The sequence below is a fragment of the Aquarana catesbeiana genome, linkage group LG13 (genome assembly GCF_042186555.1).
Source record: "Aquarana catesbeiana isolate 2022-GZ linkage group LG13, ASM4218655v1, whole genome shotgun sequence".
NCBI classification, from domain to species: Eukaryota; Metazoa; Chordata; class Amphibia; order Anura; family Ranidae; genus Aquarana; species Aquarana catesbeiana.
The window spans coordinates 20,510,234-20,582,322 of record NC_133336.1 but is presented as its reverse complement, the minus strand read 5'-3'; the positions used below and the strand labels follow the sequence as shown (position 1 = coordinate 20,582,322).

General features: G+C 46.1%; 1 protein-coding gene across 1 annotated transcript; it reads left to right on the top strand.

The window, feature by feature from the left end:
• The first annotated feature begins 39,462 nt into the window (after positions 1-39,462).
• Positions 39,463-68,187, top strand: CALM1 (calmodulin 1). Its single transcript, XM_073608719.1, has 6 exons — positions 39,463-39,600; positions 47,865-47,895; positions 57,817-57,960; positions 65,272-65,378; positions 65,463-65,598; positions 67,906-68,187. The coding sequence occupies exons 1-6, from the start codon at positions 39,598-39,600 to the stop codon at positions 67,932-67,934; spliced, it is 450 nt and encodes a 149-aa protein (XP_073464820.1). The 5' UTR covers positions 39,463-39,597; the 3' UTR covers positions 67,935-68,187.
• The last annotated feature ends 3,902 nt before the right edge of the window (positions 68,188-72,089 follow it).

Here is a 72,089-nt window from a genome sequence, read left to right as displayed (position 1 = left end):
AATAAAAACTTTAGCTTTGTAAATTTAATTTTGAAAAGTAATTTCTATGGACCATTCACACCAGAAACTGCGTGTTCATTGCATGTTTTTGTATGCGCAGTGACATGCATTTGCAGTGCATTTTTCCTAAGCTTGCATTTCCTCTGAGCTCACCTCCGTCTTCTTTGTTCTTTGGGCTTTTAGGTTCACTGCACCACGTTGCGTCACATTTTCATCCATTTACATGCATTTGTACACGCTTCTATGCATCTGCAGTACAGAAAAAATGCAGCTTGCATTACTTTTTTTTTTCATTGCACTGCAATGCAATGGTGTGAATCATGCCCATAGGATAACCTGGATGTTTGGCTGTCTATGCAGTTGAAGTGCAATCAAAAATGCATTCCACCTGACCTGGTGTGAACGGGCCCTTAACCCTTAAAAAATGTGTAGCTTTCGTTATCCCCGATGATCTTGGCATGAAGGTCCTTCTTTAGGAATTTCACTTGGCTCCTTGGTTTAGTAACACTTTAATATTTCAGCAAAAGCTGTTTTTTTTAATTTTTATCTTTTAACAAGCTATTCATTTTTGGTATTTTGGCTGGAATTCTGCTGTAAAGCGGTAATAAACCCAAAACTAAAAATGTATCATGTTGTAATTTACCAATCATCAGAAGTAGTGGCTGCATTCATTTTCTTTCTCTCCTCCCCTCCCAGTCAGCCGGATGGTCGGCCGGCTGGGTCATGGGGGTCACAGGTAGGATCCCCCCCCCAAGCGGTCAGTCAGTAGTCGGGGCCCCCGCACTTACCCCATCTTGTGGGCAGCGCTCTGGGCGGTGGCTTCTCGCCAGGCTGCGGGCGGCTGGTTTCTCGGTTCCCCTGCGTTTCCTTCTTCCTCCCTACTCTTCCTAGCGGCCAATCCGATCGGATCTCCCTGCGGCCAATCGGGTGATGGGTCTCATGACCCGCTTTCTGTTTGTCCGGGAGGAGAATCCGTGTTACAATAGCAAATATTCATTCGCTATTGCCACACAACTAGGTGGGCTACGGAGCACTGCTCAGCATGCCGAGCCCAACCTTTTTTGAAGCCTATTAAAGCCTCTGGCTCTAATCACCTGCTTAAAAAAAAACAAAAAACCCCAATTGGAAGCCATGCTTCCGGCGCCCTGCATGTAGCAACCCCAGCACTGGGCCCTGTAGTTATGCCAATTCAGGGGGGCCCGCCACCTGCCCGTTCGCTGTGTGAGGGGCCCGGGCATGTACTGGCCACATGATCTGCAGTGCGGTGAATTCCCCCCGGAGGTCCGCAGTGATTTACCCATCAATCGTCTACAGCTGGCGCCTGACAGGTAGACCTAGATGCATGCAGAGTAGTGCAGGAAGCGTCTGTAATAAGTTCTCTCTCATATCACGCAGCGCTGCTCCCCGGCGGCCCCACCTCTCTTCTCGTCCATCTCCATTGGCTTGTGACATCATCTGGGATGGGCAAGAAGAGAGGAGGGGCCACCGGGAAGCAGCGCTGAGTGACATGAGAGAGAACCTATTACAGACGCTTCCTGAGCTACTCTGCATTTGAAGAAAACGACAAGTAAACACTGTGCCCCATGTGCCCTGATGTGCCCCATGTGCTCTGATATGCCCCATGTACCCTAATGTGCCCCATGTGCCCTGAATGTGCTCTGATGTGCCCCATGTGCCCTGAATGTGCCCTGATGTGCTCCATGTACCCTGATGTGCCTGATGTGCCCCATGTGCCCTGATGTGCTTCATGTACCCTGATGTGCCCCATGTCCTCTGATGTGCCCTGATGTGCTCCATGTACCCTGATGTGCCCCATGTGCCCTGATGTGCCCTATGTGCCCTGATGTGCCCCATGTGCTCTGATGTGCCCCATGTGCCCTGATGTGCCCCGTGTACTCTCTGTTGTAGAAGTAATGGGGGATAGGGATGAGATCAGTGGTGGGGGGATAGGATCAGTAAGAGGCAAAGGTGGTGGTGGGAGAGGATGGTACCACCACTGCCACCGCTACCACCCCCTTCAAGAACCACCACAGCCACCCCCCCCAAGTACCACCGCTGCCACCCCCAAGTACCACCGCTGCCACCCCCCCAGTACCACCGCTGCCACCCCCCCAAGTACCACCGCTGCCACCCCCCCAGTACCACCGCTGCCCCCCCAAGTACCACCGCTTGCCACCCCCCTCAAGTACCACCGCTGCCACCCCCTCAACATCACTGTTGCCACCCTCCCTCAAGTAGCACCGCTGCCACCCCCTCAACATCACTGTTGCCACCCTCCCTCAAGTACCACCGCTGCCACCCCCCCTCAAGTACCACTGCTGCCACCCTCCCTCAACTACCGCCGTTGGTAGGGCCCCAGTGCACTGTATTGCCCGGGGGCCTATAATGCTCTTAAGATGGCACTGAGTGTGTGTGGGGGGGGGGGTTGGTGACACCATGGGGTTGATTTACTTAAGGCAAATATACTGTGCACTTTGCAAAGCACAGTTGCACTCTGCAAGTGCAGTTGCTCCAGAGCTTAGTAAATGAGGTAAGGCTTCACTTTATAAAGAATACCCAATCACGTGCAAGGAAAATAAAATTTTAAAAAATGCATTTTTGCCTGCACATGATTGGATCATGGAAGTCAGCAGAGCTTCTACTCATTGAGGTCAGGTTGACATATGTGCGGTGGCGGGTTTGTGCCTAGGGTCCGGTGCGTGTCTGTTCACCGGTTCAGGTGTGATTCAGGTCCAAATCTTTGCTTGAGTTCGCACCTGAACCAGACCCAAACACGCACTGGTCCCTTTTTCAATCCGGACCGTGGCCACCTTGGACATGTGTGAACTGGCTCCATTGCGAGCCGGTCACACTTGCCTGTCATGCAAATTGGATGCCGGGAAACCCACATCCAATTTGCATACGTGTGAACCCAGCCTTACTAAGCTCTTGAGCAGCTGCACTTGCAAAGTGCACAGTCTATTTGGCTTTAAGCCGGGTTCACATATACGCGAATCGGATGCGGTTTTCACCGTATCCAATTCGCATGACCGGCAAGTGTGACCGGCTCTCAGTGGAGGCGGTAACCACAGGTTCGGGGCGGCCGTGGAGTGCGTGGGAATGCTGGGAACCCACGGCCAGAGATATGAGAACTGGCCTAAGTAAATCAACCCCCATGTTTTACTGCACCCAGGGCCAGTGCTACCACTAGGCAAACTAGGCAGCTGCCTAGGGCGCACTGCTGCCTAGGGCGCCCGGCCACTGGTGTTCCTACTCTCTTCTCTCTGCAGCAAGCAACTAATTCTCAGCATCAGCAGGCAGCCGCCACTCTGTTCGCACATAGCGTCAGAGGCGCAGCGGCGGTGGAGGACTGTGTGTGTGTCCTGACTCCTGAATGAATGGAAGCAAGCAAACATTCATTGATGGGCACTGGTAAGGCTGCATTGATGGGCGCTGGTGAGGCTGCATTTAATGGGCACTGGTGAGGCTGCATTGATGGGCGCTGGTGAGGCTGCATTGATGGGCGCTGGTGAGGCTGCATTTCATGGGCGCTTCATTAAAAAGGTGGGGTATACATGGGCATGGCAAAGGGGGTGGAGTCAGGGGTGGAGCCGAGGGGTGGACGGCATAATTAGATTTCACTATCAAAAAGCCTTGCACCAGCCCTGAGCACACCAGGTGACACCAACCCTAGTGACACCACTGCTCATTGAGGAAGTTTCCCTTCATTTTCTGAGATACAGCAGGAAATAAAGGGAGAGCTCTGCAAGGCTGGGAAGGGGGTCTCTTCTGATACAATTGTCACCCAGAACAGATGTCCCCTTCGGAGGATTTTCTTGCACCTCGTGTTTCTGTGACAACTCAAGACTTGGATTTGCCATTCCTTTCTGCATTGGAGACAATGGTCACCAGGACAAGTAAGTAGAATCTCCCTAGTGGGGACACCGACAGCAATAAAAACCTGGCAGAGGCCCTGACCCTTCCCCTTTCTTTGCAAAAAATGGTTTGACTCTGGAACTTTAGCATTCTCAGTAGCATTTTGCTATAGTCTTATTTTTCGGGAGGGATTCTTTAGCCCTAATTAAGACCTCAGCGGCGTGCTTCAATGGGTGGACGTGGGCTGTATGTAACGTTGGCTATGCGCTTTGTTTCCTTCCTGCAGAGATGAATAACATTCCGGACGCCTGAGTGTGTGTGTGTGAGCGAGGGACGGGTGTTACATTGTATCTCACGTCCGTCGCTGTTTCTCTCCTCGCTCGCCATGTCCTCGGGACGGGTTCACTTTGCAGATATACTGCAGGAAATTTTATCCTATTAGAGAATTCTCCTTTTATTCTCAAGGTCTAGAGACGAGAGTTCTCCTTGCTGCAGCCTAAGAAACTCCTTGTGATGGGGCCCCCGTAGCGGGATCGTTGAAGGGGCCTCTGATTCTCCAATCTCCATAATAAATGTAATCCTCCTACAGAGATGCTAAACAACAGCTAGCACTGCAGAGTACTAATTGCCTTCATAAGTCTAAATGAGGTTCTTAAACTGTGTGTAATCACATTTTACCCAGAGTTATCCACCAAATGCGGTTGCTGGATAGATGAGTCAGTATGTGTGCAGAAAAAACAGCCCCCAACCATGCTTGGAGATCCTGGGTTGGTATAGGGTAGTCTTTCTCAACCTTTTTGCCCCAGAGGAACCCTTGAAGTAATTTTCAGGTTCTGGGGAACCCCAGCTAAAATAAATTCAGTTGCTAGAATGCCCTTTATGCTGGTGGCCGATGGATAGAATGCCCCCCATACAATGGTGGTCGCACTGTGTCAGGAAAGGCATGTAGAACCCTCTAGCTAGTGTGCTAGGTGTAAACAGGTTTTGTTAGTGTAGAGCCAGGCCTGTGTTGTGAATCTGGTCCAGGGATGAGTGACTCAGGGGCTGGATGACTCAGCAAACAGACTCTCTGATGCCTCCCCCTGTTCTCTGGAACATTGGAGAATGTTCTAGACATAGTGGGTGGCGTTTAGGAGGAGCTACTTGGCATATTTATAAGGGCCTCAGCCAATTCCCAGCAAATGGGCTGGAAGGGGGCAATCTCACCTCATAAATAGGTATGAGTCATGCCACCAGGGGAGACGGGTGGAAAATTTAGGTGGAGTGCTGAGGAGGGGGGTGACCTCGGGCCTGGGGCTTGGATGCTGGAGGGACCGTCTACAGCACACGGAGGAACCCTTTCCTGGAGGCACAAGAGCAAGTGAGAGGACAGCAGGAGCAGGTCAGCACATCCATGAGATCTCCTGAGAGTCAGCCAGGTGGCCTGGTGAGTGTCAGTCTTTAGGAAAAAATATATGATACAAATGTTATAAATGGAGTTGAAGTTCAGTGAGTAAAATAAGTATTAGATCCCCAAGCAAAACATGACTTAGTACTTGGTGGAGAAACCCTTGTTGGCAAGCACAGAGGTAAGACATTTCTTGTGTCTGTAGTTGGTTACCAGGTTTGCACACATCTCAGGAGGGATTTTGGTCCACTCTTCTTTACAGATCTTCTCTAAATCCTTAAAGTTTCTTGGCTGTCACTTGGCAACTCAAAGTTTCAGCTCCCTCCATACATTTTCTATAGGATTAAGGTCTGGAGACTGGCTAGGTCACTCCATGACCTTAATGTGCTTCTTCTTGAGCCACTCCTTTGTTGCCTTCGGGGTATTTTTTGGGTCATTGTCATGCTGGAAGACCAATTCCCAATCCATCTTAAGTGTTCTGGCTGAGGGAAGAAGGCTCTCATCCAAGATTTTACAATACATGGCGCCGTCCATTGGCCCCTCAATGCGGCAAAGTCAGCCTGCACCTTTAGCAGAGAAACAGCCCCAAAGCATAATGTTTCCACCTCCGTGCTTGACTGTATTGATTGTGTCTTATTAGGATCATAGTCAGCATTTTTCTTCTTCCAAACATGGCGAGTCGAGTTACCGCCAAAGAGCTCAATTTTGGTTTCATCTGACCACATCATTAGATGTTCATTGAAATTGGTGGGCCTGTACATGTGTCTTCTTGAGGAGGGGGACCTTGTGGGCGCTGCAGAATTTCAATCCATGGCGACGTATTGTGTTACCAATGATTTGTTTGGTGACTGTGGTCCATACTGCCTTGAGATCATTCACAAGCTCCTCATGTGTGATTCTGGGCTGATCCCTTACTTTTTTCATGATCATCCTTACCCCATGAGGTGATATCCTGCATGGAGCTGCAGGCCAAGACCAATTGATGGTTATTTTGTATTTCTTCCGTTTGCGAATAATTGCTCCAACAGTTGTCTCCTTCTTACTAAGCTTCTTGCTGATGGTCTTGTAGCCCATTCCTGTCTTGTGCAGGTCTACAATCTTGTCCTTGACATCCTTTGAGAGCTCTTTGTTCTTGCCCATGATGGTGAGGTTTGAATCGAAGAAAGAGATTCTGTGGACAGGTGTCTTTTATACACATAACGAGTTGTCATTAGGAGCACCTTCTTAAATTGACAGGACTAATCTGTGTGCTACATGAGCACCTACTGTTGCCAGTCTATGGGAGCCAGAATTATTGTTGGTTGGAATGTGGGGCCAAGGGTACAGGGGGGTACCCACCTGCAAAGCACCTAGTCCCCATGTTGATGAGGACAAGGGCCTCTTCCCCACAACCCGGGTCCGGTGGTTGTGGGTGGGTTAGTTTATAGGAATCTAGAAGCTCCCTTTAAAAAGAGGGCCCTAGATCCTGGCCAACTCCATGTGAATGAGTATGGGGTACATGGTACTTGTCAGGGCTGGGCTCAGCCCTTCCTTCTCTGAGCTGGCCGCTCAGCTGTCATCTAATTGCCAGCTCCCATCTCTCCACAGTTACTCAGATGTTGATGATATGCTGCTCGTCAGTCCTGCCTACTTAAGAAGTCCAGTCCGGAGGAGCTCTGTCTTTGCCTTGGCCACATCACAGAAACTATCTCCTGCGATCCTGTTCAAGACTTGCTTTGCTGACATCCCTTCTGGCTCCAGATCCTGCTTGCTGTTCCACTACATTGATCCCTGACTTCTGGCTTGGCTGACTATCTGTTCTGGTTACTGAACTTTGGCTATGTTTTGACTACGTTTGTTCTTTTTACTTTTAATATTAAACAAGTGTGATTTAACTGTACTTCTGTCTCGGCCTGATTTCATAGTTTCTGACAGTACTACTCATTCACCAAAAAGTATGAAAAAAAAAAAAAAAACGCAAGACAGTTTTTGACAATTCCTTTATTAAAAAAAATAAAAGTTTCCCAATGTAAAATCCATTGTTAATCACAATGAAAGCCGGCTGCCAACCCACACAAAAGGAAAAAACGTCGCCCACCAAACATGAAAGCTCCTATCGCTTGACACTTGCTGAAAGACAGCGCCGCTTCCCTGCCCCTTTGTTTACTGAACGGCGGGAGGAAGCAGCGATGTCATTTGGCAAATGTTAAGCGACATGAACGGTCTTGTTCAACGGGCGGCCTTTTTTTTTTTCCTTCATGTGGGTCAGAAGCCGACGTTCATCATGATTGATTATGGATTTACATCAGGGTACATTTTTTTTTTTATTAGGCTCGGTTCACACCTATGCGGATTGCTTTTGGTAGATTCTGCAGTGCTTTTTGCTGTGCGTTTCGCATTTTTGCACACGCAATTTTGCAACAATTTGGGTCCTTTTCCATCCTAGATTCCCCCAGAGGTTCTCCCCCCAGTGTATAGATTGCATTCATATTTTTACCACCCAAATGCATTATTTTACATTTTTCTACATTGAACCTCATTTGCCATGTAGTTGCCCACCTCATTAATTTGTTCATTAATTTGTGTTTTTATTTACTTTTGACATTTTTTTGGTGAATGAGTAGAGGTACAATGTACCCCATACTCATTCGCATGTGGAGGGCTGGGATCTGGGGGCTCCCTTGTTAAAGACTGCTTCCAGATTCCAATAAAGCTGCCCCCCCCCCCCCGCACCCCCACAACATCTAGGCCTGGGTTGTGGGGAAGAGGCCCTTACCCTCATCAACATGGGGACAAGTTGCTTTGCCAGGGGAAGTCCCCCCTCCCCCCCGTGATGAGGGCATGTGGCCTGGTATTGTTCAGGAAGGGGGACACTCGCTCATAACCTTCCCTTTCCTGGCCTGCCAGGCTGAATACTGGAAAAAGGATTTGGTATGGATTTCAGGGGGGGCCCACGCCTTTTTTTATGGTGTGGGATTCCCCTTAAAATCCACACCAGACCGAAGAGCCTGGTATAAGTTTTGGGGGGACCCCATGCATTGTTGTTTCCTTTTTTTTGGCATTGGGTCCCCCTTAAAATTGGGGGGGGGGCCCTCACACTTTTTTTTTTTTGTAATGCTGCTGTCAACGGGGAATCCTACCCTTAATGATTCTTTGAATTTATTGCATCAGAAACTACAATAGATTGTTTCAGCACACATCACTCAGTCATGTTCCAGTGTTGTCACCATCAGGAAACCCGCCCTGAGAAATGTCATGGAGTCATTGCTAGATTGCTTTACATGTGTCACAAGCTCTACCCAGAGCACTATTTCCTTTACACGCAAAGCTGAAAATTGTTACCTCTATGAAGGTCCTCAGCCATGTAAACATGAAAGTGCACTAACTGGCCATGTGACACAAATTGCTAATCAGCCAATCACATGGAAGCAACTCAATGGATTTAAGCATCTAGAAGTGGTGAAGACGACTTGCTTAAGTTCAAGCCGAGCATCAGAATGGGGAAGAAAGTACCTGAGTTTTGTTGCTGACCATGTCCATCCCTTTATGACGCTAAAGGCATCTTTATTTAATAGATTAAAATCCAAAAACAGTCAAATCTTGTGCATAGAAGACAGGGAAAACCAGCTAACGCGTTTCACATCATGGATAGATGCTTCGTTATGCTTAGTCGTAGCTTGTATTTCGCTTGCTAAAGCGAATTAAATTAAAGTGATTGTAAACAATCACCTTGTAAAACAACCCATTCGGTTTAAAATAGAAATGAACAGTTTTGTATAGATATAAAAAAAAATTATAAATACAGTTTTTCCCTTTTTTTTTTTTTAAAGTGATCACATTCCCTCTGGTCTCAGCTGCATAAAAGCTGGGGGGAGGAGAAGCAACAGCACACCCAGTAAATGGCTGTGCAGCAGGGGGGGGTCACTACAAGTCTGATCATTGGAGGAGAGCATACTGAGTTCCCAGCATAGCTAGTGAACTGATCACGCTGTGCTCTCCTGCTTAGTGTGGTCAGTTTTTATTAGGAAAGCAGAGGGGCTAGCAAGATTTTATCCAGCCCTCTGATGTAAGAGGGGACAAAGGCAAGAGGCGAAACATTTGTATATCGATACTATATAAAAATACATTATAAATACCTTTTTTTCCTGTTTTTATAGGTGATCGCTTTCCCTCTGTTCTCAGCAGCATAAGAGCTAGGGGAGGAGCAACAGCAGGACACTGAGCTTCCCAGTGAATGGCTGTGCAGCGGGGGGGGTGTCAGGACAAGTCTGATCATTGGAGAAGAGTGCACTAAGTTCCCAGCATAGCTAGAGAACTGACTGTGCTGTGCTCTCCTGCTTTGTGTGGTCAGTTTTTAATAGGAAAGCAGACGGGGTTGGCAGGAACACCAGGGATTTCACATAAAGGAAGCAATACAAAGAGAAAAGGATAGTTCTCCATACAACTACATGGTACAGCAGGCACATTTCCGGGATATGAAGTGCTGGGGTAACAAACGCTTTAACTTCTTCAGATCCGCGTTATAGCCGAATGACAGCTACAGCGCGGACATACTTTGGCGGGAGTTTGTCACTAGATGTCCTCCCGTGCCTGAGCAGCCTGCGCACCCCCTGCAGGGCACGCGCGGCGCGCTCTGTGATCAGCGAGTCTGTAGATCTATGATCCTGACCCCTTACCACATGATCAGCTGTCAGCCAATGACAGCTGATCATGTGATGTAAACAGAGCCGGTAATCGGCTATTTTTTCTCCTCGCGCTGACAGCGTGAGGAGGGAAAAAAAAGCCGACCACCGGCGGCTCTTAGAGGGACATCAGTCCCGATCAAGGAGAGCTCCCGCCAGCTCATGTGTGCCACCTGCCAGTGCCACCTACCAGTGCACAACAGTGCCGCCTACCAGTGCCCACCAGCGCCACCTACCAGTGCCCACAGTGCCACCCATCAGTGCCCACAGTGCCACCTATCAGTGTCACCAATCAGTGCCTCATCAACAGTGCTGCCCATCAGTGTCACCTACCAGTGCCCATCAGTGCCACCTATCAGTGCCCATCAGTGCCATCTATCAGTGGTACCTATCAGTAACACCTATCAGTGCCACCCATCAGGGCCCATCAGTGCCATCTTATCAGTGGCCATCAGTGCTGCCTTATCTGTGCCTATCAGTGTCTACTTATCTGTGCCTATCAGTGCCCATCAGTGCAGCCTATCAGTGCCCACCAGTGCAGCCTATCAGTGCCCACCAGTGCCGCCTCATCAGTGCATATCAATGAAGGAGAAAAATTACCCCGTTTGCAAAATTTTATAACAAACTATGAAATATGATTTTCTTTTTTTTTTCAAAATTTTCCATCTTGTTTTGTTTGTTTAGCAAACAATAAAAACCTCAGCTGTGATTAAATACCACCAAAAGAAAGCTCTATTTGTGTGAAAAGAATGATAAAAATTTCATTTGGGTACAGTGTTGTCTGACCGCGCAATTGTCATTCAAAGTGCGACAGCGCTGAAAGCTGAAAATTGGTCTGGGCAGGAAGGGGGTTTATGTGCCCGGTAAGCAATTGGTTAAGCTTTGGCAATAAAGCCTGGAAGCTGATTGGTTTCTTTGCAGAGGATTTTGCACCATGCCGTTTTAGTAAGTAACCCCCCCGGAGGTGGAGAGAAGCACCTTTAATGAGGCCATTGTTGAGTGACGGTCTGTGCCCCGCCTGTGGGTGCCGTTGCACCCCAGATGATGCCCAGTTTCAGGTAACTAATGGGTTAAATTCAGCTTTCAATAATATCGGTGAAAATGTCAGCGTATTGGAAGGAAAAACTTCTGCGTAAGGAAAACTGTTCAATGCGGTTTCTGTCCAACACAGCCTAGTAAAGTGAAGTGCCAGTTTTAATTAGGATAAAATCATTCAGATGTTGTCTATAGAAAGCCCCAGCTCTAGTCTTCCAGATGTATCGTCCTGAAATGCTGGCAAGTCGATAGCTCTGGAGGGCGCAGTCAGATAATCCTCATTGAAATCCTCCGAATGAAATAACAAAGGTCGATTATTTGTCAGCTGTGGCGGGTTACTGTTCTTCTAGCCAACACACGAAAAAAAAAAAATAATAATAATTTATTATTTAGAAATAAAAAAAATTATAGTACCAGATGTTCCTGCTAGGACACGAAAATTCCACATCTTCAATTAACACACCATTGTTAAAAAAAAAAAAGAAAGAAAAATAAAATTAAGCAGAACACCCCCTGGGTGACATTTTTTTATACATGCTGTCATTATACTGTTGCATGGCCGGATTAAGAACATCATGGGCCTGGTGCTGAGGATCTTGGTGGGGCTTTTTATAAAAAAATAAAATAAATAAAATGCAAATAATTTTTTTGTTATACAAATTAAATTTAAATAGAGAGAGGGAGGATGGGAGAGAGAGAGAGAGAGAGAGAGAGAGAGAGAGAGAGAGACCCCTCACCCCTCTCTCATTCCCTTACTCTCTCACTCATCCTCCCTCTCTCTCTCTCATCCTCCCTCCCTTACCCCTCACCCCTCTCTCATGCCCTTTCTCTCTCTCTCATCCTCCTACCCTTACCCCTCACCCCTCTCTACTCTCTCACCCCCTTTCCCTCTCTCTCATCTTCCCTCCCTTACCCCTCACCCCCCTCTCTCTCTCTCTCATCCTCCCCCTCTCTCTCATCCCCCCTCCCTTACCCCTCATCCCTCTCTCATCCCCTTTCTCTCTCTCTCATCCCCCTCTCTCTCTCATCCTCCCTCCCTTACCCCTCTCTCATCCCCTTTCTCTCTCTCTCTCTCTCTCTCTCTCTCTCTTTGAAAAAAAACTGTTTTGTGGGTAGGAGGCATAGGGAAAGAGTATGGATGAAAGTGGGAAGTATGTGCAGGTGAGGGAGAGGAATGTGGAGGGTATGACAGTGGGCAGTATGTACAAGAGAAGAGTGTGGAGGGTATGACAGTGGGCAGTATGTACAAGAGAAGAGTGTGGAGGGTATGACAGTGGGCAGTATGTACAGGAGAGGAGTGTGGAGGGTATGACAGCGGGCAGTATGTACAGGAGAAGAGTGTGGAGGGTATGACAGTGGGCAGTATGTACAGGAGAAGAGTGTGGAGGGTATGATAGTGAGCAGTATGTACAAGAGAAGAGTGTGGAGGGTATGATAGTGAGCAGTATTGTACAGGAGATGAGTGTGGAAGGTAAGACAGGGGGCACTATGTATAGGAGAGGAGTGTGAAGAATTACAACCAGCCTGTCAGGTTTTCCCCAAAACAATCAGTGCTGCCAGCTATAGTTAACAACACTGATCATTGTATTGTGTGGGTAGGGAAGGCTCCCCACTGCCAGAACACAATAACACTGCGGAGTGATTCCCCCATCCACAGGTCAGCAGGTGAGAGGTATGTGGGGACAGGCTGGGGAGGGAGGTCTGTCAGCAGGGGGGGTGTGAGGTGGTCATGGAGGGATATCAATCAGCAGGTGGGGGTGGGGGGAGTGACTGGGAGTGATATCTTTTGGAGTAGGGTCTTCCATCTGCAGGTTGGGAAATGGTCACCTGTGATATAAGTTGAAGGGAGGGGGCTAACATGGGATGTGGCTGGGGAGTGACCTAGTTGGTGGGGAGTGTGAAATGGATGATGTGTTTCAAGTTTCTTTCACGTTTGCGGTAATGCTTACTGCCCTCTGAAAAGTGATCAGTGGTGGATTGCTTTTCAACAAGTGGTATAGCAGCAGCTGACAGGCGTTCATGAGGTGCTACTGCCGCCTCCTTGTTTTTTTACATCGCTGAATGGTAGTTTTACATTGTTGGACTATGCTGCTACTGCGAGCGAGTTTGGCTTGCAGTTGCAGAGTGGCGCCATTGAAATAAATAGGCGAGTTTGACAGACGGTGCTGCCTATCAAACTCTGCAGGCTCCAAGCTGTCCATTGAGCTCAGTGACTCTGACAAGAAGTAAGGAGAGGCACTGTGAGCTCATCCTCTCTAGGTCTTCCTACCCCCCAAATTTGGCGTCTCTGTGACCCCTGGCCACCTAGCCACGATCCTCGAAGTCGATCGTTTTTTTTTTTTCTTGGGTTTTTTTCTGGCAAATGGGCCTATCTTAAAGTGATTGTAAGGGTTTGTTTAAAAAAAAAACAAAAAAAAACTAACATATCATACTTACCTCCACTGTGCAGCTCCTTTTGCACAGAGTGGCCCCGAACCGGCGCTGGCATTGTAAGTGCGGGCACCCGGCTATGACAGCTTGGGGCTTCACAGCCGGGTGCGAACTGCGCATGCGCGAGTCAGGCTGCACCTCCTGAATGGCCGGGCAATCTTCTGGGACCTGTGACGTGTCCCAGAAGATTCAAGGGAGGGAGGGGGAGAGGAGAACTTTTGCTCCTTGCGCCACGGTGCGCCGAGCAGAAGTGGAGGCTGGGTACCTGTCAAAACTAGGTACCCGCTCCCCCCCCATCAAAAAAAAAAAAAAATGACATTCCAAATGTGGCATGTCGGGGGGTCAGGAATACTAATAGGGCGTACACACGGTCGGACTTTGTTCGGACATTCCGACAACAAAATTCTAGTATTTTTTCCGACGGATGTTAGCTCAAACTTGTTTTGTCTACACACGGTCGCACAAAGTTGTCAGAAAATCCGATCGTTCTAAACGCGGTGACGTAAAACACGTACGTCGGGACTATAAACGGGGCAGTGGCCAATAGCTTTCATCTCTTTATTTATTCTGAGCATGCGTGGCACTTTGTCTGTCGGATTTGTGTACACACGATCGGAATTTCCGACAACGGATTTTGTTGTCGGAAAATTTTATCTCCTGCTCTCCAACTTTGTGTGTCGGAAAATCCGATGGAAAATGTCCGATGGAGCCCACACACGGTCGGAATTTCCGACAACACGCTCCGATCGGACATTTTCCATCGAAAAATCCGACCGTGTGTACGGGGCATTAAAGCGGATGTTCCACTTTTGGGTAAAACTCCGCTTTTAGCATCATATTTTGTCTTCTTATTCTTCCTTTTGTTTCTTCATCTTCTTTCTTTGTCTTCTTTCATCTTCTTCTTTATCTTTCTTCATCTTCTTTCTTTGTCTTATTTCTTCATCATCTTATTTCTGCTTCTTCTTTGTCTATTTTCTTCACTTTGTTCATCTTCTTCTTTCTTCGTTTTCGTTCTTCTTTGTTTTTATCTTTCTTCATCTTCCTTCTTCATCATCTTATTTCTGCTTCTTTCTTTCCTTTGTTTCTTCATCTTCTTCTTTTTTCTTTGTTTTCTTTTTCCTTTATCTTTCTTCATCTTTTTTCTTTGTCTTCTTTTTTTCATCATCTTATTTCTGCTTCTTTCTTTGTCATCTTTTTTCTTTTTCTTTAATTTTCCTCATCTTCTTACTTTATCATCTTTCTTCTTTTTTCATCTTATTTCTTCTTCTTTCTGTGTCTTTTTTTCAACCTTCTTTCTCAATCTTCTTTCTTGTTCTTTCTTCACCTTATTTCTTTGTCACCTTTCTTTTTCTTTGTCTTCTTTCTTCTTTTTTCTTCATCTTCTTCTTTCTTCACCTTCTTTCTTGTTCTTTCTTCACCTTATTTCTTTGTCATTTTTCTTCTTCTTCCTTCATTATCCTATTACTTCTTCTTTCCTTGTCTTTTTTCTTCACCTTCTTTCTTCCTCTTCTTTCTTCATCTCTTGTCTTTTTCTTCATCTTCTGTCTTCTTCTTTCTTCACGTTTTTTCTTCTTATTCTTTCTTCATCTTCTTTCTTGTTCTTTCTTCAGCTTATTTCTTTGCCAACTTTCTTCTCCCTTCTTCATCTTCTTTCTTGGTCTTCTTTCTTCATCATCTTATTTCTTCTTCTTTTCTTATCTTTTTTCATTATCTTCTTTCTTCCTCTTGTTTCTTTGTCTTCATTCTTTTTCTTCATCTTCTTATTTCTTCTTTCTTCATCTTCTTTCTTGTTCTTTCTTTACCTTATTTCTTTGTCATCTTTCTTCTTCTTTCTTTGTCTTCTTTCTTCATCATCTTATTTCTTCTTCTTTCCTTGTCTTTTTTTTCACCCTTTTTCTTCCTCTTCTTTCTTCTTCTTTCTTCTTCACCTTCTTTCTTCTTATTTCTTCATCTTCTTTCTTCACCTTATTTCTTTGTCATCTTTCTTCTTTCTTTATCTTCTTTCTTCTTCTTCTTTCTTCATCATCCTATTTCTTCTTCTTTCCATGTCTTTTTTTCCTTCACCTTCTTTCTTCCTCTTCTTTTTTCGACTTCTTTCTTCTTCTTTGTCTTTGCTCTTCACCTTCTTTCTTCCTCTACTTTATTTGTCTTCTTTTGTCTTCTTAGTCTTCTTTCTTCTTTGAATTCTTTCTTCCTCTTCTTTCTTCTTATTCTTTCTTCCTCTTCTTTTTTTTGTCTTCTTCTTCTTTCTTTCTTTTTTTTTTTCTTCTTCACAAAATGAAAATGATTATTCCCAGAGTTGGGCTTTAAGCAACACTTACAGGTCTTGTTCCTCCCCCAGCCTATGACTGTAAAGTGAAAGGAAAAGCAGCAGCTCACCTCTCTGTCACTCTGCTCTTGTCTCCTATCAGCATGCTCCTTGTTAGCACATGAGTACTGCAGCAGAATAGATTGTCAACTTGTATTGCTTATTTTTTCCCCCAGTCTAAGCTCTGCTGTACAGGGATTACAAGAGGCTGATACCTGGTCGATTTCAGATACTTTAAACTGTTTGCATTTAAAAGAAATAAATATAATTATTTATTGATAATGTAGATCTGTGTTAATTTGTGTCTTTATGTGCTTAGAGTCCAGCTTTAAGGGGTCATTCCACCCAAGAATGATAATTCAGTTGTAGAAGGAATCTGCCGGCTAAGTCACTTACTAGCATCTCATATCTCTTGGGGTCTCTAGCACTAAATCTGTTCATTGACCACCTTGAGGTGTTCCAAACCCTTCCTGTTACATTTTCCATTAACCAACAGTTATATTTAGCCTTTGGTTACAATGAATCTGACTTTGAAATCGTGCAACTTCAATTGAAGCCGCACAATTTCAAAGTCGCACGCCAATTGCGACTTCAGGTGCGACTTTATGCACAGATGCCTATGCAAGTCGCACCTGAACTTATAAAAGGTAGTGTAAGAACTACTTTCAAAATCGGTGCGACTCCAATGGAGTCAGAGTGGCACCATATTGACCGCTTCCATTGCGGACAATAGGGTGCGACTTGTCATGCGATTTGGTCAAACACATTTTGTCTGTGCTGTACTCACTCCCTATACACTATGATGCACATTCTCCAGACTGCCTCACTCTATATACTGTGCTGTATATACTCCAGACTGCCCCACTCTATACACTGTGCTGTATATACTCCAGACTGCCTCACTCTATATACTGTGCTGTACTTTCCCCAGATTGCTCCAGTCTATACACTGTGCTGTGTGTACTACAGACTGTCCTAATCTATATGTGTTGTTCATACTCCAAACTGCCCCACTCTATACACTGTGCTGTACATACTTCTGACTACCGCACTATACACACTGTGATGTATGTGACATACTCTGGACCGCTCCACTCTGTACACTGTGCAGTACATACTCCAGGCTGCCTCACTCTACACTGTGCTGTATATACTCCACACTACCTCACCTTATGCACTGTGATGTACTGTATATATTCCACACTACTTCACCCTATACACTGTGCTGTATATACTATAGACTACCTCACCATTTACACTGTGCTGTATATATTTCAGACTGTCTTACTGTATACACGGATGTACAGAACATTCTCTGGACAGCTCCACACATATAAACTGTGCTGGATGTAATTTACTCCATTCTGTACACTGTTCTGTATGTTACATACTCCGCACACCACTCTGAATGCTGTGCTGTATGTTGTATACAGTGAGGGGGGAAAAGTATTTGATCCCCTGCTGATTTTGTAGGTTTGCCCACTGACAAAGAAACGATCAGTCTATAATTTTAATGGTCGGTTTATTTTAACAGTGAGAGACAGAATAACAACAAAAATATCCAGAAAAATCGCATTTAAAAAAAATGATAAATTGATTTGCATTTTAATGAGTGAAATAAGTATTTGATCCCCTATCAATCAGCAAGATTTTTGGCTCCCCAGGTGTCTTCTATACAGGTACTGAGCGGAGATTAGGAGCACTCTCTTAAAGGGAGTGCTCCTTATCTCAGCTTGTTACCTGTATAAAAGACACCTGTCCACAGAAGCAATCCATCAGATTGCAATCTCTCCACCATGGCCAAGACCAAAGAGCTGTCCAAGGATGTCAGGGACAAGATTGTAGACCTACACAAGGCTGGAATGGGCTACAAGACCATCGCCAAGCAGCTTGGTGAGAGGGTGACAACAGTTGGTGCGGATTATTCACAAATGGAAGAAACACAAAATAACTGTCAATCTCCCTCGGTCTGGGGCTCCACGGAAGGTCTCACCTCGTGGAGTTTCAATGATCATGAGAACGGTGAAGAATCAGCCCAGAACTACACAGGAGAATCTTGTCAATGATCTCAGCTGGGACCATAGTCACCAAGAAAACAATTGATAACACACTACGCTGCGAAGGACTGAAATCCTGCAGCCCCCCGCAAGGTCCCCCTGCTTAAGAAAGCCCATGTACAGGCCCATCTGAAGTTTGCTAATGAACATCTGAATGATTCAGAGGAGAACTGGGTGAAAGTTTTGTGGTCAGATGAGACCAAAATCAAGCTCTTTGGCATCAACTCAACTCGCCATGTTTGGAGGAGGAGGAATGCTGCCTATGACCCCAAGAACACCATCCCCACCGTCATACATGGAGGTGGAAACATTATGCTTTGGGGATGTTTTTCTGCTAAGGGGACAGGACAACTTCACCACATCAAAAGGGACGATGAATGGGGCCATGTCTATCAAATCGTGGGTGAGAACCTCCTTCCCTCAGCCAGGGCATTGAAAATGGGTCGTGGATGGGTAGTCTAGCATGAAAATGACCCAAAACACACGGCCAAGGCAACAAAGGAGTGACTCAAGAAGAAGCACATTAAGGTCCTGGAGTAGCCTAGCCAGTCTCCAGACCTTAATCTCTTAGAAAATATGTGGAGGGAGCTGAAGGTTCGAGTTACCAATTGTCAGCCTCCAAACCTTAATGACTTGGAGAGAATCTGCAAAGAGGAGTGGGACAAAATCCCTCCTGAGATGTGCGAGAACCTGGTGGGCAACTACAAGAAACGTCTGACCTCTGTGATTGCCAACAAGGGTTTTGCCACCAAGTACTAAGTCATGTTTTGCGAAGGGATCAAATACTTATTTCACTCATTAACCACTTGCCGATATACGTAGGCACAATGTCAGCGGTGGGCAAATTGGCCTACCTGTACGTCCCCTTTAATTGGCGGGGCTAGCGAGCGCACGGGACCTGAGGACTCGATGTCCGCCGGTCTCCCGGCGATCGTGTCATGGAGTCGCAGAACGGGGATATACCCATGTAAACAAGGCATTTCCCCATTCTGGCTTGTGTCATGACAGAGATCACTGCTCCCTGTCATCGGGAGCAGTGATCGCTGTCATGTGAGTGGAAGCCCATCCCCCCACAGTTAGAATCACTCCCTAGGACACACTTAACCCCTTTATCGCCCCCTAGTGTTTAACCCCTTCCCTGCCAGTGTCATTTATACAGTAATCAGTACATTTTCATAGCACTGATCGCTGTATAAATGACAATGGTCCCAAAATAGTGTCAAAAGTGTCCGATGTGTCCGCCATAATGTCGCAGTCACGATAAAAAACGCAGATCGTTGCCATTACTAATAGAACAAATAATTAGTAATAAAAATGCCATAAAACTATCCCCTATTTTGTAGACGCTATAACTTTTGCGCAAACCAATCAATATACGCTTATTGCGATTTTTTTTTAACCAAAAATATGTAGAAGAATACGGCCTAAACTGAGGAAAAAATTTGTTTTTTATATATTTTTGGAGGATGTTTATTATAGCAAAAAGTAAAAAATAATGCGTTTTTTTCAAAATGGTCGCTTTTTTTGTTTATAGCGCAAAAAATAAAAACCGCAGGGGGATCAAATACCACCAAAAGAAAGCGCTATTTGTGGGGAAAAAAGGACGTCAATTTTGTTTGGGTACAACGTCGCACGACCGCGCAATTGTCAGTTAAAGCGACACAGTGCCGAATCGCAAAAAGTGCTCTGGTCAGGAAAGGGGGTAAAATCTTCCGGGGATGCAATTCAATTTATAACTCTTTTGAAATGCGTTTTTGGGATTTTTTTGGTTGTTCTTCAGTCTCTCACTGTTAAAATAAACTGACCATTAAAACTATAGACTGATCGTTTCTTGGTCAGTGGGGCAAACGTACAAAATCGGCAGGGGGCCAAATACTTTTCCCCCCCTCACTGTATTCTAATATAAATGTTATATGAACTTAGAAGTTATTTGTACTTCTGTCACTTACACATTCCACCTTAATATAAAGGAAATGGAAAGCCCAGCAGATTTGGAAACCCGAACACTGAGGTCTCGTCACCGGAGTCCCCGGGAAATACAAGAAAGCATGAGATGGTTTACCTCTCCGACACCAACAACAGCCCACCCAGCCGTTTCCGAGTGGACCAACCCTTTAAGGAGCTAAATTCTTTCATTACTAATCAGAAAAAGAAGAAAATCTTTTTTTTTTTTTCAGCAGCACTACCCTTTAACAAAATATATATATTTTCAGTTAATTATTTAAAATCTCTTTGCTATTTATAAAAGCCGCTAATACAGCGTTCACCTGTGCTCTTTATTAATAAAATATATGACATCCGGATAACCTAACACCGATTTCTAAAAGTCGCGTTTACCATAGGGTTGAAACAATGATCTTGATATACTGTGTTACACGGCACCCCCCCCCGAGGTAGAAATTCTAGAAGACTTCGGCTAATTGCCCCCTTCCAAATCTAGGTGACACCTGATAATGTGTGTGTGTGTGCATGTTTGATGTTTTGGGAGATTGGGATACACAGACGGCCAGTCCCTGGTGGCATCCAGGATCTTTATTAAAGGATCAGCCCACCCAAAATTGATAAGTCAGATTTTAGCCATCCTCTGCAACAAAAGTTAGATTTTTTTTTTTTTTTTTTTTTGGAGATTCTGCCCAAAAGGTTTAATCACGTCTAAAGGGATGCCGACACTGCAACTTTCCTTATTAGAACACTTTTTACAAAAAATTAAAGAGTGAACTAACACCCTATTTTTTTTTTTCAGGTGAAAAGGTGTTCCCTAAAACATAGCAAATCTTCACTTTTTAAGTTTACGTCCATTTTAAAATACTGTGCCTTGAAAAAGTATTCATACCCCTTGAAATTTTCCACATTTTGTCATGTTACAACCAAACACGTAAATGTATTTTATTGGGATTTTATGTGATAGACCAACACAAAGTGGCACATAATTGTGAGGTGGAAGGAAAATGATAAATGGTTTTCAAAATGTTTTACAAATAAATATGTGAAAAGTGTGGGGGTGCATTTGTATTCAGCCCCCCTTTACTCTGATACCTATAACTAAAAATCTAGTGGCACCAATTGCCTTCAGAAGTCACCTAATTAGAAAATAGAGTCCACCTGTGTGTAATTTAATCTCAGTATAAATACAGCTGTTCTGTGAAGCCCTCAGAGGTTTGTTGGAGAACCTTAGTAAACAAACAGCATCATGGAGGCCAAGGAACACACCAGACAGGTCAGGGATAACATTGTGGAGAAGTTTAAAGCAGGGTTGGGTTATAAAAAAAATACCTCAAGCTTTGAACATCTCACAGAGCTCTGTTCAATCCATCATCTGAAAATGGGAAGAAAATGGCACAACTGCAAACCTACCAAGACATGGCCGTCCACCTAAACTGACCGGCCGGGCAAGGAGAACATTCATCAGAGAAGCAGCCAAGAGGTCCATGGTAACTCTGGAGGAGCTGCAGAGATCCACAGCTCAGGTGGGAGAATCTGTCCACAGGACAACTATTATGCCGCGTACACACGAGCGGACTTTTCGACCGGACTGGTCCGATGGACCGAGTCCGGCGGACAATCCGACCGTGTGTGGGCTTCATTGGACATTCAGCGGACTTTTCCAGTCGAAAATCTGACAGACATTAGATTTGAAACATGCTTCAAATCTTTCCGACGGACTCGAGTCCGGTCGAAAAATTCGCTCGTCTTCATGCTAGTCCAATGGACCAAAACCCACGCTAGGGCAGCCATTGGCTACTGGCTATGAACTCCCTTATTTTAGTCCGGTCGTACGTCATCATGTACGAATCCGTCGGACTTTGGTGTGATCGTGTGTAGGTAAGTCCGTTCGTTCAAAAGTCCGTCAAAAGTCCGACGAAAGTCCGCCGGAATGGCCGTCGGACTTTTGTTGCCGAAAAGTCAGCTCATGTGTACGCGGCCTTAGTCGTGCACTCCACAAATCTGTCCTTTATGGAAGAGTGACAAGAAAGCCATTGTTAAAAGAAAGCCATAAGAAGTCCTGTTTGTAGTTTGTGAGAAGCCATGTGGAGGACACAACAAACATGTAGAAGAAGGTGCTCTGGTCAGATGAGACCAAAATCGAACTTTTTTGTCCTAAAAGCTAATTGCTGTGTGTGGCTGAAAACTAACACTGCACATCACCCTGAACACACCATCCCCACCGTGAAACATAGTGGTGGCAGCATCATATTGTGGGAAAACTTTTCTTCAGCAGGGACAGGGAAGCTGGTCAGAGTTGATGGGAAGATGGATGGAGCCAAATACAGGACAATCTTAGAAGAAAACCTGTTAGTGTCTGCAAAAAAATGAAGACTGGGGAGGAGGTTCACCTTCCAGCAGGACAACGACCCAAAACATACAGCCAGAGCTACAATGGAATGGTTTAGATCAAAGCATATTCATGTGTTAGAATGGCCCAGTCACAGTCCAGACCTAAATCCAATTGAGAACCTGTGGCAAGACTTGAAAATTGCTGTTCACAGACGCTCTCCATCCAATCTGACAGAGCTTGAGATATTTTGCAAAAAAGAATGGGCAGAAATGTCCCTCTCTAGATGTACAAAGCTGGTAGAGACATCCCCAAAAAGCAGCTGTAATTGCAGTGAAAGGAGGTTCTACAAAGTATTGACTCCGGGGGGCGCCATACAAATGTACACCACACTTTTCACATATTTATTTGTAAAAAGCATTGAAAACCATTTATCATTTTCCTTCCACCTCACTATTATGTGCCACTTTGTGTTGGTCTATCACATAAAATCCCAATAAAATACATTGACGTTTTTGGTTGTAACATGATAAAATGTAGAAAATTTCAAGGGGTATGAATACTTTTTCAAGGCACTGTATGTAAATGCCTAACCTCCATAGTTGAGTATGAATTTACAACCTATGCAAACTTTTTAAACAGCCCCCAGCATTATGGCCCTGGATGATACATTCTATACGTGCAATTATGCTAATAAAACGATCGACTTAAAAATCCTCCTGCTGTTTAGTGTATGTAATAAAGTGGAATTACTCGCAGCGTGTGGAAAAGCCACTATTACAAGTAGAGTTTATAGTGATATTAAAGTCTCTCTTTTTTTTTTAAATAACAAACATGTCATACTTATATGCTCTGTGTGATGGTTTTGCACAGAGCAGCCCCCATCCTCCTCTTCTTGGGTCCCCCCGCCGGTGCTCATGGCTCCTCCCCCCTGCCGAGCGCCCCCGCGAGCAAGCAGCTTGCAATGGGGGCACCCAAGCAGGCTCGCTCCTGAGCCTGTCCATTCACACACAGAGCCGTGATTAGGCCCTGCCCCCTCTCTTTCCTAAATTGGCTCAGTGGCTGTGATTGACAGTGGCTCCCGCTGCTGTCTCTGCCAATGAGGAGGCAGTGTCCCCGGAGAGCTGAGGCACTCATGCACGTTGCTGGATTGAGATGGGGCTCGAGTAAGTATTGGGGGGGGGGGGGAGGCTTCTCCACAGAGAAGGTTTTGGAGAAGAACTAGGACTAGGTTATCGTTCTTCTCATGAAACGTATTGTTTTGGTCAGTGCTGTTCTGTAAAGAGATCCCTCTCATCGTGCCCACCAGTAGGGATGATGGTTCTGTCATCCTGCAATTGTATCTTCCCTACATGCATTAGTCAGGGGGACTGGAAACCTTCTCCTAGAGCTCTAGTTCTCACTACACATGCAGGAGACTAACCCTGTCCCCAACATGGGCTACAACAGGGCCCTACAAGCATAACGATTACCCCCGAAGGGGCTGCTGAGAATAGGCCCAGGTTCCCTCAAATAGTACAGAATCTGCCAGACACACAAGCTCAGTTCCACGCACACCAACAGTTAAGGCTTATGCTGGCCATACACTATACAGAAAATCGGCCGAACCCATTTTCGAAAAACGAACGTTTGACCGTGACCGCAAACGATCGTGCCATCATATAATGACCGATAAATTGTTCAGTGGACATGAATAAATAATTTTTTGTTCGTTTTTTTACATATACCTAGTGCAGACAGTTCGGACGGGAAACACATTAACCTTGCAATTTATCGTACGTTTGGCAGAAATTTTCCGAACTTCCCGTTCGTTTTTTTTCCACAAAAACGTCACAAACGATGATCGATTTGTGCCCATTAACTTGCCGAAAAACGAACGAAGTGTCTATACGAACGATTTTTCGGCCGATTTTTCGTATAGTGTATGGCCAGCATTAGTCTAGGACAGGGGTCTCCAAACTGCGGCCCAGGGGCCAGATGTGGCCCTTTGCTTGCCTTTATCCGGCCCTTGGGGCACTATTCCTCTCGCTGACATGAGACACTCCCACTGAAACCAACGATGGGGCACTATTCCTCCCACTGACACCATGATGGGGCATCATTCCTCCCACTGATACCAATAATGGGGCACTATTCTTCCTTCTGACACCAACAGTGAGGCACTATTGATCCCACTAACACCAATAGTGGGGCACTATTCTTTCTTTCTGACACCAACAACAGGGAGCGTACTATTCCTCCCACTGACACCATGATTGGGCATTATTCCTCCCACTGATACCAATGATGGGGCACTATTCCTCCCACTGATACCAATAATGGGGCACTATTCTTCCTTCTGACACCAACAATGAGGCACTATTCCTCCCACTAACCTCAATAATGGGGCACTATTCTTTCTTTCTGATGCCGCGTACACACGAGCGGAATGTCCGACAGAAAAAGTCAGACGGGAGCTTTTTATCGTATATTCCGATCGTGTGTGGGCCTCATCGGACTTTTTACGTCGAAAATTCTGATGGACCTAGAAAGAGATCATGGTCTAAATATTTCCGACGGAACCAATTCCTATCGGGCAAACCGATCGTCTGCATGCTGTTCCGACGTACCAAAAAAGACGCATGCCCTGAAGCAAGTACGAGACGGAAGCTATTGGCTACTGGCTATTGAACTTCCATTTTCTAGTCCCGTCGTACGTGTTGTACGTCACCGCGTTCTGGACAGTCGGACTTTGTCGTGACCGTGTGTAGGCAAGACAGCTTGAGCGGAATTCCGTCGGAAAAACCTTCAGAGTTTATTCCGACTGGAAAAACGGTCGTGTGTACAGGGCATGACACCAACAATAGGGAGGGTACTATTCCTCCCACTGACACCATGATTCGGCATTATTCCTCCCACTGATACCAACAATGAGGCACTATTCCTCCCACTGACACCAACAATGAGGCACTATTCCTCCCACTAACATCAATGATGGGGCACTATTCTTTCTTTCTGACACCAACAATAGGGAGGGTATTATTCCTCCCACTCACTCCAAGGTCTGGCCCCCTAAAGTCTGAAGGACAGTAGACTGGCCCTTTGTTTGGAAAGTTTGGAGACCCCTTGCTCTAGGAAATGTCTTTTTAGGGTTTATTGCTGAAGAACTTTTAACAGGAGAGGAGTTTAGGGTCACAGGACACTCCAAAACTATCAGTAGCAACAATCGAAGGACAAACTTCTCTCTAATCTTCGAATAGCAGCTTTTCTGGAAGTAGCGGGGAACGGTCAGTATATTTAGGACTCTACAGCAGCAGTCCATATACCCACCTCCCAATTTTTGGAGATGGAAATGAGGAAAACCTATTAGCAAATGTATGCAGGCATAGGACACACCCCCTGCCACACCCCTTAAGCACTTAAGCCCCGGACCATTTCGCTGGCCAAAGACCAGAGCACTTTTTGCGATTCGGCACTGCGTCGCTTTAACTGACAATTGCGCGGTCGTGCGACGTGGCTCCCAAACAAGATTGACGTCCTTTTTTCCCCACAAATAGAGCTTTCTTTTAGTGGTATTTGATCACCTCTGCGGTTTTTATTTTTTGCGCTATAAACAAAAAAAATAGCGAAATTTTGAAAAAAAAAACGCATTATTTTTTACTTTTTGCTATAATAAATATCCCCCAAAAATATATAAAAAAATATTATTTTTTTCCTCAGTTTAGGCCGATATGTATTCTTCTACATATTTTTGGTAAATTAAAAATCTCAATAAGCGTTTATTAATTGGTTTGCGCAAAAGTTATCGCGTCTACAAAATAAGGGATAGTTTTATGGCATTTTTATTAATATTTTTTTTTTTTTACTAGTAATGGCGGCGATCTGCGATTTTTATCGTGACTGCGACATTATGGCGGACACATCGGACAATTTTGACACATTTTTGGGACCATTGTCATTTTTACAGCGGTCAGTGCTATAAAATTGCACTGATTACTGTAAAAAGGACACTGGCAGTGAAGGGGTTAACACCAGGGGGCTAGGAAAGGGTTAAGTGTGTCCTGGGGAGTGATTCTAACTGTTAGGGGGCGTGGCTACGAGTGACACGTCACTGATCACCGCTCCTGATCACAGGGAGCTGTGATCAGTGTCAGTGTCACTAGGCAGAACGGGGAGATGCTTGTTTAAATTACCAAATGAGGGACAAATGAGGAGGAAAGAGGGACAGAGGGACCAAATCAGGGACAGTCCCTCCGCTCCGAATCAGGGACAGTTGGGAGCTATGCATATAGCAACCTCTGGTTCTTAGTTCCCTTCTAGCATTTGCACAACTAACAGCCCACAGTAAGGTCTTTCCTCACAGTGTCCCAGGAGCTGTCTGCCACACAGCATCCACTGGTAGATGCTCAGTGAGGGAGATAAAAAGATCCTTCTCCAGACCAGGACTTCAGGATGATGCCCTCCGGCAAATAATCCTTTAGAAATCTACTCCAGGCTCTCAGCCCAGCTCCTGCTGAGGTTCAGACTGCAATTTCTTGACTCAGTATAGCTGCCTCCAGGGGAAATGGCCCCAAGAGAAATGGAACCCTCCCTGGAGGAAAAAGAACACCCTGTTAAGGCCTCCTGCACATTTATCACCTGCCCAGCCACCTTCTGGATACCTCCTTCCATGGATTGGCTGGGGCATAATAAATATGCAACTGATTATTTGAATCTCCCGACCCCATGCTCTAGATCAAGGGTCTTCAAACTTTTTAAACAAAGGGCCAGTTTATCACCTTCAGACTTTAGAGGGGCCGGACTGTGGCCAGGGGAGGTAGTAAATGTCCTGGTGTTGGTGGGAATGAACAATGCCACATCATTGGTGTCAGTGAGAGGAATAGTGCCCCATCATTGATATCAGTGGGAGGAATAGTGCCCCATCATTGGTATCAGTGGGAGGAATAGTGACCCATTATTAGTATTAGTGAGGGGAATAGTGCCTCATCATTGGTGTCAGTGGGAGGAGTAGTGTCCCATTATTGGTGTCAGTGGGAGGAATAGTGCCCCATACTTGGCATCAGTGGGAGGAATAGTGGCACATCATTGGTATCAGTGGGAGGAATAATGGCCCCTTATTGGTGTCAGTGGGAGGAATAGTGCCCCATCATTGGTATCATTGGGAGGAAAATTGCCCCATCATTGTTGTCAGTGGGAGGAATATTGTCCCAACATTGGTTTCAGAGGGTGGAAAATTGCCCCATCATTAGTGTCAGAGGGGGGGATAGTGCCCCATGATTGGCATTAGTGGGAGGAGTAGTGCCCCATCATTGGTGTCAGTGGGTGCAATAGTACCCAATCATTGGTGTCAATGGGAGAAATGTTGCCCCATCATTGGTGTCAGTGGGAGGAATAGTGCCCCATTATTAGTGTCAGAGGTGGGGAGAGGGCCCCATCATTGGTGTCAGTGAGGGGAATAGTGTTTCATCGTTGGTGTCAGTTGGAGAAATAGTGTCCCATCATTGGTATCAGTGGGAAAAATAGTTGCACATCATTGGTATCAGTGGGGGGGATAGTGGCCCATCATTGGTTTCAGTGGGAGGAATAGTGCCCCATCATTGGTGTCAGTAGGAGGAATATTGCCCCCTCATTGGTGTCAGGGGGGAATAGTGCCCCATCATTGGCATTAGTGTGAGGAGTAGTGCCCCATCATTTGTGCCAGAGGGAGGGATAGTGCCCCATCATTGGTGCCAGAGGGAGGGATAGTGCCCCATCATTAGTGTCAGTAAGAGGAATAGCGTTTCATTGTCGGTGTCAGTTGGAGGAATAGTACACCATTAGTGATGTCAGTGGGAGGAATAGTGCCCCATCATTGGTGTCAGTGGGAAGAATAAGTGGTATACTGTTGGTGTCATTGGCAGCAATTATGCCCCCTTGGTGAGGTCAGTGGGAGGAATATTGCCCCAAGGGCCAGAAAAAGGCAAGCAAAGGGCCGCATTTGGCCACTGAGCCACAGTTTGGAGACCACTGCTCTGGAAACTTATTTACAGAGGCAGAGAGAAGTAATCAAACTCTCAGGTCAGGAAACCCTGAGCAGACCAACATAATCAATCACTGCTCCATTTACTACAAGGGAGCCAAAAACAACACGTACCTGTATTTTAAAAAGGATCTGGACAAAGGTATCTCAGTACATTCCATATGCAGTCACTGACCACATCAACCGTTTTTTTTTACATTGCTTTTAACTGCTTCCTGCCCACATCATTGTAAAATGACGGACGGGAGGGAACCCTATTGTTCTGTCATATGAAGTCCTCCCGAGAACGCGCCTCTCGCGGCCGCTCTGGTGCCATCCGTCACCCATCAAAATGTTTGCCCTTTTTTGTTTATTAAGCAAAAAATAAAAAACCTAGTAGTGATTAAATACCACCAAAAGGAAGCTCTATTTGTGTGAAATAAATGATAAAAATGTCATATGGGTACAGCGTTGGACGACTGCGCAATTGTCATTCAAAGTGTGACAGCGCTGAAAGCTGAAAATTGGCCAGGGGCAGGAAGGGGGTGAAAGTGCCCGGTATTGAAAGGGTTAAACCCTTGTAGGCTTTGCACAGACTCACGTTGATGCATTTCATGGATGGGGTCCCCTTCCTCAGCCCAGAGTAATCTGCAGTTGTCAGATGATTGTATAACATGCAACAAACTGCACCATGTAAAGGAGATTCCCCACTGTAAGGTGTAGGAAATCCCAGCACTGGCTGCTACAAATCTCCTCATGGGGACACACTCTCATATCCTTCCCTATTCCACTAAAAGAGTGGTTGTGTCCCCAGTAAAGAAATTTACCCTCACTTCCTGTCACTGTGACACAACTAAGAGTAAAGTGGATTCCCCCCATTTCTGAAAGGGCCCCTAACCCTTCACCACTGTCCCTGAGATAAAAAAAAAGAAAGTTTATTCTGGAGTTACACTTTAAGAGAAACCTGTGATGGGGAGAGAGAGGGGTGGAGAGGGGGAGGGGAGAGATGAGGAGAGAAGGGGAGAGAGAGGAGTGAAGAGGGGGAGATAGAGGAGGGTAGAGGGGGAGGGGGAAAGAGAGGAGAGGGGGAGAGAGAGGAGGGGAGAGGGGGAGAGAGGAGTAGAGAGGGGGAGATAGAGGAGGGGGAGGGGGAGAGAGGAGAGGGGGAGGGGAGGGGGGGAGAGAGGAGAGGGGGAGAGAGGAGTAGAGAGGGGGAGATAGAGGAGGGGGAGGGGGAGAGAGGAGAGGGGGGGGAGAGGAGGGGAGAGGGGGAGAGAGGAGAGGGGGAGAGAGAGGAGGGGAGAGGGGGAGAGAGGAGTCGAGAGGGAGCGATAGAGGAGGGAGAGGGGGAGAGAGGAGAGGAGGGGGGAGGAGGGGAGAGGGGGAGAGAGGAGGGGAGAGGGGGAAATAGAGGAGGGGAGAGGGGGAGGGAGAGAGGGGAGAGGGGAGGGGGAGAGAGGAGGGGAGGAAGAGAGGGGAGAGGGGAGAGAGGAGGGGAGGAAGAGAGGGGAGATGGAGGAGGGGAGGAAGAAAGGGAGAGGGGGAGAGAGGAAGGGAGGAAGAGAGGGGGAGACAGAGGAGGGGAAGATAGAAAAGGGGAGGAAGAGAGAAAGAGAGGAGAGAGGGGAGAAGGGGAGAGAGAGGGGGGAGGGAGAGAGAGGAGGAGAGAGAGGGGGGAGGGAGAGAGAGGAGGAGAGAGAGGGGGGAGAGAGAGGAGGGGAGAGGGGGAGAGAGGAGAGGGGGTGAGAGAGGAGGGGAGAGGGGGAGAGGGGGAGAGAGAGGAGGGGAGAGCGGGAGAGAGGAGTGGAGAGGGGGAGATAGAGGAGGGAGAGGGGGAGAGAGGAGTGGAGAGGGGGAGATAGAGGAGATAGAGGAGGAAAGGGAGGGGGAGAGAGAGAGGGGGAGTGGGGGAGAGAGGAGGAGAGAGAGAGAGAGAGAGAGAGAGAGAGAGGGGGGGAGAGAGGAGGAGAGAGAGAGGGGGGAGAGGGGGAGAGAGAGGAGGAGGAGAGAGAAAGGGGAGAGGAGGAAAGGGAGAGGAGAGAGAGAGAGGGGAGAGAGAGAGAGAGAGAGAGAGAGAGATAGGGGAGAGGGGGAGAGTGGGAGAGAGGAGGAGAGGGAGGGGAGAGAGAGAGAGAGAGGGGAGAGGAGGAGAGAGAAGAGGGGGAAGGAGAGAGGAGCAGAGAGAGAGGGGGTGGGGAGAAAAAGGGGATGATAGAAGACGAGAGCGAGGTAAGGGGGGGGCGCATGGGAGGAGGGGAAAGGAAAATAGGAAAGAGACAGAAATAGGGGAATGACAGAGGAAGTGATGGGGTGGGGGGGAGATGGGTGGAGAGAGAAGAGGAGAGAGAGAGTAGGGGAGGGAGAGGGGTGGAGAGAGGGGGGAGAGGGTGGAAAGAGGAAAAGGGGGCGAGAATAAAGAGAGAGGGGAGGGGTGGAGAGGAAGAGGGGGAGAGAGAGAAATGAGGAAAGAGGGAGAGAGGTGAAGAGAGAGTGAGATGGAGAGGGCTATTGCTGGAAAGTGAGTGGAGAGTAAGGGGGGGGGGCAAGACATAGAAGGGGAGAAAGAAGAGAGAGGGGGAGAAAGAAAGCGAGTGGGGAGAAGAATAGAGGGGGGGGGGCAGAGACAGTGAGAGAGATTTGGAAGAGAAGGGGACAGTGAAGAGGGGTGGTGGGAGAGAGAGGGGGAGGGAGGTAGAGAATATATTTAGAGTGAGAGGGGGATTTAAAAGAGGGATGAGAGAGAGAGGGGTGAAAGATACACGGAGAGAGGGGGTGGGCGATCACTGGGAGAGAGACAAAGGGGGGCAGAGATAGAGTGGGGGAGCAACAGAAAGAGAAGGGGATAGAAGGAGGGGGGGGGGGAATAAGGGAAGAAAGAGTGGAAGGGGGAGAAAAAGAGGGAGTGTGGGGTGGGGGTGAAGATGAGGAAAAAGAGGAGGATACAGGGAAATAAATTTGGGAAAATAGATGGGGGAGGGGGGGCAGAGAAAGGAAGAGAGATTGGGAGGAGAAGGGGACAGGGAGGAGGGGTGGTGGCAGAGCGGGAGGGAGATAGAGAATATATTTAGAGTGAGGGGGAGATTTACAGAAAAGAAGGTGAGGAAGAGAGGAGAGGAGTGAAAGATACAGAGAGAAGGGGGTGGGAGAACCCACAGAGATAGAGTGTGGGGGGGGGGGGGGGTTTGGTGGAGAGGGATATATGGGGGGGGGGGAGATGGGGGGGGGGATAAGGAAAGAAAGAAAGGAAGGAAAGGGGGAGAGGAATGGACAGTATTACATTGTATCAGTAAAAGCACAGAGTGCAGTAGATCAGTGCAGTAGATGATTGGTGCAGTATATCAGTGGTAGTGCAGTAGATCAGTGCAGTAGATCACTATCAGTATAAGTACAGTATGTATGAGATCAGTGCAGTAGATGATATCAGTGCAGGATATGATCAGTGCAGTAGATGATATCAGTGCAGTAGATGATATCAGTGCAGGATATGATCAGTGCAGTAGATGATATCAGTGCAGTATATGATCAGTGCAGTAGATGATATCAGTGCAGTATATGATCAGTGCAGTAGATGATATCAGTGCAGTATATCGCTATCAGTGCAGCAGATGATATCAGTGTAGTAGATGATCAGGGCAGTATTATAAGTACTGTATGATATCAGTTCAGTAGATGATATCAGTGCAGTATATGATCAGTGCAGTATATGATATAAAAAAAAAAAAAACACAGTATATGATATCAGTCAGGGCTCGAGTCCTGCAGGAACACATGGGAACGGCGTTCCTGTACTTTTTCCACAGCAGGAACGCCGTTCCATTAGCAGCTGCGTCCTGCAAGATTGTTTTTTGCGAGCTGAGGCAGAGGGGGGGCGCTGAAGCTCAAGTGGCACTGCCCGCTTGCTGCCTCCCTGGGCATGGCACACTGTGACACCCAGGATTGGCCCTGCTGTGGGTGTGTGGGAAGGGGAGGACATTTTTGCCAAAGGGGGGCGGTCTGCCCCGGGTGCCACACATTAGGGGGGTGTCATCCCGGCGCACCCATCCTCCCTTCCCATGGTCCTGCTCCTCCAGCAGCCGCTGTAACAAAGTCCCGCCTCCTAGACGGGATCCAGTGATAGGCAGAACACTGATCCAATGCTGGAATAATTGAATCAGTGTTCCGCCTATCACTGGATTCGGTCCAGGAGGCGGGACTTTGTTACAGAGGCTGCTGGAGAAGGACCGAGGGAGGGGAGGATGGGTGCACTGGGATATTCAAATCTGCAATAGCAAAGGCTGCATTGCTGGGCACTGGTGAGGCTGCATTGCTGGGCAGTGGTAAGGCTGCATTGTTATACACTGATAAGGCCTCATTGCTGGGCACTGGTAAGGTTGCATTGCTGGGCACTGGTAAGGTTGCATTGCTGGGCACTGGTAAGGCTGCATTGCTGGGCAGTGGTAAGGCTGCATTGCTATACACTGATAAGGCCTCATTGCTGGGCACTGGTAAGGTTGCATTGCTGGGCACTGGTAAGGTTGCATTGCTGGGCACTGGTAAGGCTGCATTGCTGGGCACTGGTAAGGCTGCATTGCTGGGCACTGGTGAGGCTGCATTTGATGGGCAATGGTAAGGCTGCATTGATGGGTACTGATAAGGCTGCATGGTGGGGCACTGATAAGGCTGCATTGATGGGCACTGGTCAGGCTGCATTGCTGGGCACTGGTAAGGCTGCATTGCTGCACACTGGTAAGGCTGCATTGATGGGCATTAGTAAGGCTGCATTGATGGGCACTGGTAAGGCTGCATTGATGGGCACTGGTCAGGTTGCATTGATGGGCACTGGTAAGGCTGCATTGATGGGCACTGGTCAGGCTGCACTGCTGGGCACTGGTAAGGCTGCATTGATGGGCAGTGGTAAGGCTGCATTGATGGGCAGTGGTAAGGCCGCATTTGATGGGCACTGGTAGGGCTGCATTGATGGGCACTGGTCAGGCTGCACTGTTAGGCACTGGTAAGGCTGCATTGATGGGCAGTGGTAAGGCTGAATTGATGGACAGTGGTAAGGCCGCATTTGATGGGCACTGGTAAGGCTACATTGATGGGCACTGGTAAGGCTGCATTGATGGGCACTGGTAAGGCTGCATTGATGGGCACTGGTAAGGCTACATTGATGGGCACTGATCGCGCTGCATTGATGGGCACTGATCAGGCTGCATTGATGGGCACTGAGGAGTAAGCGGCCCGGGGGGCCTGGGCCCCACTTTGCACAATCAATACAGGCAGCCTGAGGAGAGGGGCCCCGGGCCGTCACACTCCGCACTCCCGGCCTCACTCCTTTGCATAGACCAACACATTTGTGCGGACACCTTGGTGGGGACACCAGGAGGGGCCCACATATTGGACCCTGCATAGAAACATAGTGCAGGAGGGGCCCCCAGTCATTGCAACTTGTTTTAGAAATTCCCTGCGAGGGAACCATTATCACACATTGTGGTGTTTTTTGCATACAGGTTAAATTATTTTGTTGTTACATCTGTTCTGTACTTATTTGTTTAATGCAGGGGTCCTCAAATCACGGCCCGCCGAGGTGATTTACCGCGGACTGCCCCTACCGTAAGATCGTAGCACTCCCCCTCCTCTCTGCCACCTTATTCGCACAAGACAGGAAGCATGACCGATCCATACAAAGGGCGGGACTTTTCGAGTTAAGAAGTGGGTGATTGGTTACTAGACAGCAGGACGGTCCCAGCAATCAAGCACCTGCCTTTCACATGAAAAGTCCCGCCCCTTTGTCTGGACCGATCATGCTTCCCGCCCTGTGTGAATAATGTGGCAGAGGGGAGGGGGAGTGCTGCCATCTTAGGCCACTTTCACACTGAGGCGCTTTACAGGCGCTTTAGAGCTAAAAATTGCGCTGTGTAAAGCGCCTCTCCTGTCACTCCAGCGTGAGAGCCCTGAGTGTTTTCACACTGGGGCGGTGTGCTTGCGGGACGTTATAAAAAGTCCTGCAAGCCGCATCTTTGGGGGCGGTGCGGGAGCGCTGTATACACCGCTCCTAAAACGCCCTGCCCATTCAAATCAATGGCCGAGGCACCTGCACAGCACTTCGGCAGCGGCGCTTTGAACCCCTTTTTAACCCCTTCGGGGGGGTTAAAAGCGCGCCGCTTAAACAGCGGTAAAGCGCCACTAAAACGAGCGGCGCATCACTGCTACCGCCCCCACCGCCTCAGTGGGAAAGTGCCCTTACAGAAGGGGCAGTGTAGTATCACTGGAGGGCTCTGTGATGGGGGGATCTTTAATGGGGGGGATCTGTAATGGGGGGAACTGTGATGGGGGGGATCTGTGATGGAGGGATCTGTAATGGGGGGATCTGTGATGGGGGGATCTTTAATGGGAGGATCTGTGATGGGGGATCTTTAATGGGGAGATCTGTAATTGGGGGATCTGTAATGGGGGGATCTGTAATGGGGGGATCTGTGATGGGGGGATCTGTAATGGGGATCTTTAATGGGGGGATCTGTAAGGGGGGATCTTTAATGGGGGGATCTGTGATGGGGGGATCTGTGATGGGGGAATCTGTAATGGGGGGATCTGTAATGGGGGGATCTGTAAGGGGGATCTTTAATGGGGGGATCTGTGATGGGGGGATCTGTGATGGGGGAATCTGTAATGGGGGGATCTGTAATGGGGGGATCTGTAATGGGGGGATCTGTAAGGGGGATCTTTAATGGGGGGATCTGTGATGGGGGGATCTGTGATGGGGGATCTGTAATGGAGGGATCTGTAATGGAGGGATCTGTAATGGGGGGATCTGTGATGGGGGGATCTGTAATGGGTGATCTGTAATGGGTGATCTGTGATGGGGGGATCTGTAATGGGTGATCTGTGATGGGGGGATCTGTAATGGGGGGATCTGTAATGGAGGGATCTGTAATGGAGGGATCTGTAATGGGGGGATCTGTGATGGGGGGATCTGTAATGGGTGATCTGTAATGGGTGATCTGTGATGGGGGGATCTGTAATGGGGTGATCTTTAATGGGGGATCTGTGAATGAGGGAATCTGTAATGGGGGGGCTCTGTGATGGGGGGGTCTGTGATGGGAGACTATAATGGGGGGGGGGGGGTTGTGATGGGGGATCTGTGATTGGGAGGATCTGTAATGGGGGTATCTGTGAATGGGGGAATTTGTAATGGGGAGCTTTGTGATGGGGGATCTGTAATGGGGGTATCCGTGATGGGGGGATCTGTGATAGGGGTATCTATATAAGGGGGGGATCTGTTATTGGGGGGCTCTGTGATGGGGGATCTGTAAAGGGGGGCTCTGTGATGGGGACATCTGTAATGGGGGGCTTTGTGATGGGGGCTTTGTGATTGGAGGGAGTCTGTGATGGGGACACCTGTAATGGGGGGCTTTGTGATGGGGGTCTGTGATGGGGGATCTGTAATGGGGGGATCTGTGATTGGGGGGCTTCATGATGGGGGGATCTGTGATGGGGGATCTATAATGGGGGGATCTGTAAAGGGGGGCTCTGTGATGGGGGATCTGTAATGGGGGGCTTTGTGATGGGGGGCTTTATGAAGGGGGGCTGTGACGGGGGGATCTGTGATTGGGGGCTTTGTGATGGGGGGCTGTAATGGGGGGATCTGTGATGGAGAGGGGTCTGTGATGGGGCAGGGGGGTGCCTGTGATGGGGAGGAGGGGGTCTGTGATGGAGAGGGGTCTGTGATGGGGGGGTCTGTGATGGGGAGGAGGGGGTCTGTGATGGAGAGGGGTCTGTGATGGGGGGGAGGGGATCTGTGATGGAGAGGGGTCTGTGTTGGTGGGGTGCCTGTGATGGGGAGGAGGGGGTCTGTGATGGAGAGGGGTCTGTGATGGAGAGGGGTCTATGATGGGGAGGAGGGGTCTGTGATGGGGAGGAGGGGGTCTGTGATGAGGGGATTCTGTGAAATACTAATAAGTTTATGATTAAAATTGTTCTTTATTTTAAATATTGTATTATTTTTTCCTGTTTTTTGCACTACAAATAAGGTATGTGCAGTGTTCATATTTTTTGCAAACTATAGTCCGGCCCCCCCAACAGTCTGAGGGACTGTGAACTGGCCCCCTGTTTAACCACTTGCCAACCGGCTCACGCCGATATACATCGGCAAAGTGGCATGGGTGCGCAAAATCCTGTATGGGTACGTTGGCCCTTTAAGAGCTGCCAGAGGGCGCGCCCGCTGCACGGCGGAGAACCCGATGCGCGTGGCCGGTGGGCGCTATTGCCGCCGGCCACGCGCGATTGTGTGCATGAGTGACAGCACTGGGATTTGTGTGTGTGTGTACACACACAAATCCCAGTGCTGTCAGGGGAGAGGAGACATGTCGTTTGTTCCTAGTAAATAGGAGGATATGTCTCCTCTCTTACTTAGTCCTATCCCCATACAGTTAGAACACAGTGAGGGAACACACATTTAACCCCTTGATCACCCCCTAGTATTAACCCCTTCCCTACCAGTGACATTTATAAAGTAATCAGTGCATTTTTATAGCACTGGTCGCTGTATAAATGTCAATGGTCCCAAAAATGTGTCAAAAGTGTCTGATCTGTCTAGCGCAATGTCGCAATCCTGACAAAAATCGCAGGTCACCACCATTACTAGTAAAAAAAATAAAATGATAAAAATGTCATAAAAATGCCATAAATCTTTCCCATAGTTTGTAGATGCTATAACTTTTGGGCAAACCAATCAATATATGCTTATTGTGATTTTTTTTACCAAGAATATGTAGAAGAATAATATTGGCCTAAACTGATGAAGAAATTTGTTTTTTAAGAACATTTTTGGAGATATTTATTATAGTAAAAAGTAAAAAAATATTGTTTTTTTTTTTCAAAATTGTCACATTTTTTGTTTATAGCGCAAAATATAAAAACGCAGAAGTGATCAAATACCAGCAAAAGAAAGCTCTATTTGTGGGAAAAAAAGAACGCAAATTTTGTTTGGGTACAGCATCGCACGACCGCGCAATTGTCAGGTACAGCGACGCAGTGCCAAATTGTAAAAAGTGCTCTGGTCAGGAAGGGGGTAAAATCTTCCGGGGCTGAAGTGGTTAAAACATTTGCGGGCCCTGGTTTAATACATGTGCATTTTGATGGTGTCCTCGTAAACTGCCACTTTACAATAAATGTTGCACTTTATTTTTTCAAAAAAGGAGTACATATTATTTATATATATATATAGACACACACACACAATTTTTTTTATTTTTGAGGTAGGGGAATCTTAGGTTCCCACACTTTTTTTCCCCCAGGACTTGACCCCTGATATCAGTGCAGTATATATCAGTGCAGTATATGATATCAGGGCAGTATATCACTATCAGTGCAGTATATATCAGTGTAGTATATGATATCAGGGCAGTATATCACTATCAGTGCAGTATATATCAGTGTAGTATATGATATCAGTGCAGTATATATTAGTGCAGTATATGATTTCAGTACAGTACATGATATCAGTGCAGTATATGATATCAGTGATGGTGTAGTAGAATTAGGTGATATCAGTGCAGTAGATGATATCAGTGATAGTGTAGTAGAAGTAGATTATATCAATGCAGTAGGTGATATCGGTGCAGTAGATGATATCAGTGATAGTGTAGTAGAAGTAGATGATATCAGTGCAGTAGATGATATAAGTGATAGTGTAGTAGAAGTAGATGATATCAGTGCAGTAGAAGATATCAGTGCAGTAGATGATATAAGTGATAGTGTAGTAGAAGTAGATGATATCAGTGCAGTAGATGATATCATTGCAGTAGGTGATATCAGTGCAGTAGATGATATCAGTGATAGTGTAGTAGAAGTAGATGATATCAGTGCAGTAGGTGATATCAGTGCAGTAGATGATATCAGTGATAGTGTAGAAGAAGTAGATGATATCAGTGATAGTATAGTAGAAGATATCAGTGCAGTAGATAATATCAGTGCAGTAGATATCAGTGATAGTGTAGTAGAAGTAGATGATATCAGTGCAGTAGATATCAGTGCAGTAGGTGATATCAGTGCAGTAGATGATATCAGTGATAGTGTAGTAGAAGTAGATGATATCAGTGCAGTAGGTGATATCAGTGCAGTAGATATCAGTGATAGTGTAGTAGAAGTAGATGATATCAGTGCAGTAGATTTATTTTTATTTATTTATTTCAGGTACTTATATAGCGCCGTCAATTTACGCAGCGCTTTACATATACATTGTACATTCACATCAGTCCCTACCCTCAAGGAGCTTACAATCTAAGATGATATCAGTACAGTAGGTGATATCAGTGCAGTATATGATATCAGTGCAGTAGATGATATCAGGGCAGTAGATGATATCAGTGATAGTGTAGTAGAAGTAGATGATATCAGTGCAGTAGATGATATCAGTGCAGTAGATGATATCAGTACAGTAGGTGATATCAGTGCAGTATATGATATCAGTGCAGTAGATGATATCAGTGCAGTAGATGATATTAGTGCAGAGATGATATCAGTGCAGTAGATGATATCAGCGATAGTGTAGTAGAAGTAGATGATATCAGTGCAGTAGATGATATCAGTGCAGTAGATGATATTAGTGCAGAGATGATATCAATGCAGTAGATGATATCAGTGCAGTAGATGATATTAGTGCAGAGATTATATCAGTGCAGTAGATGATATCAGTGCAGTAGATGATATTAGTGCAGAGATGATATCAGTGCAGTAGATGATATTAGTGCAGAGATTATATCAGTGCAGTAGATGATATTAGTGCAGAGATGATATCAGTGCAGTAGATGATATCAGTGCAGTAGATGATATTAGTGCAGAGATGATATCAGTGCAGTAGATGATATTAGTGCAGAGATGATATCAGTGCAGTAGATGATATCAGTGCAGTAGATGATATTAGTGCAGAGATGATATCAGTGCAGCAGATGATATCAGTGCAGTAGATGATATTAGTGCAGAGATGATATCAGTGCAGTAGATGATATCAGTGCAGTAGATGATATTAGTGCAGAGATGATATCAGTGCAGTAGATGATATCAGTGCAGTAGATGATATTAGTGCAGAGATGATATCAGTGCAGTAGATGATATCAGTGCAGTAGATGATATTAGTGCAGAGATGATATCAGTGCAGTAGATGATATCAGTGCAGTAGATGATATTAGTGCAGAGATGATATCAGTGCAGTAGATGATATCAGTGCAGTAGATGATATTAGTGCAGAGATGATATCAGTGCAGTAGATGATATTAGTGCAGAGATGATATCAGTGCAGTAGATGATATCAGTGCAGTAGATGATATCAGTGCAGAGATGATATCAGTGCAGTATCAGGATTGGGATATTACAGTCAGCGGCGTTCAGGCTCCTCCCCCTCCCTCCAGCAGCTCGGCGGCCCGAGCGGGGAGGCGTGGCCACTGTCGGAGGAGTGCCCGTGGGGCGTGTCCTGTGTGAGGGGCGGTGTGTGGCCGCTGGCGGAGGGATACGCGCTCTTATAAAGCGGTGCGGCGCCCAGTCCCACCCCCAGCACTGTGTGGAGCCCGGCGTGCGGTGCGTCTCATCTTCTTCCTCCTCCTTGTACCGGCATTCGGATCTGTAATCGGCTGACAGCATGGTACGTACCGCCCGGGGCCTCTCCTTCTCCTCACCCCGGCCCCGAGATAGGGGGGCCCCCAGCTCCGGATCTGGACGGATCTCTTCGGCTTTACTCCGCAGCTCCGGCCGGTTGGGGAAGGGGGGCGGGGCCAAACCTGAAGCGCGCGACCGCTGGAGCCAGTGCGCGTCCCCGCAGCCGCTGCAGAACCTCTTAGGGGGCTCTGATCATGGCTTTTGTTATACTGTACTGCTATTACAGCAGCAGTCTGTGTGTGTATACTATATCTTCTTCTGTATAGTCACTTCTGCATTCTCCATTGGTGTGTCTGTGTGTGTGTGTTGGGGGGGGGGGGGGGGGGGGGTTCTGTAGATGAAGAGTGGGGGGCACTGTGTGTACAGGTGGGGCAATAAGCTTACATTTAAAAAAGTCTAACTGCAATACAATTTAAAAAAAATATATATATATATTTTTGTGTTTTCTCCATCAGGAGATGTTGGGAGTAGTAGTCCTGGGTTGGTTGCAGTAAGTCTGTTCTGTATACAGAAAGAAGATCTTCCCCCGGCAACAGAAAAACCTTCACTACACCCAACCAGTCCCTTCCTGTGCGGTCCCCATTCCTGTCCTCAGCTTCATCCCACCCCCGTCATGGTCCCCCTCTTCTGTCTTCAGATCCCTCTCATTCCTGTCCTTTTCCCAGATCAGTTATGTTCCTTTTTGGTTCTCCGATCCAACCAGGTCCTCCATTTATAGAACCCCCTCCTATCTCCGTCCTCTGTTCTCAGATCGTTTCCTGTCCTCCTTTCCCAGATCTATTATGAGCCTCGGTTCCCAGATCTGATTCACCCCCCCCCCCTTCCATTCCTGCCTTGTTCTCAGATCTAGCCCTGTCCTCTCTTCCTGGATCTTCTCCTGCCTTGTTCTCAAAACTATCCCTGTCCTCCATTCCCAGATCCGCCTCATTCCTGTCCTCTGTTCACCCAGATCACTTATGATCCTGTTTTCCAGGTCTAGCCAAGTCCTCCATTCCTGGATCTGCCCCATCCTCTTGTTCTCAGATCTATTTCTGTCCTCCATGCTTGGATCTACTCCATTCCCCATCCTCTTGTATTCAGATCTAGCCCTGTCCCCTCTTCCCAGATCTGCCCCATCCGATTGTTTCTCAGCGCTAACCCTTGTTCTCCATTCCCAGGTCCATCTCGTTCCTGTCCTCTGTTCCCGTATCAGTTATAATCCTGTTTCCAGATCCGGCCAAGTCCTTCATTCCTGGATCTGCTCCCATCCTCTTCTCAGATCTATCACTGTCCTCCATTCCTGAATCTGTTATGGTCCTCGGTTTCCAGATCCAACTCAGTCCTCCATTCCTGGATCTGACCCATCCTCTTGTTCTCAGATCTATCTCCGTTCTTTCCCAGGTCCACCTCAATTTTGTCTTCTGTTCTCATATCAGTTATGATCCTGTTTCCATGTTTGGCCAAGTCCTCTCTGGATTTGCCCCATCCTCTTCTCAGATCTATCCCTAGCCTCCATTCCTAAATCTGTTCTGATCCTCAGTTTCCAGATCCAATTCAGTCCTCCATTCCTGGATCTGACCAATCCCTGTCCTCTTGTGCTCACATCTATCCTAGTCCTCCATTCCAAGATTAATTATGACCCAGAGTTCTTGGACTTTTCACATCCTCTGTTCTCAGATTTGTCCCACTTCCTTTACTGATCCCTTATTCCTGTTCTCCATTTCCCAGATGATCCCATTCATGTGCTCTGTTCCCACATTTAGGATCCTCCAGTTTGAGATCCAACTGTCTGTCCTCTGAATCTTCCCATTCCTGTCCTCACATTCATACCATCTTGTCCTTCATTCCTCGACCCCCACCCATTTGATCCTCTGTTCATAGGGCTATCTATGTCTGTTCTGGGATCTCACCCATGTCAGTCTTTAGATTCATCCCCCTTCCCAAGCTTCAGTGTCAGATGGCTCCTATCTTCTCACATCTGTCCCTGGCCGCCATTCCCAGATCCATCCCACTCCTCTCCTCTATTCCCACATTCATTTGAGATCAGTTTGAGTCTGTCTTGGTTCCGACCCATTCCTGTCCTCTGTTCACAGATCAGTCCCATTCCAGATTAGTTTGAGGCCTCTGTTCTCAGATCCAAACTAGTCTTCCATTCCAGATCAGTTTGAGTCTCTGTTCTCAGCTCCGACCCAATCCCTGTACACTTTATCTAGGATCCATTCCCAGATCTGACCTATCCTAATCTGTTCTCAGATCCATCCCTTTCCAACCTGCCCTCCATTCCCCCCCATCCAGCTGTGACGACCCCCTATGTTTTGGTTCTAGGCTCACAAGATATTTGAAAGCGATGGCGCGGATTGAATAATCTAGGGCGTTTCACAATGCAATATGTGTGACCAATGGGGGTCAGTTGATATTTTTCAGCATGGTGGAAATCCTGGTTATCTGGTTGTCAATCAGTGTTGGTGGCTTGGGGGGGATTGGTGGTACCAGGGGTTTGGTGGGGGGTGTTTCTAGTCAGGTAATATGGGGGTGGGTTGGATTGGGGGTGTTGGTGGTGCCATGGGATTGTTTGGTGGTGGATCAGAGTTGTTGTTTGGTGGAGGGTGGTGGTAATGTTTCTGTTCTTGGACTGAAGTCTTGCATGGGTAGAAGGTGGGAACCTAGTTTCCTAATTAACACTCAGGTGATTGGCCTGGTTAACTCTTGCACATTGAAACCAATGTTCTGCCAGTTGAAAGGGCATTGATATTTCCTCTGTTCTCTGGTTGATCTTCTGCTTTATGAGCCATCTTGGTTCCTCATTGTCCTGATGGGTTTCTTTGTAGCTTTAAAAAAAAAAAAAAAAAATCCACTTCGTGGTGCTTTTTTCGTTCACGTTTAATAGACATTATTAGTCTTAGACTTATTGTGTGTAGAGTTCCTGCAGACGCCGCAGCTGGTGAGCGTCGTTATTTTTGGGCTGTGGCTGAAGGAAATGAGAACGGAAGACGTTCTTTATATACCTGGTAATGGGGGAACCGGCAGCCTTTCATTCCTCCTGTTTTCCCCGGAGGACTGAGGCTTGCGCTGGGTGAACACCAGTATACAGCAGCAGGCTGAGGGGCATGCCTAGGTCTTCTTTTGCTCCACGCCTTACAATTTCCATTGTCAAAGGCGTGTCTCATGGTTGTTGCATTAGCTAAAATGCTTTAATAAAGACTGGCCTGATGTCTCAGTTGCACAGGTCTTGTGGTTGCTGACAGTCATGAAAAATTGTATATATCGGACAGCTGGAGTTGGGAGTGTAATATATAAAATGACCAAGTTTGTTGCAGATTGTTTCCATTATGTACCTCGTGCTCATACAGATCTTCAAAATCGGGGATAGAAGGCGTATGAGTCTTGGTGTGCGTAGCTTGCATTAGTCCTGAGGTTGCACAGAATTGCAGAATGGTGTTGCTAGGGTATGGGATACAGTGATCCTGCTGACTTTGTAGACCTTTTGGGATGGATGCTGGTCCTGATGACTGTTGGGGTCCTACATAGGGATGGACAGTGGTCCCACTGACTCGGTCATACATATATAAGATGACAATACCAAACAATCCCACACTAAAGTGACAAGTTAAAATCGGATATGTGAGTCAGTATCAATACATAATGGATGGAATTGTGGTCTGCTGACTTTGGGCTCATAGATATGGGATGGTTGGTGTCCTACAGACTCTGGGCTTGCGATGGACAGTAGTTCCACTGACTGGGTTCATAAATGTGACTTGACAGTGGTCGTGGTCATGCATATGGGATGAATGGTGGTCCTGATGACTGTTGGGGCTCCTCATAGGGGTGGGTCAGTGGTCCCACAGACTTGGGACATATGGGATGCATGGTTGTCAGCAGGCTTTGGGCTCGGGTATGGGGTGACTGGTGTACTACAGACTTTGGGCTTATAGATATTGGGTGCACAATGGTTTCACTGGCTTTGGGTTCTATAAATATGCAGTTGACAGTGGTCCTGCTGAACTCTGGCACCTAGATATGGGGGGAGGGGGAAATGGTGGTCCTGCTGACTGGGCACCTAGCTATGGGGTGAATGGTGGTCCTGACTTGGGCACCTAGATATGGAGATGAGCCTGCTGACTGGGCACCTAGCTACGAGTGGGGATTGTGGTCCTGCTGACTTTGGGCACCTAGATATGAGGGAGATGATCCTGCTGACTGGCACCTAGCTACGAGTGGGGATTGTGGTCCTGCTGACTTTGGTCACCTAGATATGGGGGGGTATGGTGGTCCTGCTGACTCTTGGTTCATCATTGCTGAAGTATCTAGACTTGAAGCTCTGATCTTTGCTATAAAAGCGTGCTTGCATGGTTGCCTGATAGGATTGTGAAAGCCGTTGGCAATCTGACTTTGGTTTCTAGCTGCACATATATGGCTGTGTTTTCTGGGTCGCATTGTAAAAGATGTTTGTCAGTAACAGTTACCATACATGGCCGCTGTATAGCTGCAGGCAGGTGAATTGCATTATTTAAGTCCTGGTGTCTTTGCCAAAAGGTATAAAGATCTTCTCTGACAGCTACAGACCATAGTTTGCTGTGTTTGGATGGCTATAGATTGGCATCTGCTTGATTTCAGGTCCTCTCTGACCACAGATGAGGAAATTGCTGTGTTTTTTGTACATCTGTGGCCACCTTGGTGACTTCCTTTTCACTCCTTCTGTGGTCGCCGGTTGTTGACATGCTTTATTTCAATCCCTGCCGCAGCAGGTGAACTGGCTCGCTCTAATGTGCAGAGGTCTTAAATCACCTCTAACATTTCAGGAATCAAATGTTAATCTCCTTTAGCTGGAACATTTCCGGCTCGAGTGTTCCCAGCTGCGACCCGGCCGGGTTATTTTAAGCTTGTGCTAGAGAGGCTTAATGTGACATGGCTACAGGTGGAAGGGAATCCCAGATACAGAGTGCCTGCTTGTTCCCTCTGTGTGGCTCGTGCTGTCTTGGCTCAACTGAAGAGCTCTGATGGTGGACCACCACACTCGGTGCTTTGAAGCATTATGCTGTTCTGGTGGCATGTTGGGTAGCTTCTGGTGTAGTCCATTCTCTCTTTTTTTTTTTTTTTTTTTTTTTTTAATGATCAATCTAGGTTCAAGCAATGCTTCTACAGCTCATGATGCTGCATGTAAATTGAAGAGTCCGATTGGCCAACAAGCATACACATGTCATGCTATTTTGGTTCATGTTGGGCGGTTGCTCTGGCCATCATAGGGAAGAATGGACTATGCACTAGAAATCTAGGATCAGTCAAGGTACAAGCAATCAAATGAGCTATTCCTCAAATATTTAAACTATGTTGCACCACTGCATTGTTGCAACACCTAGATATGGGGTGGTTAGTGGTCCCTCTGATGGGTTCATAGAACACACTGCAGTGTGGTGTTTTTTTTGGTTGCATATGGGATGGATGATGGTCCTGATGACTGTCGGGGTCATGCGTGGAATGGACAGTGGTGCTACTGACTTGGGTCCATCATATGGGATGAATGGTGGACCCGCTGACTTGGGGCTCAAAGATATGGAATGATTGGTGTCCTGTGGACAATGGTTCTAGTGACTAGGTTCATAGAGATGTGATGGACAGTGATCCTGTAGACTTTTGGGTCATAGCTACGGGATGATTGGTGGTCCAGCTGATTTTGGGATCTTGGCTAAGGGACTTTTGGTGGTCCAGCTGATTTTGGGCTCATAGAACACACTGCAGTGGGTTTTTTTTGGGGGGGGGGGGGTCATACATATCGGACGATGGTCTTGGCTGTTGGGATCGTACATGGAATGGACAGTGGTCCCACTGACTTGGGTCATACATATAGGGTGAATGGTGGTCCCGCTGACTTTTGGGCTCAGATATAGGATGGTCTTTGGGCTTGTTTGGGGGGTGGACAATAATACCGGTGATTACGTTCAAAAATATGTGCTGGACAGTGGTCCTGTGGGCTTTGGGCTCACAGATAAGGGATGATTGGTGGTCCTGCTGACTCTGGTGTGATATGGGATGATTGGTGGACCCACCGACTTTGGGCTCATAAGGGGTGGATGATGGTCCTGTTGACTTTGGGCTCAGATATGGGATAAATGGTGGTCCAGCTGACTTTGGGCTCATGGCTATGGGGTGAATGGTGGTCCAGCTGACTTTGGGCTCATGGCTATGGGGTGAATGGTGGTCCAGCTGACTTTGGGCTCATGGCTATGGGGTGAATGGTGGTCCAGCTGACTTTGGGCTCATGGATATGGGATGAATGGTGGTCCAGCTGACTTTGGGCTCATGGATATGGGATGAATGGTGGTCCAGCTGACTTTGGGCTCATGGATATGGGATGAATGGTGGTCCAGCTGACTTTGGGCTCATGGATATGGGATGAATGGTGGTCCAGCTGACTTTGGGCTCATGGATATGGGATGAATGGTGGTCCAGCTGACTTTGGGCTCATCGAACACACTGCAGTGTGGTGTTTTTAGGGTCATACATATGGGATGGAGGATGGTCCTACTGACTTGGGTCATACATAGAGGATGAATGGTGGTCCAGCTGACTTCAGGCACATCCTTGCTTTTGAGCGGTTGTATTTTCAGTCCAGTAACCTAAGGACTGTACACAGTGCTGTATTGTTACATTGTTCTGTTCTGGTGGCATAATCTGCAGTTGCTGATGTAGCTAATCCTTCCAGAGCTGATATGGATCGTTCTTCCTTATGATGGCCATGAACAAAGGTTCTTGGGTTAGTCGAGGTCAAGGATCAAGCAATCTGAATCAAGCTATTAAAATATTATGCATGCAGTAATTATAATGTTTTATCTTTTATTAATCCTGTAAATGATTTGATTTTAAAACTGACCAATTAATCTAATAATGGGTTCTCTGGCAGTTGTATTGCACAGTTGACAATCCCACAATGGATTCCAGATCAGACGTAATGGCAACTAATTTTATTTTTGATCAGTTTTAGTCGCCTTAAACTATTGACACATGTGTCAACGCCATTAGTTGCCTGAGCCCCATCTCGATCCAGCAATGTGCAATAGAGCAGTGGCTTTCCTGGGTCTCTGCCTCATTGGCTGAGACGGCTATTGGCTCCTGCTACTGTCAATCACAGCCAATGAAGAGGGTGGGGCCAAGCCACCCTCCCATGTGTGAAAGTAGCCTTAGACCTTTAGTGTCGCTTTTGCACCGCTTTTTGAGCGCTAGCGGGGTTGCTTTTAACCCCAAAAAAAGAACTCTCTTTTCTGCGGCGCTTTGAAAGCGCTGCCCATTCATTCCAATGGGCGGGGCGTTTTTGGGAACGCTAAATACAGCATTCCCAACGCGCCCCAAAGATGCTGCTTGCAGGACTTTTTCGGAACGTGCTGCAAGCGCACCGCCTTAACGTGAAAAGTCGCACTGAAATGAATGGGAGGCGGTTTTCAGGCGCAGAGGCTATTGCTAGAGCGCCTGAACCGCCCCCAGTGTAAATCCCTCCCCCAATTTGCACCCATTTGATTTGAGATCCGACATAAGTCGCACCATATTTGTCCCTTTGGAACCGTTTAAATCGGTGTGACTCTGACTTGCACTGATTTTGAAAAGGGTTTCTGAACTATTTTTGGTGACTTGCATAGCTATCTGAGCATGAAGTCACATAGATGTTGGCAAGCTGCGCATGAATTTGCACTGACCGGCGTCTTCTAAATCGTGCTGAAGTATAGATCTTGCGAAGCTGCATTCAGTGTGAACGGGGTGTAAAGGCCCCCCCCCATGTAAGATTAATCGTCAAACCTGCAATGTGGGAGGGGCAATGTTTTCCTCCATGCGTTTGTTTTAGTTCTATGGCTTCTTGCAACCACGCTAATTCCTCTTGTGCTTTGAAGAGAATTTATGGCTGTAATAAGGATTGGGAATGTCCCATCTATTGATCAGAGGTCCTGATTAGTGTGGTGGTGGGGGGGGGTGGGGGAGATTACAGCCTATATGAAGGATAATGAACAACGCCTGCCAGAGGCAAAGTCCAGATCCCGACCGGTGAACCTTGTTCATAAACGTGTCTGTGTGTCATGGTTGTCAACGAGGTGTCGCTGCCCCGCCCTGTACTCTAGGAAAGGCTGGGTGTGTACACGGCCTTGTATGAGAGCCAACACGCACTAATCGCCTGAAATGTCTGCATTGTGTCCTTGGTGCCAAATACTATTAAACTTAAACACACTTGTTCATCCAATGTGGTTTTGATTAATTTTTTTTTTTTTTTTTTTTTTTCCCTTTTAGGCAGACCAACTTACTGAGGAGCAGATTGCTGGTGAGTAATTCTCCTTCCCCGTGTTTGCTGGGTACTTGGTGTGGTTTCAGGCTATTTGTGGCATGCAGTGACTAAACCTGTTTACTAAGCAAATTCTCTCCCTGGACAAGGCGTTTGCTGGCCGAACGTTGGAGGTATTTGCCTGCTCTGTGCATCGAGTTCTATGGATCTGAGGACTGATCTGGTAAATCGAGGCTTAATCAATTTACTTTGAGGGGCCAGTTCACAGCACATGATGCAGTCCAGTCTGGTGTTCATCTGTTTTTGATGCAGAAAAAAAAGCATGGAAAGTAGATTATCTTATATACTCAAATATCAGCTTTTTTTTTTGTGCTGAAAATGCCCCCCTCGGCTTATACTCGAGTCAAGCACTTTTCTGCAGCAGAGAATGACATTTTCTGAACCGACTTTGGGGCCTCGTAACTCGGGGCCACTTGGTGCTAGGAACCCCAAATTTGGTGTGCAAACCCAGTGGAACACTACAATATATTCAAATATGAGGTTCCTAGCACCAAGTGGCCCTGAGATATGGGGCCCCAAATTCTGTTTGGAAAATGCCCTTCTCTGCTGCAGAAAAGGGCTTGACATTTTCCGGACAGACTTTGGGGCCCTGTATCTCAGGGCCACTTAGATCTAGGAACCACAGCTTTGGTTATGTTGTAGTGCTAGTGCCACTGGGTTTGCACACCAAATTTGGGGTTCCTAATACCAAGTGGTCCCGAGATACGGGGCCCCAAAGTCGGTCAACTATGTCCATCTGCAGCAATGTCCTTTCAGGACACTTTGGGTCCAGAGATCCCAAACTTTGGCTGCAGCTAGGGGGGCATCTAGGAACCCTTAACTACAGAGTTTGAAGTTCGGGGGACCTATGGCTGCAAATGGGCACAGTGAGGCTGCAAATGGGCACAGTGAGGCTGCAAATGGGTATTGTTGACCCCCTTTTCCACTTGCAGTAGCTGCGCATTTCTCACCCTAGGCTTATACTCGAGTCAATACGTTTTCCCAGTTTTTGTGGTAAAATTGGGTGCCTCTGCTTCTCACGTATATACAGTGTATGGCTTCCTATGGCATAGTTCACACCAGGGCTTTCCAGTTCCAGGGGAAAAGTAGAATATGCTGCATCTTTCCTGGACTTATCAAACACTCTGCACCCTAGTATAGTGAGAAAAAGAATCTGGAAACGCATGAACGCACCTTTAGGGCCGGTTCACACTGCTGCAAATTCTATTGTGAATTTGAGCCGTTGCGATCGCTCAAATTCGCAAGTCCATTTTAATAACCTAGTCTTCCATGAGTGCCGTTCACATCAATGTGTTGCGAATCTAAGCTGCGTAAAAAAAAAAAAAAAAAAAAAAAATGGTCCTGTCCGAGTTTGATCCGTATGTGAATTCGGCTCCATAGACTGCAAAATTTGCAGTAGAATCGCAAGAACACATCAAGAATTTGCAACGCAATCGGATCAAAATCACGCTAAATTTGCACTGCAGCAGTGTGAACCGGCCCTAAACTCTCATATAAAAATGCATCTGGAACGGATCTGGAGTGTTTTTTGTTGTGTGAGCCGGGTTTTTAACTGACAACCCTTTTTCCAACCACAAAACCTTCTTGTAGAGTGCTAAAACTAATCGATTATGAAAATGGTCGTCAACTCTTTTAATCACTGGCATACATACAGAATGCATTATTTACATGTCAGAAAATACAGCACAGCACACATGCAGCTCAGTACACCCTCCATACATGTCAGTAAGTGCCAAAGAGCTTGTGAATGTGAGGAGCAATGCATCATGGGACATGTAGTCCTGGGCAGGAGAAGGAAGTGATTTTTAAGGCAGAAGGTGGGGGGGGGGGTTTGTGATCCAGTTAACCGAAACAATCGGCCAGCTAATCCATTCTGAAAATCGTTGTAGCCCTATGACGCCTTAGATCAGAGGTCTCCAAACATTCTAAACAAAGGGTTTATTTTAAGGTCCATCAGAATTTAGGGGGGCTGCACTGTGGCCATTGGGGGTAGACCTTGGTCTTGCGTCGGTGGGAGGGAAAAGTGCCCCAAGGGCCAGATGAAGGCAAACAAAGGGGCGCATCCAACCCCTGGGCTGCAGTTTTGGCAACCACTGCTCCAGACAATAAAATGGTACTGGTCTCAGTTTTTTTTTTTTTTTTTTTTTACAACAAAAAAAGAAAGTGGTTCTCAACCCCGTCAAGTACCCCCAACAGGCCAAGTTTTTGGGAATTTCTTAGCTAAAATGGCTTTCCAAAATACCAAGCCATTGACTGATTTTAAGGCACCTGTGCAAGATGAAGGAAAACCTGCAAACATGGCCTGTTTGGGGATACTTGGGGGACAGGGTTGAAAACCACTGAAATAGAAGATGAGGTTTTATGCCGAACCTTAAATTTCCATGTGCCTGTGAAATGACTTTAGTACCCAATATTTTCTGTAGGCAGTGCTTTTAAAAACGCTCCCTATAAAATTTTTAGCATTACGAAGGAGGTCTGGTGGTAGAATTGTTGCTCTCATTCTGGCGTGTGCGGTGTTGTGCAACGTGTATTGCAATCACCGTTTTTCAGGCGTGGGTGCCCCAATGCATGCTTTTACATTTGGACATGTATGTATATATATATGGGGGCGGTTCAATTTTTTTTTTGAGTGGTTTGTGCTTTGGAGGATAGAATATATATATATATATATATATATATATATATATATATATATATATATATATATATATATATATATATATATATATATATATATATATATATATATTCTATCCTCCAAAGCACAAACCACTCCAAAAAAATAAATAAATGTTCTGAGACCCTGGATGTATCCCCTGGGCTCCACTGAATGTATTGCACTGCATACTTTTTTTTTTTTTCCCGGTGTTATGCAAAAATAACTTGTCTCCAATTACATCACTTCCTGTGTGGCAGAGTCATGATCAGCTGGCATAATGTCAACACTGTGCAGATCGTTGGAGGTTGAGGAAAATTATTGAACCCTGCCATATTGGTACACTCAGGACCAGCTGATCTTCCTCTATAATTCTATGAAAGGGTCTTTGCCGACAGGCCGCTGTGTTTATAATGAAATTCCAGTGAGCGGCTGCTGTTTACCCAACTTTACCAAAAGGCTGAAGAATCCGAATCGCACCCCCCAACCCCCCCCCCCCCCCCCTCCCTATCGGTAAAATTGGGTAAACGGCAGCCGCTCACTGGATTCTTATAACATGGTGGCCTATAGAGGAAGATCAGCTGGTCCTAAGATTACCAACAGGACAGGGAATCAGAGTTTTTAGATATACAAACATGGCGGTGTTATATTTTTTCCTTTTACCTCCGAGTGCTGTGTTAACACCACGCCACCGGACGTGATGTTAATCATGATTTGATGAGTTGGCTATTTTGATAGAACACTGGCCTTAATGGCCAGGGACCTGGAAGCGATGTTCCTACACCACATCACTTCTGGGGTCAGTAAGAAGGAGCACTGGCTATGTTGGGGGGTGGGATGTGTGGAAGAAATACTACCTGCCCAGCTACTAGAACTACATGTCCCAGGAGTTTGGCAATAGGAATTGTGCATCCCTGTGCTTGGTGCCAGCAGTGAGTGGGCTGACGAGCTCATCGCTGTATTCAATTCAGATTAACCACTTCCTGCCCAGCCACTGTACATATACAGCTTGGAGGGGGGCGAGCGTCGTTCTGGGAGGACATACCCATACGTCCTCCCAGAACTGCTCTGCCCTGGTGCCATGTGATCACTGTGACCAATCACTGCAGTCACATGGCTTTCATTCATACAGCCATTGACTACTGTGATCTGAGATTGGTCACATGGTACAGGGCCGAGCACCGCATTACTGTACCATGTGATGGCTGTAGCCAATCACATTAGTTCTCAGTGGCTGAGGACTGTCAAATGATTGGCTGTATAAGCAAGCATGGTGGGGGGGGGAAATCCCAATCGCTTCCCTAGAGTAGTGCACGGTCATTATGGTAAAAATTGCATCCATCACCAGAGCAAATGCAGTGTTACTATAGTGACATCATACTGCTATGGCAGTGATCCTCTACAATGGCTGCTGAGATCACTGTCATATATGCATTAATTATACAAAAAATGTCGTCCTAAAACTGAAAACAACTTAAGTTCTAAAAGAAATCAGAACAATGGTGTTAGCAGTAAAATGCTTTGGCAGTGGATATAAGGGGTAAAAAATAGTACCTCGGATTAAATAAGTAATCGCTTCCATACCACTGAATGTCATAGGTGATTCCCTGCATAGTAAGGACAATTAAGCATCTGTCTAGGCCCCCCCCCCCCCCCCCCGGTGCTTTGATCGATGAGAAGGAATCTGCTGGTGGCGGTCGTTTACCAAAGATATGATTGAGGACAAGATGGTCCCCGGTCATCGGACTCCTGGAAGCCGGGTGTGACATTACGTCATGTCCGATCTCAGCAGATGTAGTAAACACCGCAGTTTCTTCGGCTGGGAAGCCTGACGTAGGTTTGTGTGGGGGGGTTTTTTTATTTTTATTTTTTTTTGTTGTTTCTCAAGGGTTTACAACCTCTTTAATTTGTGATCTCAGCATGGGGCATATACTGCAGGAACTGTAGCAACTTTCCTAGAAACTTGGAGCTTTAACTTTTTAGGGGAAATTTTTTTGTTTTCGTTCTGCAGCTGAGAAACTTTCCCACGGTAAGGAAAGGCTCGCTGCTTCTGTCTTGTGAAATAGGACTTTACCCACAAGGCTTTATCTGGTTAGTCAGTATTATGCTCATCTGTTAGCAAAATATTTCTTTTTTTTGAGTTGGGGCTCTGTTTGTAGCTTTTATACAGGGTTTCATTTATGGAACGTTGGCAAAATACACACAATGGCATTAAGCAAGTCTGTGCTTCCACACATGGGCATGGTGGGTTATTTGCTAAGTTTAAAAGCACTTAATTTTATTTATTTTTTTTAATTAAAAACAGATGGGTGGGAATTGCACATTTCTGTGGTGTTCTTAGGATCCCCAGCAAGTATAACCAGCATGCTTTACTGCATATACAGACCAATTTTACTGTTGTGGGTTTAGTAACTCTTAAGGGGTTAATCCTCTGCATTGTGTAAAGGCTGTTGGGTCCTGTCTTCTCTGATCCTCCCCTTCCACTATCCCCAATCCATCTGAAAGTACAGAACCTTGAGGGGGGGGCACTCTAGCAATATACACCAAACTGAGCATGTGCAGAGGGTTTTTTTCTTGGGGAAGGTGCATGTGATCAGCATAAGGCCAATTAGCACTGTCCAGACAGAGGGTCAGGGGTCCTGCAGCTTCATGGGACAGTCAAGAGAAGGAAAACTCCTACAAGCTTTAACCAGACACACTGATAGTCACAAGGCTGCTATATACTGCTGAGAAAAGGTATTTAGCAGTTTAGATTTACTAAAATTGCATTTCCATGTTGTGTACTGTTAGAGCAGATCTAGTGAATGCAGGCTCCTGGGGAGAGCAGATCTAGTGAATGCAGGCTCCTGGGGAGAGCAGATCTAGTGAATGCAGGCTCCTGGGGAGAGCAGATCTAGTGAATGCAGGCTCCTGGGGAGAGCAGATCTAGTGAGTGCAGGCTCCTGGGGAGACCAGATCTAGTGAGTGCAGGCTCCTGGGGAGAGCAGATCTAGTGAGTGCAGGCTCCTGGGGAGAGCAGATCTAGTGAGTGCAGGCTCCTGGGGAGAGCAGATCTAGTGAGTGCAGGCTCCTGGGGAGAGCAGATCTAGTGAGTGCAGGCTCCTGGGGAGAGCAGATCTAGTGAGTGCAGGCTCCTGGGGAGAGCAGATCTAGTGAGTGCAGGCTCCTGGGGAGAGCAGATCTAGTGAGTGCAGGCTCCTGGGGAGAGCAGATCTAGTGAGTGCAGGCTCCTGGGGAGAGCAGATCTAGTGAGTGCAGGCTCCTGGGGAGAGCAGATCTAGTGAGTGCAGGCTCCTGGGGAGAGCAGATCTAGTGAGTGCAGGCTCCTGGGGAGAGCAGATCTAGTGAGTGCAGGCTCCTGGGGAGAGCAGATCTAGTGAGTGCAGGCTCCTGGGGAGAGCAGATCTAGTGAGTGCAGGCTCCTGGGGAGAGCAGATCTAGTGAGTGCAGGCTCCTGGGGAGAGCAGATCTAGTGAGTGCAGGCTCCTGGGGAGAGCAGATCTAGTGAGTGCAGGCTCCTGGGGAGAGCAGATCTAGTGAGTGCAGGCTCCTGGGGAGAGCAGATCTAGTGAGTGCAGGCTCCTGGGGAGAGCAGATCTAGTGAGTGCAGGCTCCTGGGGAGAGCAGATCTAGTGAGTGCAGGCTCCTGGGGAGAGCAGATCTAGTGAGTGCAGGCTCCTGGGGAGAGCAGATCTAGTGAGTGCAGGCTCCTGGGGAGAGCAGATCTAGTGAGTGCAGGCTCCTGGGGAGAGCAGATCTAGTGAGTGCAGGCTCCTGGGGAGAGCAGATCTAGTGAGTGCAGGCTCCTGGGGAGAGCAGATCTAGTGAGTGCAGGCTCCTGGGGAGAGCAGATCTAGTGAGTGCAGGCTCCTGGGGAGAGCAGATCTAGTGAGTGCAGGCTCCTGGGGAGAGCAGATCTAGTGAGTGCAGGCTCCTGGGGAGAGCAGATCTAGTGAGTGCAGGCTCCTGGGGAGAGCAGATCTAGTGAGTGCAGGCTCCTGGGGAGAGCAGATCTAGTGAGTGCAGGCTCCTGGGGAGAGCAGATCTAGTGAGTGCAGGCTCCTGGGGAGAGCAGATCTAGTGAGTGCAGGCTCCTGGGGAGAGCAGATCTAGTGAGTGCAGGCTCCTGGGGAGAGCAGATCTAGTGAGTGCAGGCTCCTGGGGAGAGCAGATCTAGTGAGTGCAGGCTCCTGGGGAGAGCAGATCTAGTGAGTGCAGGCTCCTGGGGAGAGCAGATCTAGTGAGTGCAGGCTCCTGGGGAGAGCAGATCTAGTGAGTGCAGGCTCCTGGGGAGAGCAGATCTAGTGAGTGCAGGCTCCTGGGGAGAGCAGATCTAGTGAGTGCAGGCTCCTGGGTTTAGTAACACTTTAAGCGCTCTCGTTGTAGGTAGATTGGGGAAGAGTTGGAACCCCTGTTGGGTTTTATTTCTGTCTCCTGAGGAAATTCAGCTCCTGGTCTAGTGACTTGTCACAGGAAGTGAGACTTCAAATTGTCACCAGAACAGGAATAGTTGGGAAATCTTCCAATAGTTCCTTTTAATAACAGATTTCCTTCACACCTTTTTGCTTCTGTGATGTCATTCTGTATTATCACAAGGAATGTTTACATTTCTTACAATGACAATAGGTTATGAAAAGGTGTGTGTGTGTGTGTTCAAAGTTTCCATGTGCTTGCATGTAGTGAACACATATGTAGGGGGTGTTGGCAAAACCTGTGAGGTATTGCTGTGATTGTCAGAGCGAGAGCAATAATTCTAGCACTAGACCTCCTGTAACTCCAACACGTAACCTGTAGAAATTTTTAAAATGTCACTTAAGATTTTTAGGTACTGTAGTTTGGCACCATTCCACAAGCGTGCGCGACTTTAAATCATGACATGTTGGGTATCTTACTCTTTAAAACTGTTTTACAAAAGATTGTTCCATCCCCCCCCCCCATGTCCTTTTTCCCAAAACTTGTTTGCAAACCTCTACACAAAAACCGTGTGACGTAAAAAAATTGTAACTGCCATTTTATTCTCTTGGGTAAGGGTCTCAAACTGGCGGCCCTCCAGCTGTTGAAAAACTACAAGTCCCATGAGGCATTGCAGGGCTGACAGTTACAAGCACAACTCCCACAGGCAGAGGCATGATGGGACTTGTAGTTTCACAACAGCTGGAGGGCTGCCAGTTTGAGACCCCCCCCCCCCCGACCTAGGGCCTCTGCTAAACCCCAACTTGGAACCCCCAAACATTATATATATTTTAGCAGAGACCCTAGGGAATAAAATGTCATTTCTGCAATATTTTGTCACACTGTATTTGCCCAGCGGTCTTTCAAGCGCAATTGTGAAAAAATACACTTCAATGAATAAAAAAAAGCAGTAAACTTAGCTCATATTTTTATTTTTTTGCTTTAATGTGAAAGATGTTACGCAGCGAGAATCGTGATTTATCTTCTAAGCAAAAAATTGCAATTCTCATTTTAGCCAGAATCGTGCAGCTCTACAGGTAAGCCTATAATAAGGCTTGACTGTAACAACCTCAGATATCTCCTAAACCTGCATGGTTTAGGACAGGGATATGCAATTGGCAGACCTCCCAGCTGTTGCAGAACTACAAGTCCCATGAGGCCATAGCAAGACTGACAGCCACAAGCATGACACCCAGAGGCATGATGGAACTTGTAGTTTTGCAACAGCTGGAGGTCCGCTAATTGCATATCCCTGGTTTAGGAGATATCCCCTGTATCAGCATGTACCAACATGATCGGCACATGTGCACTGAAGCGACGGCACGTTCGTGCCATTGCTTCAGCTAGTGTGCCGTTACCAGATTATGCAGTGCATACTAGCACATTATGACACTTGCCTTTAAAGAGTATCCCTCCAGCAGCACGCTGTCGCCACAGACAGCTTCCATCTTCATTCTATCTTCCTTCCGGGTTTGCACTCTCCAGTTGCTTGAATGGCTGGGCCGCAATGACGTTATGATCCTCGCACAGCGTTCTGAATGGACGGCACATGAGTGTGCACTCCATTGATGGCGCAGGGCACATGAGCTGTGATGTCACCGGCTGACACAAATGTCAGTCTTCTAGCAGTGCATGTTTAGGAGATATTTACTGTATTTACAGGTAAGCCTTACCTGTAGGTTCAAGTGAAAGCTGATTTTGCTGCCACTTAAAAGGTCAGCTCCGGGTATAAGCTGCATGAGAAGCTGGTAGGGGGCAGTTGCATTGAATGGCACTATCTGTCTTCACTTCAGTGTGTTTTGAAGTCCTGCAAGTCTCCACTTTTTTGCATCGGCTTTACCAAAAGTCTGCCGTACAGACATGACGGAGGTCTATAAAACATCATCCATATACTGTGTGCAGGTGTTCCCTGAAAGGTGTAATGTAGGTACATGACAAGAGGAAAGGTGCCTGAGAAATGCACGCTTCCGAAATGTGTGACTTTCCCCTGAGAGTTCCCCAACTTGTCTCTTTTGACATATTATAGAAGACTGAGCCTTCAATTGGCTGTAAAGGCAGAAGGTTTTATACCTTAGTGCAGGGGTCCCCAACCCCCGGGCTGTGGACTGGACCATGGCCTGTTGTGGGGGGGTGCACAAGGCTGTCACAAACAGTGGTAGCTACTGTACGGACATGCTTGTGTTTTCTCTGTAAAGGGGACTGCTCTGTAACAGGTGCAGTCCGTACATCAGTGCTGTGATGTAAGAGGAACTGGGGACACTGATCTAAAAAGGGGGGGGGGGGGCGGTTGAGGACAGACTGAATATCCCAATCCCCTGTGAAAATTGGCTGCAATGAAACCAGTCCCTGCTACCAAAAAGTTTGGGGACCACTCCCTTACTGCATTTTATGTAGTAGGGTAAACATTCTGCATGCAGCTCCCCTCCTCCTAAATTCATAGAGCACCTGAGCCTGCTGCAGGGATGTGCGGGAGGGCCATGGCTGTCTTGCTTCTCATTGCTTCCACCCACTGGCTCCTGCTGTTGGCCAGTGGGTGGGGCTGTGGGGGTTAAGCACACACTAGCCCCCATAGCTAGTAGCTTGCTATGGGGGCACCGGGGGGGGGGGGGGGGGGTCGGCGCAGAAGCCAGGAGCACTGACGGGTCCCCAGAAGAGGAGGCTTTGGGTTGCTCTGTGCAAAATTTTATTGAAAACACAAATCTTAATTACAGCTTGCTATGAATTGAATCGGTTTTACATTTGGAGTACTTGTTGAAGTTACATTTCTGTATCTTGTTTTTTTTTTTTTGCAGAATTCAAGGAGGCTTTCTCCTTATTTGACAAAGATGGAGATGGCACCATCACCACTAAAGAACTTGGAACAGTCATGCGATCACTGGGACAGAACCCAACTGAAGCTGAGTTGCAAGACATGATCAATGAGGTGGACGCTGATGGTGAGTTTTATATCGGAGGCACGGCTGGGGTCCGGCTGGGGGTCCTGGATCGGAGTTGGGTATAGGTCTGCAGGATGAGTGCTGTGCTCCCCCCCTCTCCCCCCGGCTGCACACTCCTTACATTCACTCAATCAGTGATTTGCTCTGAAGGCTGGAAACCCCATGTGGATTTATTGAAGGTTAAGGGCTTTGTCCCCCACACTTATTAAAATGTAACAAGAGGCTACCGTCTCTATCCCTAACCTTGTGCTTAACAGCAGACGGATGAATCTTGCACCAGGACTATTGTGATATCTGTCAGAATACCTGAATAGGGGCTGCATCTGATTGCAACTGCTGTTCAGCCAACAGTTGTCAGATTTTTTTTTTTTTTTTTTTTTTTTAAGAATGAAGGATGTCTGGTGGGAGGACGCTGACAGGGAAAATCATAGCTTTGGGTATAAAGAATTGGCTGATATTTGCTCAATTTGACGGCTTGACTGTGTGGCTGCCTGACAGCCAAGCTGAGGAAGTGAGTTGCATGTTCCGGGTATTTCTCTTCTCCTGGCCATCAAGCAAATGGAATTTGTATACTGGGGGGGGGGGGGGGGACCTGTTGCTTTGCCCTTCCTGCCTTGAAGTAAACCTGTGCATAGCTCATATGTCTGGTTTGTTCATCATTCCTGTATGATCATGTGACCAGTGATTGGCCACTACAGGCCAACAGTTTCTTTTCAAAAGGTTTTTTTTATCATTCGGTTTATCTATAAAAGTACAAGGCAGGCAAAATTTAAAATGAAGCATTTAATGCATATAGGGAGCCAGGTCTTCAGTTTTTCATCCAGGCAATACTGAATGGCACCAACCACCTAGGGTTGTCGCCTGTCCAGGATTCATCCGGACAGTCTGGGTTTTGGATCGTGTCCGGGTTTCAGACCACCTGAAACTGACACAATATTCTCAATGGACTGTGGTTCACAAAGTACCACAATCGCCTGTTTCCCCAAAAATAAGACCTAGCGTGATTGTCGGTGATGGCTGCAATATAAGCCCTACCCCCCAAATAAGCCCTATTTAAAGTCCTTTGTAGGTCTTATTTTCAGGGTAGGCCTTATTTGGGGGGTAGAACTTATATTGCAGCCATCACTGACAATCGCGCTAGGTCTTATTTTCGGGGAAATAGGGTAGGTGTGCACGTGGCCCCCATAGACTGGAAAGGGAATGGGGGGGGGGGGGGGGCTTGATCTGCTCCTAACTCTCCCTACCCCTCTATCTGATCACTCGAATCCCTGGCGTTCTGCTGCCTCAGGAAAGACGTGTGGGCTGGAAGTCTGAAGCTCAGCAACTGGCAGATGCATCATGAATGAAAGGTGTTGATTAAGGATTTGCTGATCTTTACTTTTTTTGAAGTATTGGGCACAAACATACCCGATATTGCTTCCAGGGGTTTTACCAGGGTGATGCCTTAGAGCGGACGGTTGGCTTTATTGTAACGTCAACCGGACAACAGACGTGGCTCAGCAGCCGCTCGGCTGTTATTACAAGTAGCGGGAGGGGACCTTCACCCCAACCCCCCCCCCCCTGCCACTCGCCTGGGCTCACCTGTCACACGCCATCTGCTGGCTGGACGAAGACTTCGTTGGGGTCTCGGATCTAGTAACCCGGAAGCGTTGTCATGACCGCACTTCCCGGATTACTGGAATCTTAAAGGCGCCAGTTTCTAAAAATTTAAAGTTTTCTAAAACAATGATCAAGTTTTGAATACTTTCAAGTGTTTGGGGTCCCCAATTCCCTCCATAGAGTACCTGTCACTGCCTATTACTTTCACAAGGGATGTTTACGTTCCTTGTGACAGCAATAACAGAGAAAAAGCAGAACTACAGAATATTGCCAAACAATATCAGCCTGAGAGGTGGCCGAAATATCAGCACCAAAAAAAACTCAGTTGATCCCTAGTGTTAACCATCCAATGTCTGACTGCAGTCCTGTTGTCTCCCCCATTCCCCCCCCCCCCCTTCTCTCCTGCCTCTGAGTGGTAAGGGACTCAGATGTAAGGAGGTGCCCTGTGGATTCTGTAAGTGGAAGGTTTGGTGAGCAGGAACCCCCTTTACATCAGAGTTCTCCTTTTTACACTGGAGTCCACAAAGTTCCCCCTCTAAAAAAAAAAAAGTATTTTTTAAATCTTGTTTATAAGCTGCTTGGGTTTCACTTTCTTTTTTACTGCTTGCCCTTCCTCCTCAGAGCCTGGTACAGATGCATTTCTTTTCAATTGTACAGTTTGCAGTGTACATAGATTTGCAAAATAAAGGGATATTCCTGAAGTTTTATCTCATGGTTACTGTGATAGTGTGTGAATGCATCAATTGCAGTGCATGTTCTCAGCTTGCAGAGCTTGGATTCATTGAATGAGTTTACCAAAAATGTAAATTGCAGAATATACAGCCTCATGCTACATAACAAAGCTCCATTTTTTATACTGAATAAAGAAAATCTATCTTAAATAAACTCTTTAGATTCTTACCCCATGTGTTCAGCTACATATTTTTGGTTATAAAAAAAAAAAAAAAAAATCCCAATAAGCGTATGTTTGGTTTCATAGCGTCTACAAACTAGGGGAGGTATTGTGGAATTTTTTATTTTTACTATGAATGGCGCGATCAGTAACTTGTGGCAGGACTGCGACATTGCAGGCAGAAAAATCGGGACACTAAGTGACACTTTTTGGCATTGTACTAATGACACTGGCAGAGAAGCCGTGTTAATTTCGTCGACTAAAACATTTTAGTCGACTAAATGAATATTATTTTAGTAGACTAAAATATGACTAAAACTGAGATGACATTTTAGTCAAGACTAAAACTAAATTGAAATGTGACTTCAAAATGAACACTGGTCTGTAGTGCCTGTTCATACCTCAGTACCATAATAAATAACATATTAGGTTTTTCACTCCAGCAGTGTATGAGTTTTGTAATTGTAATGCATTACAATTTTAATTACACCCATTAGATTTTAGGTGACTAAAATGCGTTTTAATCGACTAAAATGTACTGGAGATTTATTCGACTAAATATGACAAACAATTGCAGAAGACTAAAATGGCACAAACTAAAATGCCATTTTAGTCCTAAGACTAAAACGAAATTGCTGCCAAAATTAACACTGCAGAGAAGGTTATTGGGGGCAATCAAAGGGTTAAATGTGAGTGCTTGCTAACTGTGTGGGAAGCTTTGACTGGGGGGGGCGAGAGACAGATCGGTGTTCCTGCCTGGCAGAAACACAAGATCATCCCCCCCCCCCCCCCCCCCCCGATTGGCTCCCGCTGTGTCCAATTGCAGCGTGAGAAGCTGGTGGTGCGCGCCCTAGTCCCAGAAGCAAACCACCACGTACAGGTGATGTGATTTCAAGGCTGGATTCACACCTGTGCAGTTTTTGGTGCTTTTTGCATGTTGCAGATTTGCACTACAGCCCATTGAACATGGTTTCCTATGGAGCACGTTCTGTAGTGCAAAAAGCACTAAAAATGCAATAGGTGTGAATCCAGCTTGAAGGGCCGCAGTAAAAGTACGTGGGGCAGCCCTTAGGCCAGGGGTCTCAAACTGGCGGCCCTCCAGCTGTTGTAAAGCTACAAGTCCCATGAGGCATTGCAAGGCTGACAGTTACAAGCACAACTCCCACAGGCAGAGGCATGATGGGACTTGTAGTTTTGCAACAGCTGGAGGGCTGCCAGTTTGAGACCCCTGCCTTAGTCAGTTAAAGTGACTAGGAAGGCCAGTCTTTCCAGAGCCCGTTTGCTTTGGGTGCTGACCAACTTAAGACCCCCCTCAATACACACTTAGATTTTCTGCAGGTTTTTGTCTTCAGTTTTACCAAAACCATATAATGAGGTCAAACCTTAAGAGTTTCAATTTGTATGTAATCAGTCAGCCCCTTGCCTTGCAGCACTGCCTGTGTGTTTGTTTTCAGATTTACAAAAAAAAAAAAAAAAAAAAAATCTGCAGAAAATCTGATGGTGTGTGTATGGGGGAGGTCTTAGTCTCTAGTGGTGGGGGGATCCTCACTGGGATTAGCAAATTCTGTGCCAATTACAAAAGGAAATGGTCACTTTTGTAATGGATCATCCATGTGGAATAAGCTGAGCTACTAGAATAGAGATCTTAGATGTGCACCATGTAGAGAAGAGTGCTCACCATAGTGCCTTGAACCCGGGATGTGATTCGATCCAGCAGTGTAAACTAAATGCTAGTGTGTCACTGGTATTGAAATGGGTGTGATGTAGATACCGGCAACCAGTCCCATTCAAGTGATCTACTTGTCACCAACAGAGCCTCCAAGAGCTGCTGGGGGCTTCTATGAGTTCACACAAAGTATTCAGAGGACAAAAATGTGAAGGGCTCAGGCTAGGCGTCTCACCATAGACGAGGCTGCCCCTCCAGTAGCTACTCTAGTAGCTTTACCAGGAAGAACCTGTGCAAATGGAAGGAGCATCCGACCAAGAGTCAAGATTAATTGGTGTATACTAAATGTATTTCAGGGGTCAGAATAAGCTCCTCTATAGATATGGATAGAGCAATTTTACATGGGGGGGGGGGGGGGGGTTGGGCCTTATTTCCTTGCCCCTCCCTATAATTATTTTTAAGTGGGTATGGTTTATGTGGGTTGTTTTGTGAGTCTTGGTAAAAATCAAGTTCTGGCAAAAATTGTGACTTTTTAGTCGCGCAAGTGTGAAACGGTGGGCCTTAAAGCAGAGTTCCACTCACTTTTGCATCTTGGTCTTAAAGTAAAGACCACCCTTCATTTTTGGATAACTATATTTTTATTCAGAAAGCACAATTTGTGCATGCGCAGTAGGAAATCGGCTGTGAAGGTTCCGCTGCCGGTTTTCCTTAGTTACTATGCTGCACCCGATCCAATGGACTCCCTGGACAGGTAAGTGTCCTTAAGTCAGCAGCTACAGTGTTTTGTAGCTGCTGACTTAAAAATAAAAAAAAAAACCCTGAGCGCCGGTTCACACAAAGGCGGCAAGACTTGCAGGTCGCCTCAACGAGGCGACCTGCACGCGACTTCCACGGCGACTTGCAAAACGACTTCTGTATAGAAGTCTATGCAAGTCGCCCCCAAAGTAGTACAGGAACCTTTTTCTAAGTCGGAGCGACTTGTGTCACTCCTACTAGAACGGTTCCATTGTACAGAACGGGAGGTGACTTGTCAGGCGGCTAGGTCGCCTGACAAGTCGCCCCTGTGTGAACCAGCAGTGAGGGTGGAACTCTGCTTTTAATGAACTTATTTTATTATTTTTTTAATACTTTGTAATTCTGTGGTGTGTGTGTGTGGGGGGCGGGGGGGTTTACATTACATAATTACAAAGTATTTAAAAAAAAAAAAAAAGTTTGTTTAAAAGCTGAGTTCCACCCTCAGGGGTGTTTTTTTTTTTTTTTTTTTTTTTTTTTTTTACCATTCTCAAAATCCGAAATTTTGGATTGTCCCCAGAAAAGGGAAATCTTCCAATGGGGGACATTAGGTCTGGTGAGCTGGGGGGGGTCCCCAAGGAACTTCCTCTGCAGGCATTTCCTGTTTGGCTGTGGGATAGGAATTAAAGGAAAATCACCACAATGGGACATGGTGGAAAAAAAAATTGACAGGGGTTAGAACCCTCCCGTACTCAATCCAAAAATGAAAGGGAGACTTTTTTTTTTTTTTTTGCCCAGAGTACCTCTCCCAATCACCCCAACCCCCCCCCCCCCAATTGTAGTATGAAGTGAGCAGTGAAATTACATCTGACATGCCCATTAAACTAGCCTTGCTTGAAGGACAGGAGGTTCCCGGTGTGTATCTCAAAGGCTGATGGCAGCCTACTGCTCCACAATACTGCCCATTAGTGCTGCATTTCCCATGACAAGATGGGGATTAGAACCAGGGTGGATATAAATCATTTTTAACTTTTTTTTTTTTTTTTTTTTATCTAAAGTTTTCTATTTTAAGATCCATTAATGAGTTTATTCAGCATGAAATGGTGCTTAGTTATGCAGCATGAGGCTGTATATTCTGCAATATTTACATTTTTGGTAAACTCATTCAATGAATCCAAGCTCTGCAAGTTGAGAACATGCACTGCTTTGATGCATTCACACAATTTCACAGTAACCATGAGATCAAACAATTCAGGAATATTCCTTTTTGTTCCATTGTTTTGCACATCTATGTACACTACAAACTGTGTGAATCGGTTCTGATATCGCTGTTTTACTAACCTGACAGCTTATTCTAAACAGGAAACCTTCATTTTGTTTGCATATATTAAAAGTTCTAACTACCAGCAAGAATGAGTCCTTACATTTAAAGAGCACCTGTCATTTCAGATCCATCATGGCAGCGCCTGTTAGCGGGCATCCACTCACCTGCTGCCGCCACGTCCCTCACCTTGTTCCTGCTGACACTTTAATGGCATGTTGTTGTGCCATTAAAGTGAATGGGATTGTCAGTCAACAGCAGGCCAGGAGGAGGAGCTGCTGCAGGACATGACAGTTGCTCTTTAAAAATCGATTTAAATAGATTCTTTTTACTAGTGATTTAAATCAAATTCACCCCAATTAGAACGTCTGTCAGGTTTTGATTGCCATCTGTGCCCCTCCCCTTGGAGATTCACGCTTTGTCTTGGTTACCATCGATCACTGAAAGGAAGAGTCCCAAGTTTGTTTGTTTTTTTTTTTTTTTTGGGGTTGTCCCCAAAAAAGTAAATGGGGACACTAGTTTTCAGGGAGAGGGGGTTCCTGTTTTGGCTATAGGACAGGAAGTGAAGAAAAATCTCTGCAATGGGACACAGCTGGCAAAAAATTTGATGGGTTATAATTAATTCTAGCCAAAAGTAGTTTTTCCTATAGTTCGTTTTTTTTTGTTGAGTTCAGATGGTAGGAGATGGTAACATGCAAGTGACGTGTGCTTTAGAGACCTTTTTATCTTGTATGCAATGGATCTACTGAAGACCAGCATCCAGATTTCATTTTGGATTTGGTTGAGCCGACTTGTGGTTTGCAATTTTGGCATCGTGAAGGAGCGCACACCCCCTGATCCATCTCCGGTTTGGACCTTATAGCTGGTAGCACGGCCCATGTGTAACGGTGATTTGTGTGCTTTGCATTTAAAGGTGCCTGTTGAATATCGAACACAAGGTGACCAATATTGATGGTGGATCTGCTTTAAACTGTGACCACAAACATGCAATGAATTCACCTACCTGAAGAAGTTTTTGTGTAGAGCTGTCGGGTCACGATGGAGAAATGGGCGTTTTGTGGTGGTGAAGACCCTTCTGTAATGAGATCTCTTGTTCTGCAGGCAATGGCACAATCGATTTCCCTGAATTCCTGACCATGATGGCAAGAAAAATGAAGGACACAGACAGCGAGGAGGAAATCCGTGAAGCCTTCAGAGTCTTTGACAAGGTAACGGGCGCGGACTTGGGTATTGTCACATGTGATTGGAGGATTAATGATGCACAATGCTGACGCAGGTCTTTTTAATTTCAGGATGGTAATGGCTACATCAGTGCTGCTGAGCTCCGCCATGTAATGACTAATCTAGGAGAAAAACTAACAGACGAAGAGGTAGATGAAATGATCCGAGAAGCAGACATAGATGGGGATGGACAGGTCAATTATGAAGGTAAGGACATGTGCCAGTGGCCAGCGTTTCCTTCGTCTCTCTCGGGGGTATCGGAATAGGCATTCAGTGAAGGCACAAGTAACTTGTCATCCAAGATGGGAAAGGAACGCACCTGACATGTCTTTGCTAAAACATGGCTTTGATTGGGGCATCTGGTGGTGCTGATACAAGCGGTTTTAGGAAGGACATATGTGGGGTGCACGCCTTCCTAACTTGGATTAGTCTTCCTTGTTCAGCACTCTGGGCTGCAGCACAGTTCTTCACACCTGGCTGTGGAGTGCAGCAGGATTGCTACAGTTGAAATCCTGGATATCTTGACCTGGCCCACATGAGGTGAACCATTTTATCCTCCAAGACCCCCATTGCACCAATATTTTTGATCTGTGCAGATCCCACACACAGGTGTTTGAGTTTTTGTTACCATCCCCCTGCAAAGCGACCAAGGAGCTAAGTTTCTTTGTCTCTTCCCCCCGCAGAATATACTTTCCTTTCTCCCAGTTTACTCCCCAGCTTGGTTCAGCTGCTGGGAGTCAGCGTTGTGTAAGCTACAAGTCCCCAGCATCTTTCGGACCAGTAAAATGTTAAATGTTTTGTGGTGCGATCTCTTCGGCAAGACTTTTTGACGTAGCTGATCAGCTTTAGTCTGCAGATAACAGGTCTACCCAGTACAGAATGGGGAAGTTACGGTTTACCTCTTTATTGACATATGCAGACAGTATGATGGCAGACAATGGGGATGGTTTACTAAAGGAAAATACACTCTTGCACTAAAAATGCACTTGAGAGTGTAGTCGCTGTAAATTTGATGGGGAAGCTCTGCTGATTTTTATCATCCAATCATATGCAAGCTAAAATGCTTTATTTTCCTTGCATGTCTCCCCTCAGATCTACACCGACTGCACTTGTAGTGCAATGTAGATTTGCCTTTAGTAAATAAACCCCTCTGTGTAATTGCAAAGTGCATGCATTTTTTTTTTTTTTTTTTTCTCCTTAACATGCAAAAATGCACTGCAAAGTAATGCCCAACATAAACATGCGTTGGGAAAGGTAGCAAATTGAATCTGCTAACATTCGGATGCCCCTTTTTTGCAATGCGCTACAAAAGAGGTGTGCTGGGGGGCAATGCATATTGGGCACTGAAGTCTGAATGGGCTGTAAAAAGATGAGGTGTAATAACCTGTTACCAAATCACCTGCCGCCACCCAGACCTGTGCCCCCCCCCCCCCCCTTCCCCATTAAGACACACAGGTAAGGGATTTTTTTTTTTTTTTTCCCTGCACCCACTGTCGGTTAAAACAGCCTGGCTGTGCAGGGCTTCGCCCACATGGCAGCATCAGAGTTCTGTGAATCAACTACCGCTACCGTCTGCCATTGCAGCTGACGACTTAATTCTTAATGATCTACGAAGGTCCTGGTGAGCGCTCTCGTAACTCATTGATCTCCCTGCAGTTCATGAACGGTCTGCCTGTGTTGGAGGTACCAGCTCTGACTGCAGGAGCCTGACATTACACTTGTGATCTGATCATGAGTACAATGCTCAGGCTCCTAAGAAAACCATGTCTGTGGGGTTTTTTTTATTTATTTTTTTTTTTTTTTATATGGCGTATCAATTAACTTTTTAAGATATTTAAGTGTCTGCAGTTGTGGAATGTCTTCTATTGCAAACAGAACTGTAGTACTGAGACCTGCATCACCAACCCCTGGAGCAGGGGTTGGGAGTTGTAATTGATTTGCAGGATATCATCATTGGTCATGCTGGCCAACTTTTGAGGTTTATTTTACTAAAGCCAACTAGACTAAGTGTGCATCGGCAATTGCTTCAGAGCTTGGTAAATGTCAACAGCTTCTCTCTGCATGCTGTGAAGCTTCACCGTGCAAAGAATACCCAATTGCAATGGCCCTCTAGCTGTTGTGGGATTACATGTCCCATGAGGCACTGTAAAACGGATTCAAACATGGCACTGGGCACAATGGGAATTGTAGTTCCTCAAATGGGAGGGCCACAGTTTGAAGACGACCCCCCCCCCCCCCCCCGCTCTGGAGCACGCACTTTCAGAGTGTTGTCTTTAGTCAACCATCCCCTTTATGTACTTCTGAGGGACAGGACCCGTGATGGTGTCTGGTTTAAAAATCAGCATTTTCATTCTGTGACCTTCATGTTGCAGGAATTATAGTATGTGTGTCAGACATGGCTGTATTGGGGGGGGGGGGGGCCTGTATGGGGTGGGGGGGTTTTATGCAGTAGATTAGGTGGCTGTCATCTCACATGATCATTAACACCATGACCTTTGACTTTTTTCTCTCTAGAATTCGTACAGATGATGACTGCAAAATGAAGACTTGCCCCCCATCTCCCTTCTAGAATCAAACTGAATCCTTTACTTACCTCTTGCAAAAATGTTCATTTACTCATTCTGTTTCTGTATAGCAAAACTGAATGTCAAGAAATTACCTTCTGTCCACAAAAAAAAAAAAAAAAAAAAATTTCTGCATGTAATGGTTGGTGGTCCTGTCCCCAAAAAAAGATGAGTTTAAACATCAAAGTTTCACAGTATATAAATACTTGTACTACCTTATAACAACAACAAAGGAAGCACTTAAAGGACTCCTTAAGTTCCATTTGCTAAATGATTACTACACTGTTTGGGCTGGCCAGTTTTAACATGCATGCAGCTTGACAATTGAGCACAGATTTGTATTTAAAACTTTAAAAAAAAAAAAAATCAAAAACAAAAGCGAATCGGCCATCTTTGGCCGATCGTGTTAATGAAATTTGTAGTATAAAAAAAATTGTCATAGCTGGCTTACTTTAAAATTGGTTTATACCTCAGGATGGTATGCAGCAAAATGGTTGAAGGGTGCAAGTGTTGAGGAATCTACCCCCCCCCTCCTCTCCTTCCCCTCTCCTTTCCCCTCCCCCCTCCCTTTCTGGTTGAAATGTTCTTTTGTACCTAGTGTGCTTCAAGATCCAACCTTATTGGAAGATATGTCTGTTTTCCGGGTTTTAAAACGTTTGTTTGTGCTACGCTAGAGTTGAGACGGGAGTTGGGGCTGTTGTACCATTCATGGTTTTTTTAAAAAAAAAAGAATTGTTCACCGCCGGGGAGCATCTTTGGACTCTCTAACTTAAGACGTCTGTACCAGACTTGGAGCCGACAAGATTCCTATGTCAATATAGGACTACAGCACAAAAAAAGATCAACAAAAAAGGCTGTTCAAGAAATAATAAAAAAGAAAACTTCAATATGTCCATTCCAAGTTGTAAATGCTAGTTTTTATTTTTGTTTTTTCCAATAAAAGACCATTAACATCACTTTTAATTTTTTTTTGTTGACACTTTAATTTATTTATCCATCCATGTACAGACTATTTTTTTTTTTTTTTTTCTTTTCTTTAGAAATCCTCCTAGATGCAACCTTGAATGTCTTTCTCTTTTTTTAGATTCCTATCCACATCTTAGTAGTGATCCCATTTTTGGTTTGAGCTTTGTACAGGCTGTTGCAGTTTGTTTTAAATCTATATATATTTTTCCTCTTGCTGTTGGGCGAGTGGTCTTGCCATGCACAGATTGCCGTTCTGCGGTAGAGGTTTCGCTGCCCATGAGTTTCTTCCTTTTTTTTTTTTTTTTCTTCACGTCTGCAGTAACTTAGAGTTTTGCTAAAGTCTTAATGTGTGACCCCCCCCCCCCCCCCAATGGAGAGCGGCATTTTTCTTTTGCATGCACAAAGTGTACAGACCTAATAAAGGCACATTTTAGCTGTAATCTGATTTTTGATAAATTGAGGACTTTTGAGATGTATCCTAGGTATTAACAGCTGTTGACACCTAGTCAGTGTTTGGTTTTTGTTTTTTTGTCACATTTTTCACATGCAAAAAGCTCAATCGCTTCTTGAAGATTGACTGACAGTTGGGTCTCAATCTTCAGCTCATGCTTTGTGGCAGGGCAGAGAGGGCGACCTAATCGACTTTTGGCGATCTGGTTCTATGAAAAGCTTAAAGGGCGGGCGGATTCCTTTTTTTTTGGCGGGTTTGTTTGGCGATTCCAGGTTGCTTTTTGGAGGGTTTGGTTGGTGCTCCGGTTACCTAATTGGTGGGCTGCAATTCCTTTTTGGCTGGTTTTTTTTGGAGGGTTCAGGGATCTTTTGATTTGTTGGCTCTCTAACATGAAGCCCATTTCGGAATGTTTAGCAGATTTTTTGGAAGCCGCGGCTTGTAGCTGTTGAGGAAAGTCTGCAGCTGGTTGGTACCTGTTCTCATGATCGAGGCTGTAATTCTGATTGAACCCATTAGACTAGGTGAAATTATATATACTCATGAAACTGTTGGAATGCGTGACTACTGGTTTCGCAGATATTTTTATATGGATCTAATGTGTATGCTTTATATCCCATGTTTCAGGCTGTGTACAGCATTTGGGAGAGATTGAAGGCTCGTGGGGATGAGTTTTTACCATTTTTTGGTGTGAAATTTTTTTTTTTTTTGGGGGGGGGGTTTTGATGTACCTGACTTCAAGCATGCACTCTACAGACCTACCCTTGAGATTTGACAGGTGCCCTGACCAGCAGTCTATGACGATAGCTGGTCAGGAGGTGGCTAAATTGGTTGAGGTAAAATCTTGGTGGCTTCTTTATGGACAAGCATTGGGGGTTCTGCCCGTTGCCCACTTCCCTGTAGACCATCCAGTCAAGGAGACTTGTAATGGTTAAAAGCTGCCTAGATCTTGCTGCAAACTAAGGATTGCGACCTAGGGATGGCTTTTTTTTAACCCGTGGGGGTAATGAACCTACTTCTAGAAGCATACCCTCATAAAACCAAAATGGCTTAAACATTATTTTTTTTGGTGTTGCAGTCAGGTCTTTCATAACGGATGGGGGTCGTATGGCTATGGAACTAACGTTTTGTTTTTAAAATGTTAAAATCTCCACCACCTAATGGTAACTCGATCTACACAGAATGCCAAAGACATTAAATTTGCAGTAAATGTGTTGCGGCGATGGTTGCAGGTGTATCGCCTGCTTTCATTTTTGGTGGTTATCTGTTTTTTGCCCTGGCTGCCGCAAGTGGTAATTTTTGGGAGGGATATTGTGGACTACTGCACTCATTCTACCCATGCCATGACTGGAAGCTTGTGCTAATTCTGAATCCATGCTTGCACTTTAGGGAAAATAATAAGCCTTGAAACAAAGACCTGGGATAGAGTAAATGGCTGTCATGTATTGCAATTGAAACTAATAAAGCCAAATAAAAAAAAACCTAGTATTTCTGCCTTTGTTATTGCAGGGGGTTGGGGCAAGTGTATAAGGCCTTCTGTGTGAATGTCCATACATTGTTGGCATAATCCCCCTTACCTCGATGTTCAGTTATCAGTCATTCTTCTGGTAGGGTCAAGATAAAACCATGACACAAAGCTGTAGAGGTGTGTGTGTGTGTGTGTGTGTGTATATATATATATATATATATATATATATATATATATATATATATATATATATATATATATATATATATATATTAAAAAAAATTTTTTTCCTTCAAGAGCGCAAACATGTTTGGGAGGTCCTCCCCCCTTTCATCAGTGCTTATATGCTGGCAGGGAGTTTTAAGTTTTTGGCTTTTTGACCTTGTCATGAAATAAACTAGACTAAAGCCAGCCATACATGGGTTGAATTCCCCCCAAAAATTTCAAAAATCTGTGGTGGGCTACAGCATTGGTGAATCTGAGTGATCAGGCATGTTGGAATTTTTTTTGAAAAACCAAACCATTTTTCTAATCTATTTCTAAAAATGATGGGAGAATTGTGCGAGAAATATAATTGTAAAAGAAATGCATATGAGCACAAGAAAATTCCCAGAGAGGCTTGGCCAAATGTCAACATCAATAGTAGCACCATCAGCTCACAATGCGCAAGTTTTCTGATTTTCGAAAGAAAATTCATTCGGAGTTTGACCCATGAATGGCCTGCATTTTGTTTTGAACTTGTCATATAATGTCTAATTATTTTGTGGTCTGAACATTTCCACCTTCCGGGGGCACCCAGGCTCACCAGAGCTTCTGCCTAAAAGTTGGATCCAGATTTTCATGAACGCTCCACCATCCACTTATTGGTGGTAAATGAGAAGTTGCTGGAACCAAGTACTGATGAGGAAATTTTGACCTATTGTGATTGGATAGATCAAGATTTCAGTTTTAAACAAAGCAGTAGCCTGTCCAAAGATCACAAAAAAGCATAACCCTGTTGACTATGAATCTCATAACCTATGGCTCAGTATTTCTGCCTAGTTTTCAAATGAAAAATGCATACCCAGAGGGGAACATGTGATTGCCTCTATATAGTTTATGCTGTGAAAGATATATAGTCAATTAGCCTTCAAATAAGTGCAGGTTTTGAAGGAAAAAAAATGATCCATACTTGCCTAGGTGGATGCAGAATCAATCCAATGATGCATCTGTCCTCTACACCGAGAACCGAGCGTTCAAAGAGCGCTGATCA

What these genes read in the sequence shown, in the direction of transcription:
- CALM1 (XM_073608719.1), top strand. An exon ending in CAATGAGGTGGACGCTGATG is followed by an intron (nt 57,961 to 65,271) that starts GTGAGTTTTATA and finishes CTTGTTCTGCAG; the next exon opens with GCAATGGCACAATCGATTTC. An exon ending in TGGACAGGTCAATTATGAAG is followed by an intron (nt 65,599 to 67,905) that starts GTAAGGACATGT and finishes TTTTCTCTCTAG; the next exon opens with AATTCGTACAGATGATGACT.